At 34.0% G+C, this 62689-nt stretch overlaps 6 protein-coding genes and 1 long non-coding RNA gene across 18 annotated transcripts; 1 reads left to right on the forward strand and 6 right to left on the reverse strand.

Moving 5' to 3' along the window:
• Positions 1-7243: 7243 nt before the first annotated feature.
• LOC146919185 (uncharacterized) lies at positions 7244-12074 on the reverse strand. Its single transcript, XM_085712439.1, has 4 exons — positions 11701-12074; positions 11487-11598; positions 9042-11135; positions 7244-8335 (listed from the first exon to the last, which is right to left on the reverse strand). Exons 3-4 carry the CDS (start codon positions 11095-11097, stop codon positions 7710-7712), a joined length of 2682 nt encoding a protein of 893 aa, XP_085568565.1. The 5' UTR covers positions 11098-11135; positions 11487-11598; positions 11701-12074; the 3' UTR covers positions 7244-7709.
• Positions 12075-21927: 9853 nt separating this feature from the next.
• On the reverse strand, positions 21928-27314 carry LOC146919186 (uncharacterized). Its single transcript, XM_085710677.1, has 2 exons — positions 22507-27314; positions 21928-22416 (listed from the first exon to the last, which is right to left on the reverse strand). The coding sequence occupies exon 1, from the start codon at positions 27312-27314 to the stop codon at positions 22752-22754; it is 4563 nt and encodes a 1520-aa protein (XP_085566803.1). The 3' UTR covers positions 21928-22416; positions 22507-22751.
• Positions 22097-22585, reverse strand: LOC146919187 (uncharacterized). Its single transcript, XM_085710675.1, has 2 exons — positions 22507-22585; positions 22097-22416 (listed from the first exon to the last, which is right to left on the reverse strand). The coding sequence occupies exons 1-2, from the start codon at positions 22583-22585 to the stop codon at positions 22097-22099; spliced, it is 399 nt and encodes a 132-aa protein (XP_085566801.1).
• Positions 27315-28157: 843 nt separating the features above from the next.
• Positions 28158-29378, forward strand: LOC146919188 (uncharacterized). The gene is made up of 2 exons (XM_085712438.1): positions 28158-29182; positions 29270-29378. The coding sequence occupies exons 1-2, from the start codon at positions 28383-28385 to the stop codon at positions 29376-29378; spliced, it is 909 nt and encodes a 302-aa protein (XP_085568564.1). The 5' UTR covers positions 28158-28382.
• An 11433-nt stretch (positions 29379-40811) lies between these two features.
• Positions 40812-42813, reverse strand: LOC146919189 (ethylene-responsive transcription factor CRF1-like). The gene has a single exon (XM_085712440.1). It carries the CDS (start codon positions 42051-42053, stop codon positions 41097-41099), a length of 957 nt encoding a protein of 318 aa, XP_085568566.1. The 5' UTR covers positions 42054-42813; the 3' UTR covers positions 40812-41096.
• A 10136-nt stretch (positions 42814-52949) lies between these two features.
• Positions 52950-58928, reverse strand: LOC146919190 (uncharacterized). Of its 12 annotated transcripts, none has more exons than XR_015011379.1 (18): positions 58627-58923; positions 58444-58498; positions 58184-58239; positions 58049-58079; positions 57880-57967; positions 57652-57797; positions 57435-57519; positions 57171-57293; positions 56646-56726; positions 56359-56430; positions 55902-55963; positions 55771-55831; positions 55426-55493; positions 55260-55327; positions 54345-55048; positions 53949-54031; positions 53777-53858; positions 52950-53235 (listed from the first exon to the last, which is right to left on the reverse strand). It is a non-coding gene; the product is annotated as an uncharacterized LOC146919190 (long non-coding RNA). The 12 variants fall into 12 exon arrangements; XR_015011378.1 differs by having other exon boundaries at positions 55771-55846; XR_015011377.1 differs by having other exon boundaries at positions 56282-56430.
• On the reverse strand, positions 56325-58447 carry LOC146919191 (floral homeotic protein APETALA 2-like). Its single transcript, XM_085710678.1, has 6 exons — positions 58444-58447; positions 58049-58079; positions 57880-57967; positions 57652-57797; positions 56646-56726; positions 56325-56430 (listed from the first exon to the last, which is right to left on the reverse strand). The coding sequence occupies exons 1-6, from the start codon at positions 58445-58447 to the stop codon at positions 56325-56327; spliced, it is 456 nt and encodes a 151-aa protein (XP_085566804.1).
• Positions 58929-62689: the final 3761 nt, after the last annotated feature.

Consider the following 62689-nt stretch of genomic DNA (forward strand, 5'->3'; position numbering starts at 1 on the left):
TCAAACCAGTTGAACTATCCAACCTTTAGATTTAGCACTTGTTCACTTTAAATGTGTATTTTTAGACACTAGACCGTTTGACAACTAAAAACTGCTTCATTTAACTTTTTTCGATAACTAAAGTATCATCCCTTTGCAATTTTAGAATGTCAGAAGATTAATTCATCAAATTAACCGAGATCATGGTAGTCAAATCGGGATACTATTGTGTATCGTTCGACCATATTTTTGTATCGTGCATTGTAAGATACATAAACATAAAAAAGACTTAAAATATCATATATAAGCTCCAAAATATTTCAAATATCATACCTAAACTTCAAGATACTTCAAAACTCAAGTCATAAACAAAAGTAAATAACATAAAACATCCATAGTTCAATCCAAATCAAACATATAGAGTGCATAGTATAGAGAAACAACACATGTATGTGTTGGAAGCCGTAAAGGAAGAGAAGGTGAGTGATTTTTGGAAATAGCTCCAAATTAATTGGTAGGTTACAAACCAAAACTCTTGAAACAAAATGGTTCAAATGCAATAACTGATATGTAACATAAACCCAACTCAATAAAATCAGGTAAATTCGAGGTTTTATGGTGGATCATGCAAAACCTAACCAGACTCCCAAATTGATCCATACAAAGCGTTTTTTTCTTGGAATTTTTACCGGGTCGCGCAACCCGACCTGGTTTCTGCACCTGAAATGCAAATGTCACGGTATCATAGGATACTAGATTGAAACAAGATGCATGGGATACACCTGAGATACAATGTCATTTGGAATACATACTCTGATATGTATTGCTCATGGCTATTTTCGTATCGTATCGGGATACATATCATGGGTACGTGAGATACTAACTGCATTGACCAGGATTCATTTAAATAGTTGAGATATCTCCCAACATATACTTTTCGATACATAGTGGTGAGAGAATTAAACTTTTTCATTCATGAAAGCAACCCAATCAGTGATTCTAAATTGTCCTTTTTTTTTTTTTTTTTTTTCCGAGTATAGTTCATGTTCTAGCACCCTTAACCTGATGAGCCGACATAGGTTGCTTTGTTGGCACAGTGAACCAAATAGTACTTCATCTGTTTTTTTAAGTCTCGTTTTAATGTTTTAAGTTATACTTTGTCAATTATACCTTTCTTAATTAGTCAAATTCTTTTTTAGTAAAACTAACTATTTTTATTTGGAAAATTTGTGTTTGTTATTTTTTTTAAAACAAACTTTTTTTTAACAATTTTTGCTTTTTCGAATAAACTTTTGTTACATGTAGAAATTCTATAAATAATATTGTTAACAATTTAAATGCAAATTGAAAGAACAATTTTGATGAAAAAAATTTGTTTGTTATGGAAGAGATAAATTGTGCAAAAAAAGGAGTTTGTTAGAGAGAGAATATCCAATTGTTTGTTATATTTGAAATCAAACCAAATTTATTGAGAAGAGAAAATTTGTTACAAAAAATTAGGAACTTATTATTGGATTTTTTTTTGTCCAAAGAACTTATTATTGGATTAAAATCAGGGTATAATAGGAAAAAACTTCAAAAATCTCATTCCTTAAATTTCATGTTACTGAACTTCTCTATAACAACAATTATCACACATTTGTTAGGACGAACACTTAACAAACTCACTATATCATAAATAACAAATTCACAATGTTGAGTGGTCTCTAAGTATATTCTAGTTTTCAATTCTCATAAACATAAAACATGTTGAACAAATACAATCCATATGTCGTTTTTGGTACACTTAGTGTGCGTTTGGTTTTTTATGCGAAAAAGTTAATTTTCAATGAATCGATTCTATAAAATTGAATCGAGCTAAAAGTGAGTTTGAGGTAAAATGATTTATGTTTGTATATATTCATGTGAATGAGAGTTGAATGATATATTCATAGCTAAAAATCAATCCTACAAGTAAAAGTTATACATTATGGCTTTAAGTAAGAATAAATTCTAAAGACAAAATCAATTTGAGTTGAGAGTAACTAAACAAGTCACAATCAATTTGCTAATGATTTCTAAAATCAATTTTACTAGGTATAAAAGTGGAACCAAACATGTGCTTTACGACCAGTGCACATAATAATAACTTTTGTAAAGGTATACGTAAGGTCCTAAAATAGTATCCATTTACTTGTAATGGCTTTAAAGGGAAAAAGCATTGATAAAATTCTTCATATCGACGAGGCAACTCAACAAGTTCCATCTCCATATATAGCAGCAACAGGAGCACGAAAAAAAATCAATTTGGAAGGACGCCAATCGGAAGGACTAAACAACACTAACATGTACCTCAGAAGAAGAAGAAGAAGGGAGAAGTTCCGATCTACAGAAGGGGCATATCAGGCGCTGGCGAAACCAAGTATCAATGCAGACGGCATGGAATACATGGAGACATGGGAGATGACGGAGGAGGAGATCTGTTGACTCACTGAAATCCGCTAAGCAAACCGAGCATTCAGTGGAGTCGTGAGGCGTAACGGATGAAAAAGGGAATCCAGGGAGAGAGTCTATCACTGCTTGAATTTTTGCCGGTGATGGTGGTGGCGGTGATGCCCGAATCGGGGATAAATAGCAGCAGAGTGATATGATGTATGCAAAGAAGATGAACCAGGGAAATACGGCAAGGATGATGCTTTCAATGTCCCCGGTTTCCATGGGTGGAGGTGTTTTTGAAAAAAAGAAAGGAAGATAATGTTTTTTTTGTTGGTTGTTGTTGCTGTGTATATATATTTGATTGTGAAAAGAAGTTAGAGAATGTTTGTTTTGTTTTGTTTTCTCAATATATATATATATATATATATATATATATATATATATATATATATATATATATATATATATATATATATATATATATATATATATATATATATTCACATTCTCTCTCGGACGAGGAATGTGTTGTTTTGTTGAGCGCAAGAGGAAGAAGGAAGGATGGTGCTAGTGAGCGAGTGAGTTATAGGTACTACCAGCTCAGCAATTAGTTAGTTACAAGAATATCTTATTTCAATTTCTAATCTTCTATTAGAATGTATGGAAAATAGAATGTTCTACAAAATTAAACCCTTTAAACATTTTAGTTAAGCCTACATTACAAGTACCTCACAATATGGTTACTTGCATTCCAAGGTATCAAGTTTTGGCATGTTTCGTTAAGAAGCTAACGTTTTCAAATGATAGATATTCAACTATGTCGTGTTAGTGAATTGAATTGTACTAGCTGGATCTTTAGTTTATACATCATCAAAAGGTTTTCTATAGCTTCTGTTACATATAGTATCATGCTAATGATGCCAAACTAGCTGCTAAGAAGAACCTAATAAGTGTAAATTATGAACAATATTTTATTTGAAATTTTGATTAAAATAAGAAGTACAAATATTTGGAATTTTTTAATTGTAACAAACTTAACAAACCATTTTTATCTTTTTCAATGACAACAATCATTTAACAAATATAATATAAATATGAATTCTTATCTTTTTTTCTTTCAAAAAACAAATATGCTTATAGCATTTTATCTATACTATATACAAAGAAAATAACTGTTTTGGCTCTTTTGGGCTGATTTTTCTTTTTTCAAAATTATCCTAAACTTTCAATACAAATAACATATATAACAAATAAATAAGAGTAAATTCAAATATTAAAATAAAAGTGTAACAAATTGAAGGAAAATCGAATAGAAGAAAGGAGTAGAAGCAGCGGAATAATTTTGATTTTCTTTCCTTGGATCATTACGAAATTCAAACATGAATCAGTGATTCGATTGTTACCTCGAAGTTTGGAATCTGAACGTTGGAAACTGGAAACTGGAATCTCGATCACAGCCAAGCAAGCAACAAGCAGCAAAGCCTCTAGCAAGTCCACACGAACAGTGCTCCTCCAAAACTCGGTGCTAGCCAATGAATCGGAAGTTCAGAGAAGAAGGGTTGCTCCAAAACGTGTAACCAAAAACTTCAGCACTAGAGTTCTATTTATAGAACTTCTAGTGTGCTCTGCAAGTCAGAAGTCACTATTGGGCTTTAGTAAGCCCAACAACGAGTTTAGTAATTTTGCTAACTAATTAGCGTTAGTTACTAAACGCACCCCTTATATAAGTCATACTTATATATTTCTCTTTTGACTGTTCTTTGTGTGTGACCCTATAGGTTCTAGTCACGTTGGCAATAATATTAAATCTAATATTTAATATTATAAACAATGAGAGGTATCTATCAACACATCATTGCTACCCAAGTGACAAGAATGTCAAGTGATCTGACGAAACCTTTCCATGATAATACTCATGTGTACAATTACTCCTTTGTCTCGATATCTTTATTGATCCCAAGGCATAGATATTGTCACCCTTGTATAGATCAATATTTATATTTCTTGATTCCGAAATATACTGAATAACGAACAAGTCCAATATCTTATATTGACTTAGTTCGGCATGGCCATGCAGTTTTACAGTCATATTTCATCAAGAGGCCTAAAGATATATCTCCCGTTTATGAGGAGGGACAAATCCCATCTAGGACACTCATGTCCCTCAGCATGCTTCATCAAGCACCCATCAACCAACGTTATGGTTATCCTTTTACAGACAACGTTAGAATGACAACAAAGCACTTGAGTCCACATCTAGGGATCATAGTGGTTTCAGGTCTAAGAGCGATATACACTATTATCATTGTGAGAATATCTTATGACAATTGCATAACTTACTATGTAGTATTCTCACGGTGGGTCAATCCAGTATAAATATTACTCCTAATATTTATACCTATGTATAGACTTAATATCTCATATCTATGACCCATGAGATGCAGTCATCAGTCTACGTAAATAATAGTCTCGACACTTTATTATTATCCTTTATTCATATTAAAGCTTTGACTACGGATACATTTAAGAATAGCGTTCTTTATTATAATGTAATCTCATGATTAAGTCACACTTAATATATTATTACACGAACTATCTATTCTAAGGACTTTATTATCATTACACAAATATAATAAAGAGTGCCATATATTATTCAATAATAAAAGTCATGATACATAAAATAATGTTTAACGTAAATTATTGGCCTCTAGGGCTTACACCAACACAAATACGATATAAAAGTCATGATACATAAAATAATGTTTAACGTAAATTATTGGCCTCTAGGGCTTACACCAACACAAATACGATATGAGTATATGTCCAGTTTTTTCCCTTCATCCTTTAAAAGTGTAACAAACTAGATGAGTATATCTATACTTACTTTTTCATTATCCCAATTATATATACCCTTAAACAACTTTTTCTTTAATAAGGATTGTTGTTGGTGTCATTAAAAAAAAGAGTTTAGATTATATATATATTTTTTGATATTTTGTTGATTTCATTGAAATAGATAATCATGGTTAGTTTGATTTGTTATAATTTGAAAGCAAAAAACATTTATATTTTTACTTTTTGTCAAAATCAAAATTTCATAAAAAAATATCTTTCATAATTTTAATTGTTAGTGCAATAAAAAGAGCGGAAAGACGGACACATATGTGTCTGTCTTTTGACTAGTTAATAATAATATATCCATGTGTCTGTCTTTTCGTTAGTTAATAATGTTCTTATGGTAGTGCGGTATTCCTATTTTAATGTGATTTAATTTTTTTATTATTAATATTTTAAATAATATTATTTGAGGAAAAATAGTAAATAAAATAATTTAAATAAAGGGTAAAATAAGTAAGAAAAAAGCCAGTGTAAACTCATATATTTTCTTTATATATACTAGTGTTCAGACGGACACGTTGTCTGCTCTTTTTATTACATAATATGTAAAAATTACGAATAATAGTTTTTATTTTTTATTTTGATTAAATTATATGTAGATTTTGAACTTTCATATTGTAACAAACTAAACTTATCTTTTTTCAATGACACCAAACCAATGTGAACCAAACCGAACTGCATTGTACCAAATATTAGAACTTTTTAAAAATAAAAACTAAATTCTTCAAAAAAAAAAAAAAACTAATATGGATTGACAATAATAATATAACTAATATAATATAAATTCTTATATCTTTTTGATTTTTTTTTTAAGGTCTTATCTTTTTGAATGAAATCAACAATATAACCTTTTTATAGTTAAATCAATTACCTGAAAATGTATCTTAATGGATTCCCTCGGTATGGTTTCTAACAGCATGTGGATACTGTGAGAGAAATTTCAAGTCAGAACAAAGCACAACTTTTTTTTGACCTTTTCAAAATGGATTCTAGCATTAGAAAACATCTCCAATGTGGTTTCTAACTTTTTTTTGACCTTTTCATGTGCTTCTCAATGAAGGTAGACCGAAAGGGAGAAGAGATAGTAACTTGAGAGAATTGTTTCTTACGATCAATAAGGGGAGCATAATCAGTGTTTGTGAGGTGTAGCTGGGTGTAACGTGTGTTTATGCAAGATTTTCTTACAACCTTAATAGACTAATCTGTGATTTTGGATAATGAAGGATATATATATATATATATATATATATATATATATATATATATATATATATAATAAGACTATACGTGAAGAATTAGTTGCTGTACTGCAGTGATGAAAAATTGTAGTGAATTTTTTGGAAGTATTTTCTTGAACTCTCAATGTTGAATTCCTTTGTCTCTTTTCTTTTAGTATTTTGTTTTTACATTAAACAATCCTCACATAATGATTATTTCAAATAGTTGATAAATTATTTTCTATCTTTATGAAGAGTTGTAGAGTCATAAGAGATTTGAAGAACGAATACCAGGGTCTTGTAAAACATGAAGAGATTGAGAATATTTTATAGCGTGAGGAGGCAAGTATAAAGAATTCATTGTAAGTTGATCAACTTGGTGAAGAATTCTTCGGACAAATGAATTGAACATGGATGGTTGAGTGTGTGAACCAAGATGAATATCTTGTCATTTTTGTATTCCTTAATCTCTTTAGTAATTTAATATATATATATATATATATATATATATATATATATATCGGCGTAAATTAATTTTATACCGACATTCAATATGAATCAACTACATCTTCACGTCATACCATTAAAGTGGGGTGCAGTGGAGTGATTTGACGGAATACGCGGTTGGTATCGAATGACAACGTAAATTTATTTTGCTGCTTCAATGAAGAAATCCTAATAAATAATGTAACATAATTAAACATGGCAAAAAGCAACAAAGGAAAATAGGGAAGTAACCTCCAAATATGAAAAAATATCCACCCAAAACACAATTGCAAAAAAACAAGTCCTGAAAGCACAGGAAATATCCTTTAAAAATTAAAAATAATACAACCAGTGACAAAACTAGAACTTCTAAGTATCCTTCCCATAAAAGCTACATTTTTTGTTTCTCATTTACCTTAACAAAATACATGCCCCATATAAATTAAAATCCTGAGGAAATCTGTTTGATTCTAAATGGTCTAATAGCCTGTTTGGTTTGGCGGTATATGTGCTAAACTACGTCTCAAAGAGCAATAGCCGTGAAAAGACAGAAGCTAGAAAGCATGGCATCCACGTCAACGTGATTTTCTTCCGCAATTTCTCATATTGCGCCACACCAAACACTCACTAAGCCTCTAAGGACTAGTAATTCTGCTAAAGAACATAAAGCAACAACCAATCTTCCACCCCAATCGCTAAAAGACATAAAAGTCCTTAATCTGAGACATGACCATATGTTGTTCTTACATAAGGACTCAAAGGGCTCAATGCTAATGGTGACAAGCTTCCTCTTCTAGTCCTTTGATTGCTCACATATGGACTCAAAGGACTCAATGGAAATGGTGACAATCTACCTCGTATCTTCAAAGAACTATCCATATCTGAAACATGGCAGCATCTTCTGGTGTATGACCTTGAAGGACTCATTGGCGGTGTTGAAATGAACCCTTTTTGCATCCTCACAATGCTGTTGTTAGTACTATTGACACGTCTTATTCTTGTTGGACTCGAAGAAGAATTCATCGTTAGTTGTGATTTTTTTGTCTTTAACCTGTTAAATGGTGATTGGTCTCTTGTTTTCAGATTTAAACTAGGCTTAGAATCTGAGACATTGCTTCCATATACTTTTTTTCTAACTGAGCTTGAAGTTGACACTGATGCTGATTGATTCCCTTTGTTAATATTGGATTTCCTCTCAGATTCTGAGACTTTTGGAGGCCTTCTTTTAACTGGGGTTATAGAACTTGATGTCAATGATGACTGGTTCGCCTTATTTGTCCTTGAAACCCGACCAGATAATGTTGGTGGTAATGATTTTGTTGCTTGCAATTTAGGCGTTCCTGTTTCAATCAATTCAATACATAATCAGTTTATTATATGGCAAATTCTATGGTACACTCAAAGATTTGAGTGTATTGGTACACCAAATCATTGAATTAATTGTTAAATGTGTTATTTTTTGAAGAGAAAAATTGTTTTCTATCACCTATAATCATAATAATTAAATCTTATTTATCAAAAATGTCAACGAAATAAAATTTAATTTTTCTGAATTTTTAGTATTCATAATAGAGAATTTTTATTATTTTTTACAATAAAATGTAAAAAAAATTAGTATGATTTTTATAAACAATGAAATGATGTTTTTTTTCTTATGAAATGATATTTTCTAAAATATAAATATCAACAAATGGCTCTTTATTTCATAAAAATGATAGTTAATTTATAGATTTTTGAAGTAAGAGTACCAATACACCTTAATTTTGCGGGTGTACCGTAGAAGTTATATATATATATATATATATATGGGTTTTGTTACAAGCCACCCTTTGGTGGTGTCTTTTAACAAGTCACGCCTTAAGGTGCGATTTTCACTTTTTAGTTATAACTTTGCTAAAAGACACCTTCATAAAAGTAAGTTGGTGTCTTTTCGCAAATGCTCATAGAGTAACTTGATAAAAGACACCTTCATAAAAGGTGTCTTCTATCATAACCCTATATATATATAGCAGGTGAAAATTGAGATAACAATAAAATTAAACTGACCTTGGTCTTTCTTTGGCTTCATTTGTGATGGTTTCTTTATTGTAACATTCTTCTTTGACGGGGTATCATAAAAAATAGACTGTGTGTCATCAGAAATTGATTTTGGATAGGTTACCAGATCTTTAATTATGGATGCATCAACATCTTCACAAACTGTGCTTTGGTCATCACTTTCTTCGCTACGAACAGTAGCCACATCCTTTGTTGGCTCAGACTCACTACCCTTATTATCTATAGTAGGAATAGTATTATTACTCAGATTCTGATTATTAATCTTCCCTTTTTCAACAACTTTATAAGCAAACATTTCATAAGGTATTTGTGAAACACAAGACATATTATATGTCCTCTCCATAGGAAAACTCTTGAGAAAAATTCCTTCAATGTCACAACAATCTACAGGTGGGTTCTGAAGTTCAAGCTGATTTAGTTCAGGATTGATCAAAACATACTCGGTGTTCATTGAAAGAAACTTTTTGATGTAGCGCAAAATCCTACAAATAGATGAGAAACCAGGACGCTGAGACGGATCAGTTTGCCAACATTTTTTGATCAAACTCACAAGATATTTTGGCGAGCGATATGGAAACAAAGGCCTCTCTCCTGCTTTGATATTTTGGTTGGTTCTAATCCCTTGAAAATGATTATCCTCAAAAGGAATTTTCCCTGTCAACAACTCAAAACATATCATACCAAAGCTATATGCATCGGCTTTCTCTGAGTACTTACAAGAGGTAGAAGCATTTTTCATTTGTTCTAGCTCAGTTAAAACCTCAGGTGCATACCAAATTATAGGGTTAATCTCTTCGCCAATTGGATTATGTGTTGGTGAGGATCTAGAAGCATTATAAATTTCACCATTTTCAACAGATGACAATCCAAATCCAACAACTTTTGCTTGAAAATAACCTTCTTGTGAGTTTCTAGCTTTTAGTAGGATATTACAAGGATTAAGGTTTCCATGGTAAATGTTTTTGGAGTGGAGATATTCAATGCCTCTGGCCATTTGAAGCATGAGATCAACCACCACAGGTATAGAGAACAAAATCTGTCTCCTTGGACCACAATTCTCTCTCATGTATGTCCACAAATCCTTGTTCATCAACTCCGTCACAAGAGAAAACTCTTTCTTCTCTTCATCATAAAAACCACATAGATATTGCAATATGTTTGGGTGAGAAAGTGATAACAAATTGGAAATCTCATTTTCATAAGCTTCTCTCTCCCCAAGAAAATGCCTCAGAGCAAAACTTTGTCCTAACCATTGAATTTCCTTAAATTCCTTCCCCCTTCCCAATCTTCTCCTCACTTGGTAATCTTTGGATCCTAACAAAACACTAATTGGCCACAATACCTTATCATTACTGTTTTTGTGATTAGTTTTATCCGAATTACCATTCATCAATTTCTTCAACAACATATCTGCAAAATGTTGATCATTCTTTGAAGAAGTGAGCTTGGAAGAACCTTTTTTCTCCTTGAGTGCTTCTATGAGCCTCCACCTATCTTCTCTCCAAGCATTCTCCAATTGCTTGCAAATTTCTTTTGGAACCAAATATTGTTTGCCAAATCTCCACTGAAAAAGTTTTGGATCATTCCATTCCACATCATATTTTCTTGCAAGCATCAATTTCTTCTTCGAATTCTCATCCTGATCCAACCCTGACATCTCCCCAGCATTCTCGATCGCTTCAATAACCGCAGGGAAATAGCAAAGCAAGTTATGAATGTGAAACTCAACACATTCTCTGTTCTGAGAAAGTGTGAGTGCTTTCCCTGACCAATCTTTTGAATCCAAACAATGCTTAATGTATAATTCACCTTCTTTGAATACCCTGGAAAGCTCTCTAAGAGGACATTCAAGAGGCTTCCATTTTGTAGTTCTGTCTTCAAGCTTCAGATTCTGCCTTATCTCATCTGCGATTGTGTCGAATGCTAGAGTGAATATGTCGTGGAGCAAACAACATTGTCGTTGATTGATTTGAATTTCGTCGCTTAAAACCATAAGCGCTTTTAGACTTCCAAGAACCTCACCAATGTGCCGGAGCTGTTCCATTCCGGCACTTTCAATTTGTTGAAAATCAAAACAAAAACCTAAAATCACCAAGGAAACCAAAATCAACAACAAAAATCAATATATAAACATGAAAACACATAGTATATATGTATATTTTTAGTATTTACTAAAAAAATGTATATTTTTAATATGATCGATGAATTTGACTCCAAATTAGACGCGGTCAATGTTTTCAATAAAGGCATGCAACTTTTGTGTTTCCACAACATCAAAGCTTTTAATGTATCTATGATGACTGCAATGTAGTTACGATTAAGGTCGCATTTGACTGCAACTCTATACAATTTCAAAAATTACAATTGCAACTGCTATTTAAAACCTTGGACGTGATGATAATTAAAAAAAGTTATGAATCAATGAAATAGTACCTGGCGTGTGAAATCTCTCGATCGATATGTGATCAATTCCAAAAGTGTTTAATAACCTTGATGATTGTAGAAGATTTGGGAATCTCAGAGAAGATACCAAATTGAAGCCAATCTAACAAAGGAAAAAGCCATTGAATTGAAGCGTGAGATAAAAGAAAAGAAAATAATTGAAATCATAAAATAATATTAAAACCAAATACATAAAAATTCTTACCCTTTGTTAGATGGTAAATTAAAGAAGGAAGCAAAGAAGAAGAATGTAAGAGAATTAAGGGGGAGAGGAGAGGGATTAAGATTTAGAAACTTGTTTGGATTGCAACGTGGTATGATGAAGAATTTGACAAGTTAAGCTGTACAAGTCAAAACATATAAACAAACATTTAGGATAAAAAGGAAAACGGAAAATTTGTGACAGGTTTGTTGAGGAATTGGATTATGTTACTAGAATAATAATTTAATAATAATTAATGTTGATGTTGATGTAGCCAACAAACAAGGATAATGAGGCAGTTTTGATTTTGTTTCATAACGTTGTTGCATGGAGAAATGCAAATGGGAGTTGCATTTCTCCGTTGTTCCCGCAAGTTTGGTAGAAATCACGTTAATTCATATATATAATGCCATGCATAATAAAGTGTGGACGTTGGTGGTCGTTACTCATTGAAAAAGGAAAAAAAAAAACTTACGAAATTCTACGGTGCAGTCATCCAAATGACTTTTCCAATAAAGTCAAATCTTTTAAATCAGTTTGTTCAAAAACCGGCTTTAAAAGTCTAAGTAAATAATGGAATTTATTAAAGGACCAACAAGGAAATGTATTTTACAACCCTTTATATTATGTCCAAATTATCAAGATATTACACTAGTAAAAGCACAGATTAGATGGTGTGATAATAAAACGGCTGAATATTTTTTAGATAAATATTTATATGAAAGCCATGAAAATGAAGATCATTTTTTATATAATGAATATAAAGGATTAACTCAAGATTTAAGAGACAAACTTAAAGAATTAGCTAGATGAGTGAAGAAAACAATACACTCACAACCAGAGTCAAGGTCTTGCTTGACGAAACCAAGAAATTAAATGAGAGATTTGAAAGACAAATTTCTTTTCTTGAAACCTTACCTCAAAATCTTTAAACAAAATAGTTTATTCACAAAAGATTATGAGCAAGGATTGGAAAGACCCCATGAAACTTGGGTAAATATGGAAAGAGATTTTCCATGTTATAACAAAAATGAGAATCATAAATATCCTCATATATATCATTCTTTTAATCCTCAATTAAACAATATAACTGACATGATTAATTATCTGATAAAAAATTGTTGTAAACAAAATCTTTCTCTTCAAGAAGGAGGGAAGAATAAGGAAAAGATTGAAGAAATTGAAAAAACTCTATTTTTTAACTATAAGAAATGAGTATAGAAGAAAATATAGAGTATCAACTCGAAAAATTAGATCAACTTATGGCTACCTTAGACATAAGTGAAAAAGATTCCATTAAGGAAGAACCTGAACCTAAAGATTTAGAAGATTTTGTCTACGACTTTAGTTCTGATGATGAATCAAAAGACGATGGAAATTTCGTTAAAATAGAACAATTAGAAATGGGCGAAAGCTCAGGAACAAAAAGAGGACCCTCTTATAATTGGAATACAGAATTCCATAGAGAATTTTATCAAGCTAAATTCCAAAGAATTCCTATGAATTATATTCCCAAACATAGTATAAATGATGGAAGTGGAATTCTAAATATTGATTGTGTTGACAATCTTGTTCAAGCCATAAGAAACTGGTATAATAAAAATACTATCCAAATACAATTAGATAGTGATTTAAAGGGTTTAAGCCCAAAGCAGATTTTTAATTATCTTTTGTGTAGAACAGAAGGTAATGCATATAAATTTCTGGCTGAAAAACCTGAAGAAGAACAAACTGCAGAAAACAGTATGGGTATGATAAATAAAATCTTTGAATGGCTTTTAAATGAATTCAAAGGATGGCAAGATACGGTAGATTCAAATACCGCCTTTAACACTGAAAAATTATGGAGAATAATGAATCTATCCATATGTAATCCTTGTTACATAGAAAATTATATTTGTGAATTTTCACAATTATATTATGATCTAAACAAGGACACTAGAGAAAACCAAAAGGTTGTCGAATTATTTTACCAAAAATTACCTATGGCAATGTCCCAAATAATTCAAACTGAATTTAACAGTGCAGTATCCTCAGGAAAGGTTAAAGATACTTTAGGAGCTAGAATTTCTATCCTTAGAAATTGGATGCAAGAACAGTGCCTAAAGAAACAATCAAAACGAGATGCACAAATATGATTGTGCTGTGATAGAATCCAAGGAAAAATTGGAGCATATGGTTGTGACAAAAATAGGAGAAAAAGAAAATATCCTAGAAGAAAGAAATTTAAAAGATTTTCCTATGATAAAAAGAAACATAGGAAGAAAAGATTCTATAGAAGAAAAAGGGAATACCCTAGAAAAAATAAAATCTGTCCTAAAGGTAAAAAATCATGCACATGTTGGCTATGCCATGAAACAGGACATTATGCGAATGAATGTCCAAAGAAAGTTTCTAAAGAAAAGAAACAAGTTTTAAACATGATCTATAGAATAGGTTATGAACCAGTAGAATCAAATTCAGATTCTGATTGGGAGCAACAAAGTTTCTATGAACTTTGTACAGATTCCGAAGATGAGCAAAACCAAGATTTTGAGTAAAGGAAACCCTAGTGCTACCTTTATCAAAGTAAAACTTCGCAAGAAGGAAATTTTAGCCTATTTAGATACAGGCGCAACGTTATGTTTTGGAAAACGAAATATATCAAGAAATTGGGAAGAGCTACAAAAACCCAAAGAAATAATTGTTGCAGATAAGTCAAAACATCAAATATGGTTTGTTTTGAGAAACATCTCAATTACTATAGAAGGTCATGCGTTCTTCATACCAACAATCTATCTCCATGATTCAGGATTAGATCTAATCATTGGAAATAACTTTTTAAAGTTATATGCACCATTTGTTCAAAATGTAAAAACTATTTCTTTACTTTGGAAAAATTTAGCAAACCCCAAAGAAAAGACAAAAGTTATAACTACAAAAATTATAACTATAAATGAGATTATTCAATTAATTTCTGAAAATCTTATAAACCTAAAGAGTATTTGGGAGGAAGGAAAATTCTTTCTAAATCTTGAAGAAATAGAACAAAAACTTGATACTGTATGTTCAGAAGATCCTTTGGATAATCTAAAAAATACAAATCATGAACTTGTTACAATTAAATTACGAGATCCCAATAAGGAGATTAATGTAAGATATAAAATGCCTTATTCAGTACAAGATAAATTAGAATTTCAAAAAGATATAAAAGAACTTCAAGAAAAGAAGTTAATTACTCCATCTGCAAGTCCACATTCAGCACCCGCTTTTTATGTGACAAATCACAATGAAATAAAAAGAGGAAAAGCTAGAATGGTGATAAATTATAAGAAACTCAATGATGCTACAATCAGAAATTCTTATAAATTACCACGAAAGGATTATATTTTGCAAAAAATAAAAGGATGTGATTGGTTTTCATCTTTTGATGCAAAATCAGGATACTATCAAATCAGACTTTCAGAAGGAACTAAGCCTTTAACAGCTTTTTCATGTCCACAAGGTCATTACCAATGGAATGTCCTTCCATTTGGACTAAAACAAGCACCATCTATATACCAAAGATTTATGGATAATGCTCTTAGAGGATTAGAACATATATGTTTGGCATATATTGATGATATTTTAGTTTTTACAAAAGGAACTAAAGAACAACATCTTAAAGATGTAGAAATTGTTTTAAACAGAATTTCAGAAAAGGGAATTGTTATTTCAAAAAAGAAATCACAATTAGCCAAAAAAGAAATCGAGTATTTAGGCCTTATTTTTAAAGAAAATGGCACTCTCGATTTATCTCCACATGTTCAGGAAAAGATTCAAGCTTTCCCTGATGAATTAAAAGATCGAAAACAAATTCAAAGATTTTTAGGATGTTTGAATTATATTGCCAATGAAGGATTTTTCAAAAATTTGGCAACTGAAAGAAAGATTTTACAGAAAAAGATATCTAAAAAGGTTCCATGGTCATGGACTGAACAAGATACTCTAACTGTAAAAACTATTAAAAGAAAAATTAAAGTTTTACCCAGCTTATACAATCCAACAGAAAATGATTTTTTAATTGTTGAGATTGATGCTGATAAAACAACCTGGGCAGGTTGTATGAGAGCTCTACCTAATGGTAAAGCGATACTGAATCTTGATGATTCAGGAAACTATGTTGATGATGTAACCCATCAACAAGGAATGAAATATACTGGAGCAACCCAGTACGCTAAGTCTAGTAGCTCGAAAGAGAAATTGGACAAACTATCTGATTTATCAGAAAAATTAGTATCAAAAGATACTAAGATTGATTATTCTTATGAAAATATTAAAAATAAGATAAAAGATGAAGATCTTTTACTTTGTAAATATGTTTCAGGATCATTTACAGATACCGAAACGAGGTATCCAATTCATGAATTAGAAACATTAAGTTGTGTTAAAGTTTTAACAAAATGGCAAATGGAATTAATTCCAACCAGATTTTTATTAAGAACAGATTCCAAATATGTAACCGGATTTTGGAAATATGACCTTCGCGTCAATTATAAATATGGAAGACTTGTAAGATGGCAGATGAAATTCCAACCGTTTCACCCATATATTGAATATATAAAATCTGAAAAGAATTGTTTTGCAGATACATTGACAAGAGAATGGAAGCAGCTATAAAGACGCTACAGAATTCTCTCAGACAAAAACAGGAGCAAATTGCATCTGTAAAAAATCGTCTATAAACTCTTCTTTCTGAAGAGGGGGAGATGATATTAACAATTCAGAACCTTGAAAAACTTTGTAAAAAAGAAACATCAACGGTTTCAGAATCTAAAAATAGTGAAAACTGGGATCTGCTAGGTCAAGATTCTGGAAAATTCAACTACTATGTAAAATACTCAGCTCCAAAAGAGTCAAACATCCCAATTGAGTCAATAGAACCAAAAGGATGGAAATCTTCAACAATCCCAACAACTGTCCTTGCAGATTTACCAAAAACATCTTGGGCTGATAAAGTCGAAGAAGATGAAAGAAAAAATGGAAAAGAAAAAGAATCCATTGATCAACAAACAAGCCAAAAGATTGACAGTCAACTTGGAGGCAAAAAGAAAGCTTATGTGATTTTTGATGGACCTATGAAAGGTATCTACCAAAACTGGGAAACCACAAAGTTACATACAAATGGCAAAAATGTCAGATACAAAGGTTATGAGACCCTTGAAGAAGCAAAAACAGCTTACAACGCTGTTTACAAAGAAGTTACAACAGCAAGAAATATAGTCCAGCCATCAAAAATGGAGACTAAGAAGAAAATATCTGTAGATAGAATTATCTATGGAGAAAGTAAATTTGTTAAAGAAGTCACCATTGGAGACTACTACAAAAACTGGAGATGGTTAACCAACTACTCAGAAGAATTAAAAACAGAATGTTTTTATCCTAGCAACAACGGGATAGAAGTAAAAGTTGTAACAGTCCCAGGCGTAAGCAAAGAGTTAGTCAGGTCATTCTATGATTGTGGAATGATTAAAACAATGTATCTTCAAGAAGATGCAGGAAGAAAAATCCATGAACTAGAACTTCTTCCAAAAGATATAGGCGAAATCGCTTATAAATTCAACAATAGCTTCGCAAAAGGTAAAGAGTTCTTTTTATCTTTTACTTCAACTTATCCATGGTTTGAAGACGATGAAGTTATTAAAGCCAGACACCTAATCAAGATTGGCATTTCAAATCATTCATATCCAACAAATGATGGAAGAGATGTAGATCCAAGACCAGAATGTTTTCTGCATCAAATGGAAAAATTCTATGATACTCTCATTAGATTTGGATCAAAATTACCTAACTTCAGGGTAATTACTGCAAAAGAAAGTTTTCTAGTCTACAGTGACTCAAGAAAACAAGCAAGAGAAGAACACCTTCAGCAAATTCTAAAGTTCGAAGAAAACTTTAGTGAGCTTGAAGCAGACTTGGGCCGTCTACCCGACCCAATCCAACAGGAGTGCTGCCGACACTTTCAAAAATACAAAGGACACCAATGCAAATGGTGTGTGTACTTGCAAAAGTACGGTAAGGATTCTAGGGCTAAGAATCGTGCACTAGGGTTTTAGACTGATGATTAGATGCCTTGAGAAAGCTCTCAAGAGTGGTATTTATAGCCGGCTATGGGCTTGGGCTTTGGTTGCTTGGTTCCCAAGCAACAGGGGTATTTGTGTAACTTGGGTTTGTTGGGCGGTTTCTAGAGGCTTCTAGAAGCTTAATGAGGCGGCGCCCTTCAGGGGGCGCGCCAGGGCTCAGGAATCCTTCTGGAGGGCGCCCAGGCCTTTCCAGAGGGCTTAGAGCCTTCTTTGGAGGGCTCTCATGCCCTTAGGAATGTGATGACAGTCCACAGCCCCCCAAGCACGAGTCTTGGGACAAGGCGAAGTGATGACGTCGTGCGAAGAGTCTTTCTGTGATCATTTGATTCGTCTAGGAATATGATGGCGGTCCACAGCCCCCCAAGCACGAGTCTTGGGACAAGGCGAAGTGGTGATGGTTTCATGAAATCTCGCTATGCCGTCGTACTATTTCAAAGGATTTCTCCGGGGCGGTTCACGGATGCCACGTATACCCCGAGGGTAGATATATGTCCTGAACTTGGAGCGTCGTGCTGAGCCTGTCATGGAATGCTTTGACGGAACCTGAGGGTGTATGTTCTGCATGCCCGTATTCTGTACGCCCCCCAAGCACGAGTCTTGGGTCAAGGCGAGATGATTGACGATCCGGGTTTGCTTCGTGTATGTTTTGCTCGAAGGCGGTCGCCTTAGGCGATCTCGGTTGTTCCTTTGTATGGCGAGCTCCCCAAGGCGCTCTTGGGGGTTTACAGACCTTTGATGTGCCTGTAACCACGGATGTCTGCCACGTGTCTTGATCTTAACTGTGCTTCGACACATTCCCCGAGGCGGCTTTTGCTCTTCCTTAAAAACGGATTTCTAGGTTTCATTTCTCCATTTCTTACTTGTCCAAGCGTTCACTGCTGCTTTCTTCTTTGGTTCTCTTCTCGTTTGGCTTGTCGGTTTAGAGCATCTGCAGATCCGTCTTCCACTCCTTCGCAGGTACTTTATCGACTTCTCACTCCTTCTTTTTCCCTCTTCTTTTATTTTTATGTTTTAGAGCGAAAAACGTTCAGTTTAGGAGATGGTTCTGATTAGGGAGTGCGATGGTGAGGGAAAACCGGTCCAACCCGTTGATCCGATTGAAAAAGAGAACTTGAGGAAAGCGTGCCTGAGGCACGCTACTGGTGCTGATGGGATCATCAATTGGGATGCTTATTACGATGGGTTATTCGGGGAAGAATTATTTAGTGACCTTTCGAGCGAGTCAAGTGCTAATTCGGGACATGATAGTGATTGTGTGTTTCTGTCTGCCACTTCAGGGGCAGTTAAGGAGGACGAGTGCTGGGAAATTCGTCCGCTTCAGGGGACTTTGCGCGCAGTGGAGGGAAAGAGATTACCTTCTAGGTTACTGGGGATGTCTCCGTTTGCGGAAGAGGTATTGTTAGAAGAGTCCCTTTATGTGGATGTCTCTGCTATGGATTTATTCCGAAGCAAGTTCGATATTTCGGCTACTGGGCGGGAAGAGGACGTGGTGCTGCTGTCTTGTGATCCGGACGAGCGCGTGTGTGATCAAGAGATGGCGGGCGAGGGGGACGAATCTTATTTTGTCTATACCGCCGTTTTAGAGGAATTCGGCGTGAAAATCCCTTTCACGCCCTTTGAGATGGACGTTTTGAAGTTTCTGAACGTGGCGCCCACACAGATTTTTCCAAATAGCTGGGCGTTCATTCGGGGTTTTGAAATTCTATGTAAGTCGCTGGGTCTTGAGCCTTCTGTCGCCGTCTTTTTTCAATTTTATGGTACTAAAGATGTCAACAAAGGGACCTGGATAGCTATCTCCGCTCATTCTGGAAAGAGACTTTTTCCCACTTATGCTTGTAATTTTAAGAAGGAGTGGCGGGATACTTTTGTTAGAGTGCAGGGGTCGCCTGGATGCTCGACGTCCTCAGTTTTGGTGAACGGCGAGCCAAGGTTTCCTCTTCGGTGGTCCAGTGCCCCTGCGGCGGTCAAAGGGTACGACTTGGATGCGATGTCTCCCTATGAGCGTGAACTAACTCAGTTCTTGGAGAAGGTTCCTTTGACGAACATTCATGACCTTTTAAATAGGGAGGGCGACGCTGTCCGCATGGCAGCCTATTTGCGTGAGTGCTTTTTCAAAAGTCTCGCTTTTGTTTTGGTTTTGTCATTTTCACTTAATTTATGTATCTGAGTTTGTTCTACTTTGCGCAGGCGAAATGTTGCCCCTCACTGGTGCGGAGATGAGGAAGTATTTGGCTGATTTGGAGAGGAGCAAGAACCCCGACGGCTACGTGTCTAGCAGTCCAGGGGGCGTTTCCTTGAGGAGGTTGAAGAGGAAGGAGTCCGTCAAGGGAGATGCTGGTGTGATCGAGGTGGAGGACTTAGAGAATGCTGGTGGAGGGAATGCATCTGCTCAGGCGGCCTCTCCTTCATCTAAGAAGGCGAGGACGGGTCGGGGGTCCAAGCCCAGCAGCAGTCGCCCCCCTTCCGGAAAAGAGATTGGAGGGACTTCTCTGAATGACGAAGTGATGGACTCTTTCTGGCATTCCGGGTTTGACATCCGCCGGTATAATACTTTCCTTGTTTTCTTAGGCGTTGATTCCTTTGGGCCGTTAGGTCTTTGAATTTTAATGACCTTATTGTTTGATGATCCTGCAGGTATGTGAAGGAACAGGTACCCTTTACTAAGGTGGACGTTGAAGCCGGAGTGAAGGCTAAGTGTAGCGACCTGGTGGCGGACATCCAGACTGCAGCTTTGAGGACCATGCTGTTGAGCCACTGCTTGGAGACGAAGTATGATTTGGTGGAGAAGAAGCACAATGATGCTAGCGAAGACGTGGAGAAATGGAAACATAAGTCTTCTGGACTTGAATGCCGCCTTAAGGAGGCGTTGAAAGACAAAGCGGCTGCTGAATCCGCCCTGGAGGAAATGAAGCAGGCTAAGGAGGATGCAGAGGCGGAGAGGGATGCGGCGAAAGCGGCTTTAGAAAAGTCACAGTTGGCAGTAGATGAAGGGAGGCGGGCTCTAGCGATGTACTTTGAGGACGGTTTTATGCGTGCCAAGGATCAGGTGCTTCTGTTTAACCCAGAGGCCAAAGTTGATGAGCTTGATCCCTTCAAGATCATTGCAAACGGCGAGTTGGTGGACGATGAATAGTTCCTGTGCTTTTTTGTTCTTTATTTAAACTATGTTTCTTGGTCTGTAATCTTTACATTGGCGGTTTCTTAGAACGCCCTTTTAAACACTTTTGGTTGCCCGACGATTTGTGACTTTGAATGCTCTATATATGTTTGCGTCAGATGCGATACCTCTTTTTCGCTAAGGCTTGATATTCCGCAAATGTGTAAATATTTCTATGATTTTCAACGTTGCGTTTGGTTTCATTCTAATTGTTGAGTGTGTGTTCATGAGTTGTTTCTTCAGAAAAGCGAGAGCTTTCGGCGACTTTTGCGTCTCTTTTTAAATTTCGTCGCCCTAAAATGTCGTTATAAGCATTCTGGCGGGCCCGTCGAAGGGATATTTTGCTTCCCATCATGAGGGAAGACTTTATTTTGAAGGGGTTTTTTCGTGGAGGGACACGCCATAAACACTATTTCTGAGGTGGAGGGATATTAATGTCGTTATAAGTACTGCCTGGCGTTCATTCTTTCATCTTCTATTCTGAAGGGGTTTTTTGCTTCCCACTCTGAGGGAAGACTTTATTTTGCACTTCCAACTCTGATGGAAGGCGCCTCCTACTCTGAAGGAGGACTTTTGGCTTCCCGCTCTGGGGGAAGACTTTCACTTCCAACTCTGATGGAAGGCGCCTCCTACTCTGAAGGAGGACTTTTGGCTTCCCGCTCTGGGGGAAGACTTTCACTTCCAACTCTGATGGAAGGCGCCTCCTACTCTGAAGGAGGACTTTTGGCTTCCCGCTCTGGGGGAAGACTTTCACTTCCAACTCTGATGGAAGGCGCCTCCTACTCTGAAGGAGGACTTTTGGCTTCCCGCTCTGGGGGAAGACTTTCACTTCCAACTCTGATGGAAGGTTAGGCGAGTTATTACGTCGATGCCGCCAGAGCCCTTATCGTGGTTGGCGTTGTGGATCTTTGTACTTTCAGTGTGCGAATTCTGTTTGCATGATAATAGAAAAAACGTGGATAGAATCATAGATATGAAGAAGGAAAGGGCGCCTCGTTAAAAACCCCTGCCCTTGCAGGGGAAAAGAGTGCCACCCTGACCCTGTATTATTGATAAAGTCAAAAGATAAGAGTTGCAGTGGTGATCTTTACATCATCCTTATTTAATACATAATAGAATTAAAATGCAAAAGAAAAGGAATCTAGCTATAATAGTGACGCAGATTGGCCACATTCCAAGTGCGAGGTACGGCGTCTCCATTCAATTCTTCCAACTTATACGCCCCGTGAGCGTACTTTTCCCTGATTCTGTAAGGTCCTTCCCAGTTTGGGAATAGTTTGCCTATTCTGGTTGGGGCGACGACCTGCTTGAGGACTAGGTCGCCCTCTTTCATCTCCCTTGGCATCACTCTGGAGTTATATCGTCTAGCTGCTCTCTGCTTGGCTGCGAATTCCCTGATGTGTGCTTGCTCCCTGACCTCATCAATGACGTCCATGCTTACCGCCATACCTACTTCATTAGCTTTTTCAAAGAAAATAACGCGTAAATTTATAATAGCAATATTACCCTGCACCAAAAAATGTTAGTCGCCTGGCGAAATAAGATAGATACCTTCTTCTGAAAACGTATCTCGCCTCCATGTGGGGGTGTCGATTTCGACAGGTATCATGGCGTCGGTGCCGTAGACCATAGTGAACGGTGTTTCCTTGGTTGTAGAATGAGGGGTAGTGTGGTAGGACCACAGTACCTGTACTTATTTTGGTCGATGCATTGTTTATACACAGTATAGTAGTAGTTTGAAAGAGATTGAAAATTTTGGAAAGTTGTGGTGAGAGAAAATTGATTTTGAAAATTATTCATACCTCATGGAGTTGTTCTGCCCACAATCCTTTGGCGGCTTCTAATTTCTTTTTGATCCCGCTAAGAATAACTTTGTTGGCCGATTCAGCTTGTCCGTTGGCTTGCGGATGAATTACCGAGACGAATTTTGTCTGTATCCCTAGGTTCTTGCAGAAGTCCAACACCGTTGAGCTTGCGAACTGAGTTCCATTATCTGATACTATGCACTTAGGTAGGCCGAAACGACAGATGATCTTCTTCCAGTAGAACTTCTTTACTCTTTCCGCAGTTATCTTAGCGACTGCTTCTGCCTCGATCCATTTGGTGAAGTAATCCACTCCGACTATGAGAAATTTCAGCTGCCCTGGGGCGAGAGGAAAGGGTCCAACGATATCGACCGCCCATTTGTGAAACGGCCATGGTGAGTATACAGAGGTCAACTCCTGAGCTGGGACATGCTTCTTGTCAGAAAATCTTTGGCATTTGTCACATTTCTTTACGAAATTCGAGCTATCCTGAAGCATGGTGGGCCAATAGTATCCGGCGCGGAGGAGTTTGGCGGCTAGAGCCCGCCCGCCTATATGACTGCCGCAAACGCCCTCGTGTACTTCCAAAAGGACCAAATGCGTCTCGCCTTCTCCTAAGCATCGCAGCAAGGGAGTCGTGCGGCCTCTTTTGTAGAGTTTCCCAGAAACCAAAGTAAATTTGGACGCTCGTCTTCTGATTATCTGTTCTTCCTCGTCATCGGTTGGTGTGAATGACCCCGTCAAATATCTAAGCAATGGCTCCATCCATCCTCCTGTGTTCTCGTTGACCTGAAGCACTTCGTCCACCTTCGTGCTAGGTGTTGTGACTACTTCCTGGATAACTGTCCTGTTGTTGCCTGGTCGCTTAGTGCTGGCGAGTTTTGCCAACAAATCTGCCCTGGAATTCTGCTCCCGTGGCACATAAACGGCTTCGAAGAAGTGAAGTTTCTTGGCGAGACTCTGCACCTTGGTCAGGTATTTGGCTAGCTGCGTGTCCTTTGTCTGGTATTCACCTGTGATCTGGCTTGTTACGAGTTGGGAGTCACTCTTGGCTCTTAAATTTTCGGCGCCCATTTCTAGGGCGAGGGTCATGCCGGCTATTAAAGCTTCATACTCGGCCTGATTATTGCTTGCCTTAAATTCAAATCTGAGGGATTGCTCGATGAGGACGCCGTCCGGACCCTCCAAGATAACACCCGCGCCACTGCCTTTTAGGTTGGATGAACCATCTACAGATAAGAGCCATACGAAGGGGGGTTGCTCCTCTGCTGGGGAGGCGAGCTCTACTACAAAGTCTGCCAACACCTGGGATTTAATACTCCCTCTTGGTACGAACTGGACGTCATACTCTGAAAGCTCGATGGACCAAGCCACCATTCTTCCAGCCAAGTCAGGTTTTCCCAGCACTTGCCTAATTGGGTAGTCTGATTTGACGACGACTCTGTGACTTTGGAAGTAGGGGCGAAGCTTTCTGGCCGTTATGACGACAGCAAGGGCGAGACGTTCTATCTTCTGATATCGCAGCTCTGCTCCTCTGAACACCCTGCTGACGAAATAAATCGGCTTCTCTCCTGTTGCTGAATCTTCGACCAAAACTGTGCTCATGGCGTTGTCAGATATCGCCAGGTACAGGAAAAGAATGGCGTTCTGGGTTGGTCGCTGAAGGATGGGCGGACTGGATAAGAACTTCTTTATTTGCTGGAAAGCGTCCTCACATTCTGGAGTCCATTCGAATTTCTCCTTTTTCTTAATGGAGGCGAAGAAAGAGAAGGCCTTGTCGCCGGCGCAGGACAAGAAACGAGAGAGAGCGGCGAGCCTGCCTGTGAGTTGTTGCACTTCCTTGATGTTGGTGGGGCTTCTCATGTTGATGATCGCCTGGCATTTGTCAGGGTTTGCCTCGATGCCTCGTCTTGTTAAGAGGAAACCTAAGAATTTTCCCGCCTGCACCCCGAAAGAACATTTTGATGGGTTCAGACGAATCCTATATCTTCGAACCTGGCTCAATATCTCCTCCAGATCTTCAGAGTGACTGAATCCCTCCTTCGTCTTTGCGACTAGGTCGTCAATGTATACCTCCAGATTCCGTCCTATCTGTGCGGAGAACGCGGTGTCCATAGATCGCTGGAAGGTGGCGCCTGCGTTCTTCAGACCAAACGACATGACTTCGTAGTGATAATTCTTTGTGCTTGTCATAAAGGCCGTTTTTGGAGCGTCCAGAGGGTCCATCCGTATTTGATTGTAACCTGAATAGGCATCCATGAAACTTAGAGTTTTGTAACCTGAGGCGTTGTCGATCAGGTGGTCGATGTTAGGGAGAGGATAAGGATCTTTGGGGCACGCCATGTTCAAATCAGTGTAGTCCACGCACATTCGCCACTTCCCATTTGCTTTCTTGACAAGTACAGTGTTGGCTAACCACGTGGGGTATTTTATTTCGCTGATAAAGTGGGCTTCAACTAGCTTTTTCACTTCCTCATTAACTGCCTTTCTTCTTTCCTCGCCCATCTTCCTTTTCCGCTGTACTACCGGTTTCACACCAGCCTTGATAGATAGGTGGTGGCAGGCAATGTCGGGGTCCATCTCTGGCATTTCTGATGGATGCCAGGCGAAGAGATCTAGATTCTTCTTTAGTAGCTTGACCAGGGCGATCTCCTCTTCAGGGGGTAGTGACGTGCCAATCTTTGTTGTATGGTGGGCTTCCGGTCCGATGGAGACCTCTTTTAACTCTTCAGTGGGTTCCAGGCGTTCTTGCTGGAAGCCTTCTCTGGGGTCTAGATCGATCATGTTGACTTCGTGCCTTACTTCGTTGCTTGACTTCTTTCTGGTCTTTTGCAAACGCAAACTGTTATGATAGCACTCCCTGGCGAGTTTTTGATCGCCTCGAATAGTTCCAATTTTTCCAGAGTCAAGAGGGTATTTCATTACTAGATACTTTGTGGACAAGAATCCGCCCAACAGGTTGAAGGCAGGGCGACCAATGATGATGTTGTAAGAGCTAGGCGAGTTTACGACGAGGTACCTGACTCGAATGGTTTTGGCGTGCGATCCGCTTCCGAAAGTTGTCTTTAAGGTGATGTATCCTCTCACATGAACCTGCTCGCCCGTGAAGCCCGCCAGAGTTCCCCTGAAAGGTTGCAGCTGCTCTGGGTCTAGTCCCATTCGATCAAATGTGTCGTAGTAAAGAATATCCGCAGAGCTTCCAGGGTCTATCAACACCCGCTTCACGTCCCACTTGAAGATTTGTAAAGTGATGACCATGGGGTCGTCGTCGTGGGGTATCACATCTCGAAAATCTTTGGGCGCGAATGATACCTCTGGTTCGTGCTTCTGATCCGTTTCTTCATATTCCTGGCATAGCATTACCTGCCTCACATATTTCTTTCGCGACGAACTTGACTCCCCCCCTCCGGCGAAGCCACCTGAGATAGTGTTTATGGCGTGTCTTTTTTCGTCGTTCACTTCCTCCTTCTTATTATCCGTTTTTTGTTTATTCTCGCCCTTTCTGTCCCTCACATAACCTCTTAGCTTCCCACTTTGTATTAGTCGCTCGATTTCTTGGCGAAGATGAATGCATGAGTCTGTGTCGTGTCCTCGCACCTTATGATATTTGCACCATTTATCTTCATCTCTTCCCATGACGGGGCTTCGGGCTGGTAAGGGCTCTGGGATCAGTCTTGCTTCTAAGACCTCCTTCATGATCCGCTCTGGTCTAGTATTCAAGGGTGTGAAGTCCCTTTGAGAATATGGGTTGAACGGTCGCCTCTCCGGCCTTCTGTAGGGGGCGCGATCTCTGCCAGCTGCTGGTTGATAAGGTCGCCGTTCTGGATTGCTTGCGCGCTCCTTGGCGTCTTTGGCCTTCTTTTCTGCGTTGCTCTCCTCGCCCTTGATGTAGCATTCTGCCCTGGCTATAACTTCTTCCATGGAATCCGCAGGTTTCTGGGCTAGAGATTCGTTGAACTGCCCTGCCCTCAGTCCGTTTTGGAAAGCTCCTACGAACACTTCCTGGTTGGGGTTGATTACCTTGATGGTTGTATCGTTGAATCTGGCCAGGTAGTCTCTGAGGGATTCATTATGCCCTTGTCGTACATTGAAGAGGCTAGTTGCTGGGACCTTGCGATGTCGACTGACGGAGAACTGTTGTGTGAGTTTCCTGGTCATGTCCTGGTAGCTGAGGATGGAGAACCGTGGGAGATTCATGTACCAGCGTAAGGCGGCGTCAGTGAAAGTACCTGCTAGTAATTTGCACTTCAAAGAATCAGGAGCCCCGACAACCGCCATGCGAGTATTGAAGGCCGTGACGTGCTCCATGGGGTCGTTCTTTCCGTCGAAGGTGGATAGGTGGGGCGGCTTGAAGCCCTCTGGAACCGGTGCGTCCCAAATTTCAGCGGATAATGGTTGTGGTTCAGGGTCATCTAGCTCGCCCTGGTGTGAGTCTTCTCTTTCCTCCAGTTGCTTTTGTTGCATGGTCTCCATCGAGGCCTGAAGGGCATCGTTGTGGTCTTTCAGCTGAGCGAGTTGGGTTCGCATGGATTCTAATTCTTCGGCTGTTGCCATGATGAGAGGCTTTTCTCTAAATCGTACGTGAGGTGCGATTTAGGTTGGTCGAAAAGGGTTAGGGTTTCTAAATCGCAAAGGAGTCTTACGACTTAGAGGTCTCGTTTAAGGGTTTCTGAATCACGGTTTGCGATCCAGGAATGTGGTCAAGGTTAGTTTTACCTTTTCCCACAGACGGCGCCAACTGTACTTGCAAAAGTACGGTAAGGATTCTAGGGCTAAGAATCGTGCACTAGGGTTTTAGACTGATGATTAGATGCCTTGAGAAAGCTCTCAAGAGTGGTATTTATAGCCGGCTATGGGCTTGGGCTTTGGTTGCTTGGTTCCCAAGCAACAGGGGTATTTGTGTAACTTGGGTTTGTTGGGCGGTTTCTAGAGGCTTCTAGAAGCTTAATGAGGCGGCGCCCTTCAGGGGGCGCGCCAGGGCTCAGGAATCCTTCTGGAGGGCGCCCAGGCCTTTCCAGAGGGCTTAGAGCCTTCTTTGGAGGGCTCTCATGCCCTTAGGAATGTGATGACAGTCCAGTGTGCAAAAGACATAAATAACGTGGCAGACAAAGAATCGTTGTACGACAGTGACGTTTCACCAAACAACGAAGAAAATGTAGAAAATTAGTGGGCATGGGACCCATTTAGAGATAAGCCTTATCTCTAAGGCATTTATGTAATATAATTTTCTTTGTCGTTTTCTTTTTTCTGTCATGTCATTTCTTTTCCGTGTGCTGTAAAGGAAAGAGACGTTGTGCCAACTATGAAGGCCAACTTGTGAGTCTCTTATCCTATAAATAAGGGCCTCGAAGCTCATTTGTAACGACCATGAATTGAAGCAATATAAGTTATATCAGTTTGATATGAGCTTGCCTCTTAGTTTTAAGAACTAGTGGTCCTATAGTGGTAAAACACTATAGCTGAGAATTCTTGAGGTAATACTCTGGAGGAATTCGCCCTGAGTTGGGATAAACTCAACACAAGCAGAAAAAACTGCTGAAGAAATCAAATTGCTGAAGCAAAAATCAACCATATTTCTGAAGAAATAATCAGGTATGAATTTATTGCATATTATTATAAAACATGACTGAAATTTCATATTTTGAAGGAACATCTAGTTATTATGCTGATAGCATAATAGATAATAAAATAGAAGAAGCAGATTTGTCTTTAACTGCTGAAGAAAATTTTAAAAGAAAATTTAGTAAATTGAGAGAATTTCTTTCAAGAAAAAATATTCTGAAATTTGGAATAGTAACAGGAGAAGAAGCAATTCCTATTGAAACAACTAATGGGAAAATAGCTATATCCACTATAAACAAAGAACAAATCGTAAAGAGACTTGAAACGTTTTCCGAAAACGAAAGAAGAAAAATTGGTTATATTCATATATCAACCATTCAATTCCTAATCAAAAGTACCTTCATGAAAGGTATTAATTCACCTTTAGAAATAACCCTAGAAGACTCTAGGATTTTAGATAAAAACCATGCAATGATTGCAAAAGGAAAGTGTAATCTTAAAGATGGAAAAATAAAATTTGATATAAATTTACAAATAGGATTATCCCTAAAAGATATAGATCTAGATAGATCCATAGTTTTTCATTATAAAATGAAAAATCCAAAATTCATGAAAGAAGGTAATCATCCTTTTACAATTTATTATAGAATTAATTATGCTCTGAGTAATTCACACCATAGCATAGAATTCTTAGGAAAAGATACAATTCATATTGATGAGTTGTTTAAACCATTAGTTTCTTTGGAATCACCAATCTATAAAAATTTCGCAAGAAATAGCTTTTCTTTAATAAAAGCAGAAAAGAATATGTTTGAAGAAACAGAAGAACCATTGCTTAAAAGCCAAAGCCTTCGAATGGCATCACCTAATCTAAAAGATTTTAAATCATTAAGTTCTCAAAATATATTTGAAGATGATACCTCATCCTTAAATAATACTTCATTCGAACCACCTAGAAAGGATTTCGAAATAAACAGAGAGAAAGAACTCAAAGATCTACATGATTCTATAAAAACTTTATCGATACAGGTTAATAAAATTAATCAAAGACTATAAAAGTCAAAATGCCTGGATTAAATCTAAAAACAGGGTTACAACTCTATAAGAAAAAACTAGAAGAAATAGTTGCTGAAATAAAATTTCAAAATGAAAGAATTATGTTAAATCAAATTCTTTTTGCTGCACAAGATCTAATACTATACCATATAGATTCTATTTCTAAGTTATTAGAAGAAATAGAAGATTTGAATACTCTTACAAGTATTCAGCAAGAAAAAGCAAAAATGCTTTTAGAACCCTTTCAAGGTTTAACAAAAATCGAAGAAAAGTTAAAACAAATAAAAACCGAACAAATGTTAGAACAAGAAAACCTCCGCTGGAGAATCCACCAATAAATATGCCTGGTTTAACATTAAAAAAAGAACTAAGGTTATTTAAAACTAGGTTACAACACTTAGTAAGTGATATAGAATGGTATTATGATTTAATAACATTCAAACAAATAATGTATAAAGCTCAATCTTTAATGAGAACACATATAGATCTAATTGAAGATCTAGAAGATGAAATTGAAGAAAATTCCGTCAATAATTCTATCCAAAAAATAGAATTCCAAAGAAAAAGAGCAAAAATACTTCTACAACCTTTTCAAGGTTTAGATAATATCGAGAAACTTCTAAAAGAAGCTCGAGAAAAATCCGCTGAAAAACCCAAATCAAATCTGGTATCAGAGCCAGGAACACAATCCTAAAAAGATAAAAATGAAAACAAAAATAAAAAAGAAATTAAAAATATCTTTTTTCTTAAAACAAAAGCTTTTTAAAATCGTTTTTCCAAATAACCGATTTAAAAAGACATCCACGTGGCACTCTCCCATTAAGCCACATAAGCGACTTTTCCAAAAAAGTCACAAAAGTAACTTCACCATAGAAGCCCCCAAAAAACTTCTTTAGAATTTTGACGCTACTTTTTCATTCAACGCCAGCTTAGACAAACCGCCAACAGATATGCACTTTCTCCCTCTCAACAAGTCTAGCTTACAAGATAAACACTTAGCCAAGATAATTTGAATGAAATAGCGAACAATTCAGCTTAATCAGAGGCTTTAGATTTAAATTCAAATTTAAGAAAGTAACAATGTTAAATCTATTGTACTTCTACACAACTCGAATGATTAGTCTATGCAACTGCGTTAAAAAAAATACTCGGTTCGCACGAAAAAACATCAAGAGAAAAATATATGTACTGTTTCTAAACAAATTAAGGATGTTCGAAATACAATTTGGAGATTTCGAGACAATATATTATCTGAATCAAGAATAAAATCATACACTGTTTGGTTTGGATAATTTCTTTTTAAAATTCGATCGGTTTTCGATTGATCCAAATTACAATTGCAAAAAGTTACATTAATATTATATAGTTTCGGCAAAGTAACATATTTGATACAAAATGTAACATATAGTAAACTAAAAATAATATTGATACAAAATAAACATTTATTCTTTACTATTTCTAAACAAATGTACTTCTTTAAGTTAGGGTGCTCGAAGTACATTTTGGAGGTTTTGAGACAAAATATCATATGAATAAAAAATTAAATCACACATTGTTCAGTTTGTATAACTTCTTTTTAAAATTGCATCAATTTTTCAGTTGATCCAAATTATAATTGTAAATAGTTATATTAACACTAATATAATATAAAGTTTCAACAAAGATACATATTTGATGTTGATATGAGGTAGCCAGAAGAACGACTTCTGCGAGCTCTGTGCAATGTAATTTGTCTGGGGAGGAGAGGGTATCCTGCAATAGGCACACTGACGTTCAAGTCGGTATATGAGAAGAAAAAAAGTTTAAGATAGAATAATCCTACCTTTGAGCATGTTGAGAGTCCTCTTTTATAGTGAGAAAATGGAGATCCCCAAAGTAAAGACTGAAGAGCCGTTGAAATGCGGTTACAGAAGACGGGATTTGTAACTATCGACGTTGGTAGTTGTTCTCTATGAAGGGCAGGAAGCGTTATGAATTTTAGGAATTCTAAGCTCCTATTCGTCGGAGTTTCGAGTTCCTAACAGAGGGTGAAGATAGTACTAAGGACCAAATGTGTATTTTTGGGCCACCTTAAGTGCTACCCAAACAGATAAGTATTGGGGCCCAACATATGAGAATAACAAGCACTTCACATTTCATATTAGCACCCTTCAAGTTTGCAGAAGACTCTACACAATGCTTAAGTTAATTTTAGTTCTCTAAATATATGTTTTTTAGCTGGTGATTAGCAAACATTAATTTTGGGACGATTTCTTGATAAAATCTTTCTTGATATATAACATTGCTCTTACAAAATTATTCAAATTTCAGACATGAGTAGTTTTTTTTTTTTTTTTAAAGAATTACGTATGTATAACGTTTCACGTCGATAAAAAAAAAGTGTTCAAAATCCTACTAAACTCTATCTACTCCGATGGTGGAGGTGTATTTAAATTTAGCACCATTGTTTCTAGCATTATGTTTCATTTGTCTTTAAATTCTAGTTTTGATGTCAAGTTTATTTGGAGACAAAAGACCATTACTTTAATAAAGGTGGCTTATTCTTGAATTAGTCATCATATTTTTGATATTATTTCTCATTGTATTGAGACTCTTGATATGGGTTAATTTTCTCTGTAAAAAAAACACTATAAAGCGGTCAAAGATGATTAATATGTGGGACTGATTTCTGACTATGGTCACAATCTTGTGAATGAAACAATATTGATTTAGCTGGATAAGACGTGTCAAATGGGGACCAAACCAAATCACCATGTTGTACACTTGCACAAACAAAGGCAAGAAATCATTGGACAGATGCTACGTGTACGGCTTAGATTAATGTTCAGGGGACCTCAAAATAACAGAAAATCCTCCGTATTTTTGGCTTTTTCCGGTTTTGTGTACGGGTTAGGGTGTGTCATGTGTAACGAGTTGATCATTACCTTGTGACATGTTTCTTATTGAAAGAGCAAATTAATTAAGGCATCAATTTTAATAGATACAGTGTAGGGGACCAAATCTGGTTGAGAATGTGAATACTGTAAAAAAAAAAACCAACACTGCTTAAGCAGTAAGCACCAAGTGGGTTTGATTATATTTATACGTTAGAGTTTAAAAAATCTTAGTTGTATTGTAGATAAGACAATTATGCAGGCCAGGGTTTTTTCTCAGAATATATCAAACATCCCATCCTCGATCTACAAGAAAGTGACATTACATATCAAATGTGGCACCGATGTAGACATGCCACAATAGGATCATTAACTATCATAACTTTGCACATGATGACTTTAATCTGTGGTGTAAAACATATATTTTGCAATGAGAGATTGCATACATTTGTCTCAATGTGTCGAGATTGTAAAAAGCATGTTTGCTAAGTGTGGATCATGGTCCATGCATGGATGAGGTGTACAACTGCGTTCGTGGTATGGAATGCATATGGAGATTATTACTACATAAACTGAGATATTTGTGTGGTGCTGAGACCCAATCAGCAGAACATATCTTTGCCTAGAGTACTTTTTTTCTTAGAGAACCTAATGAAAGCTATCTTCCAACAGGTGTTTTCACTAAAATTTGAGTAATGCATGGAAGCAATTATCTCTTGTATTAGGAATCTTTCAAGAGTAATGCATGCAAGCTATTTTTTTTCTTAATTAGAAATCTTTAAAGAGTGTCATTAGAATATTCGTTAGCAAGACCTTTTATGATATATTATCCATCCACAAATTTTTTTCAATTGTTATCGATGCTGGAATTTGAAAATAGTTGCAATATTTTACAACTAGACCAATCTACGTGTAAAGATCTTAATTTTTATGTTTAGCACAATTGTAAGATATAAATATTGTTCTTGTCTCTTTATAGGAGGTAAATGTTAACATCTTTGTAATCGTTTTTCAAGTTTAAAGATCTTCTCTGCTTTGGACGGAAGAACTATCGCTTCTTCCTAAATATATTTTATGTATATGTGTGTGTGTCTATATATATATATAATATTGCTCTTGTCATTATTATTTTTTTTCATTTTTAAAAACTATATAAGTTTTTTTTGAAGGAAAAAACTATATAAGTTAACACCCACCTTCTGAAAACATGAAAACGCTCATGAACTCCCAGCCTAACATGGTCCACAAAATGAAATTTTCATATGCCATGCTACTAAGAATTTTTGCTTTTCCTTGAGCTAGTGCCATAAAAAGTAGTATCATGTTCAAGCATATCATCGTGCCACTTGCTCCCTTCTGCTGGTGTCAGAAATTTGGTTCTATATCCGAAGACCGAAACGATTTTCATGTTGCTTTCAATCTCAATTCCATGTGCCACTTGACTTCTTAGAGATCCCTGTCTTGTTTTTTCTTTTGCTTTTATTGGGAGCAGGCCTTAAATTTGGCCAAAACAAAATATAAAGACGCAAAAGGACCTCATTGGTTATTCAAGTTTTGGCTTTTGAGGGAACCAAAAGTTCTGGCGTTTTCTTTTGTTTTATTTTTCTGTCCACACCCATATTATAGCTTCTTAATCACTAGTTCATCACAAAATTAAAAAGGAGAATATCCTTTTCATTTTAGTTTTTTCAAACTAACTTGATGTGATCGAAACTTTTAGGACCCTAAAGAAGAAATACGTTTCATCTTTCAAATGAATCCCTAACTAAATTAGTTGATGAGGGATGGACAATGTCACGACTCACGACATTTCAGAAAAAAATTTGACATCAACATTGTATGTATATGTGATTTACGATGTCAAATATGTTGAATGTACTTATATATGATTTCCGATTTTAATCATGTTCTCTCTCCCTCTCTCATCAATTCTGAAACCACGCACATCTTAGCTACAATGTAATATGAGTATAATGTAATATGATGTATTGATGTATAACTCACATATATATAATTTTTGATTTTAATATTGTTTTGCCTCATAAATTATAACACCAACCCGAGTTATATTTTATATGATGTCTAATTATAGTGTGCCTAAATAACACGCCTCATTCAACTCAGCCATGACAAATTGGCAATGGATCACGTTGAGGGTGAATCTTTCCTCAAATCTCCACCCTCAAATCCCTGTAAAGTTCTCTATTCTTTCCCCAAAACTATAATCGTTAATATATCATTTAAAAATTGTTTAAGTGTTTAATACTTCATCTTAGAGTTGGGTATATGTATCGGGGCACCACAGATCGACCCATTTAACCCACGACTTGCATGGGATAGAGTCTAATTTTATTTTTTAACCATTTACATTTTAGTTCATCTGGATTGGACAACAGAATATGCAGTTTATAGTTGCAGAATTGTGGATTGGTTTGCGACTCGTATATCCACTTTATTTATAAAAAAAATCTACTTCACTCTTTGTCCACATTGTTTGATCTAATGAGGGAAAAACCCGAAGGTTGTACAAAAGCCCGATGAGGGTTTCACAATCCATTCGTCGTAGATACATGAAGGCTTGATAGTTTTACCCAAAAACCACAGTGATGAGGAGAACTTTACCTAATTCACCGATTACTAAACATACAAAAACTTGTTGGAGAAAATAACATCATTAAGCAAGTTCTAAATCTTTCACACAACTGAATACCAAATGAATGCAAACCTTGTCGATGCAAATGTCCATTATCAAACGACCAAAATGCCGACACAATCATTTTCCACATTATCCACCTAAATATAACTCTATCTTGTCCTTTTTATAAGAAACAAAAAACATGAATTATCAAGACCAAGGAAACATCTTGAAAATAATTACTTGGGTTAAATATGTTTTTTGGTCCCTATAAATACACCAAATTTTCGTTTTAATCCCTCTAAAATTTTCCTTCAACTTTTAGTCCCTATAAAATTTTCAATCACTATTTTTGGTCCCTATTTTTAAGTTTATTTTAGTATTTTTTTTAATGAAATTGTGCAAATATGTGTAAAATAATGTAAAAATATTTCCCAAAAAAAATTAGAATTTTTTAACGAAACATAAATTTAATATGAATTTTTAACCATAAAAAATATAAAAATTCATATTAAATTCATGTTTTGTTAAAAAATTCTAAATTTTTTTGGGAGAGATTCTTATAATATTTTGAATTTTTCTGAAATTTTTTATTCAAAAATATAAATTCTACATATGAGTTTACTTTAAAGGAGGGACCAAAAGTGAAGATAGAAAAAAATTTAGGGACTAAAAGTTGAAGGAAAATTTTAAAGGGACTAAAATGAAAAGTTGATATATTTATAGGGACCAAAAACATATTTAACCCTAATTATTTTCATTTAATGCTCATATTAATTTTTCTTAATTCCACCAACTCACTTGCTATTATTATTCTCTCATAATAAATAAGGACACAAATGAAATTTAACATCTACATATTTAAAATTGGTCGATGTTTTTTATAAAAAAGATAAGAAAATTTAACAATTTTATTTCTTTAAAAAAAAAAAGTTCGTATAACACATGAAGGGCGAACTCACAAATTATTAAAACAGTGAAATAGTCCCTAACACAAGTTAGGGCCTTATCAAAGAAATCCCTTCCTCGGAGTAGGTTCTAGTGTGCTGGGGACTTGTAGAGAAATAGTTTTCATGAGAAAATAGTGATCTTAGGAAGGTACAATACTCTTTCACCGTCTTTTAAGAAAAAAAGTGATTAAAAAAAATCAGTTATGTTGAATTTAAATGGTAACAAGTATTCTTTAAAAAAAAAGTGGTAGCAAATATCAAATTTTAAGCGTTTTATGGTGCTAGTCGATGGGTATGGTCATTAACACCCTTCATTAGGATCTTTAAAATAAAATAAAAAATAAAAACCCTTCATTAGGCTTCACTTAGAGAGTGGCACATGGTTGAGAGACATTATGATCAAGAATGACTCCACACTTAATATTTCAGCATACGTACCTAAGTATAAGTAGGCTACATGCAAAGAGGGATTTTCACTTATCTATTTGGAGTTGGTTTTAGGACTCAATTTACGTTACTTTGTTTTTTTATTTTCCATTTTACATGCTTTCCAATACATGCAAACAGAGAGGCACGGCTCTTGGTACTTCTAAGTAAACATCGTTTGGTACGTAGAGGGAAAAATACACATGCACTTGGTATTTGCTGGACAACTATTCAAAAACAGTGCCTTCTCAACAGAGGGGCATGTGAAAGAATCATTCATATAAATTGCTAGACAACTTTTGCAAGAAGAAAGTTGAAATTATTAGAAGCAATATAGGAACTGAACCATATACACCACAATTTTTTTTTTTTTGAATATACACCACAATAAATTTTGATTCCCTTTATTCAAAAAAAATAAATAAATTTTGACTCCCTAAAAATTCAAAGCAAGAATGACACGAGTCAAAAGTTTATTCCACCGCAATTTTAAACATTATATTTAAATTGATGGCATGATATTTGTATGTCTAAATAAAAAGGTGCACGCTTATACTAAGAAAAAGGTGCACACTTGGATACTGGTGTTTTCACACCGATCACGTTACATATGAATTTGACTATTGTTGATATCGTTGAAAGAGTAATGTTATATGAACATCCAAAATTCAACAACTTTTGCACAACTAGTATAAAAATACATCAATTATAACTATTGATGCGACTATAAGAGAGAGAAACAATTAATTAAAAAATGATATAGTATCTATACAGTATAAATATACGATGTAGGACAACTAAAAGGTTGTCAATATATCATTTCTCTTCTTGAAATTCTCGCATAACATTGTTAGTACTGCGTGTGGCTGTAAATTTTGTAACAAATTTAAATTTTGTCCTTAAAATAGATAAATTTAAAGTCTGAATTAATTTGACGAATTCTGCTCTTTACCCAAATGGTTTTGCTCACTCCCAAAGTAAAAGTCCAAAATGTCCCTACGCAACTTAACTTGCGCTAGTGTATTCTGAGCTTATGTTAAGTCACGTTACGTGACTTAACATGCGTTAGTGTATTCTGAGCTCATGTTAAGACACGCTACGTGACTTAACATGCGTTGGTGTATTATGAACGTGACTTAAGTCACGTTCATAATACACTAACGCATGTTAAGTCACGTAGCGTGACTTAACATGAGCTCAGAATACACTAGCGCAAGTTAAGTTGCGCAGCGCAACTTAACTTGCGCTAGTGTATTTCTGTTCAGAATACACTAGCGCATGTTAAGTCACGTAGCGTGACTTAACATAAGCTCAGAATACACTAGCGCAAGTTAAGTTGCGTAGGGGCATTTTTGACTTTTACTTTGGAAGTGAGCAAAACCATTTGGATAAAGAGCAGAATTCTAATTTGACTACATGGTATCGGACTATGGGTACCAATCAAATGATCGAAGTTCGGTTGCAGAAGTGTCTATAGCTAGTTTCTGACAATACTTTAAAAAGAACTGAACTATATATCTCCCGTATAGTATCTATGAAAAGAAGAAAAGATCATTTAAACCACATTGATTTTATTTTTAACGGTGAAAAGAGTCTTTCTACTCTTTTTATTGCGTTAACGTTTGAAAATTACGAACGGTGTTTTTTTATGAAATTTTAATTTTAATTAAAACTAAAAATATAAATGTTTTTTCTTTCAAGTTATAAGAAATCAAACTAATCGCGATTATCTATATCAATGACACCAACAATATAACAAAAAATATATAATCTAAATTTTTTTTTAATGACACCAATAACAATCTTTATTATAGAAAAAGTTGTTAATGGTATAATTGGGATAATGAAAAAGCAAATATATATTCATATCGAGTTTGTTACACTTTTTAACTGATAAAGAAAAAATCAGCCCAAAGTGTTGAAAGAGGTAATTTTCTTTATATATAGTATAGATATTAGATTTATAAATGAAATGGTAAACACCATACGAAACACATGATTGTGTGATTTTAGATTCGAACTCACATAAAAATGTCCAACATATCAGTATTAGCATTGTTAGGTGAGAATTTAATTTAGATAAAATTGATAGTTCTGAATTATTTGTTGTAAATCATTATAAGTTTCTTTGCTTGTTGTAACTATTTGTTTGGATAAATGATTTTTCTTACTTTTTTCTCGAGGATCCATTTAAAACTTTATATGAAATATTATAATCTTTCATAATAGGAATGAATGAAAATATCATGTAAGAGAGTTAAATTAAGTGAGAGAGAGGGAGGAGGCTACAAAGAATTGGAGAAAGAGTGAGGATGCAAAATAAAATTACGGGGATAAAATTAGGGCCGTTTGTTTTAGCTTTTTTAAAATAAATTTTTTTAGTGTAATATTTTTTTGTTACAATTTTTTTAACAAAGAAATTTTGAAGGAAAGTTTCAATTGAAAAATCTGTTTGAATACTTTATCTTAAAATGTTATTCTAAGTATTTCATCATTTTGTTATAAATTTTTTTTTTTTGGATACTAAAATTTTGAAAAAATCACTAAAAAAAAAAGCTATTTCAAATAGTTTTTCATAAAAATCATTTTTGAAAGATGTCACTTTGAAAAAATATATGATTTTTACTATGTAAAATCTCTAACAATGAATATTTAAGCTAGTGAATACTAAAATCTCATTTTTAACTTATGTTAAAAGAGTTAGAAATAATTTCTACTATTTTTGAATAAATTTCTAAAAAATCCATTTTTAAAAATACAAAGAAAAATCTATTTTTTTTTTTTAAAAATCTAAAACAAACATGATAAAGTAGATAGATTTATCTCGTGGAGGTAAATTACTAAAAAAAAACAATGTGGAGGTAAATACATAATTGAAATGTCCTCGACTTGTTCTTTTGATACTTGTGTACTTGCAAAATGAATTAATACTACTCAGTATATATGATCACGTACACTCTCAGCCATATTTATTTCTTAATCAATGGCTATGTATAATTTCAGAAGGAAACAAAAAAAGGAACTCAGTTTTTTTGTATGAAGTCCTCACTTCAATATAAAATTAGAATATATTGCTGTTAAAAACTATAATATATCATTCATATCTTAAACATCCTATGATATTCATCTTCCCCTATCAAAGAAGCATATGATACTCATCTTGCCCGATATACAAAGTAGAGGGTTCTTATATATACCAACAATATTAGAGATTTTCTTTGATAAACTTACATTTTTAGATTAGGGAAGTCATCATGCACACCTCCATTCAAAGAAAGAAACAGCTACCAACCTGAATGAAAAATTTATCGTGAAATTTACTATAACCCAGTAATTATATTGAATTTCTGACTAGAACCCAATTCGGTTCGGAGTGAGCAGAATGTTTAACCATTTATGTCAATCACAACTGATAACAATATTATATATTTGTTACACTAAACCATTTTTTATTTTGATTTAATGTCATCAATATCTAAAAATCATGCATATACCAATGCATGTAGCAAAAAAATTGAAGAATAAAATAACGAGCTAAGAAGGAGAATCAAACATGAAACATTTGTACAAATTAGCATAACCATGTTTAGTACTTTTAATCAAAATATTTCCAATAATCAAATTGATTACAAATTATGTGTATCTATATATTGTCTAAATTTGCAATACATCCAATTTCTTAGGATGACACAAACCTTTGTGCCCATAAAGATATATTCTTCACCAAGAGATAAATGTTTTGTTCATTTCTTTGTCCTTTTGCTACAGCAACGTTGCTTTACAGGGAGGTACTCCATCCGATCACTATTATAAGCAAAAGTTGACTTTTTAGGTTCACTAAATAAATGATGTATGTGGTCTACATATAGACTACATACATTATTTATTGAATGAATCTAAAAAATGAACTTTTGCTTATAATAATGACCGGAGGGAGTATAGTCTTTAGGCTATCTTTAAGAACATATAATATGAATTATAATCAAATTCAATCCCTAGCTGAAACAAACTTTGGTTGAGCTCTACTTAACTTTTGGTTAAATTCTGAATCAACCAGAGTCTTTATTGAAATGGAATAAAAAGTTTTGAAATATGTGAAAGATTTTATCTTATTCTCTAATCGTTCTACAACATGAGTGGGTTGCTACCATGTTAGTAACTTTTTTTCCAACTTCCCACCAATTTCATTTGGCGGATCCTGTTTGAAGGACCCCCCTCCACGATTTCACCGAAAACACAGTCCACCAAAATGGCCAATATATGCAGATACGTTTACTTACTTTGAAAGCATACTGTCCACTAAATTGAATGCCAGAATAAATTGCTTCCCATTTTGGTGAGAATATTGGCATATTTACATAGTTAGTAGTACTAAACTAGAATTCAAATGAGTCACCTTAAAAGGAAATCAAATTATAGTATATATATAGCAGATTTTATCAGTAGTGCAGGTATTTTAAATTGAATGCATGCATCTTATATGGTTGGGACTTGTTGGACATAAGAAAAAAAAATTAAAATATAACCAAAGAAAATTAATAATAGGCACTTAAACAAGATATTACAATTATAATTAAACATTAAACAAAATTGTTACAATCGTTCAAACATTCAAGGACCAAGCAACCATATTACTAGTACTATAGTGTGTACTATACCACTATTACATTAACAAATACCACAAACAATGAAAATTAAAAATAAATTAGTACTTAATACATTCTCGCCGGCCGGTACAAAATTTGCCTGTTAAGAAGGCAACACAACAACGAGAATCCTAATAATAATTATAGTTAATTAATCACTTAATTATTATATTACTAAACTCACAAAATTAAAGAGCAAGAACAGTATCTGAAGCAAATAAATCATCAATATCTTGAAAAAAGTCTTCATCCTTGTGTGTCTGTGTCTGCAAGCTTTCTAATCCAAAATCAAAATACTCAAAACCAATATTATCACCATAGAACATGCTCTCTGAAAATCCATTGAAGTTGTAAAATGCATCATTTGCTTGTGAAGAATCTTGAAAATCAAATTGTATATCACTTGGAATTGAAAACATTGATTCAGATTCAGCTACTTCTTCAGAAGATGAACAACATTGAAGAACTGAAGTAGGAGAAAATAAACTCTTATTATTATTGTTTTGAGATTGTGATTGAGATTCTTCACCGGAGATGCAACCGGAGTTCGCCGGTAACGGTAATGACGGAAGAGGAATTTCATTTTCCGGTTGTGGTGGTGGTGATAACGGACACGTGACAGTGTCAGTTGCAGGTGGTGTAATAAAATTAGTTAGCGCGTCAGGTCCACGCAACTTAATAGCCGCGTTGTCGTACACAATAGCAGCTTCTTCAGCCGTTTGAAATGTACCAAGCCACACGCGCACTCCACGCGCCGGGTCTCTTATCTCCGCCGCCCATTTTCCCCATGGTCTCTGCCTCACTCCACGGTATTTCTTCGCGGGAATACTCACCGGAGCTCTTGTTTTTCTTCCTCCGGTGGTTCTGTTTCTGTTTCTTTTCCTCGAAACGACGCCGTTGCTGTTGCTGTTACTGATAGTATTATTCTTGCTCACATGAGTACATGGCTCTATGATAATCTCATCAACAAACTTTATACCTCGGTTACGTTCTAAGAAGCGTGTGGTGTATGATTCTTCTTCGTCGCTGGAACAATCTGTAGCATCATTGTCTGTGACAGTTATTCTTACTATTTTTGGAAATGGTTGTTTTGGTGTGTTTTCTTTAGTAAGGTTAAGGCGGTGAGTGTTTTTCTTTGTTGTCATGATGAATATGAAGCTATGTTTTGTTTGTGACTGAGGTTTTTGAAGTGTTGTTGAAAGTGGAGAGGGAAAAAAAAGAAAAAGAAAGATAGAGATATTCGTTGAAGAGAATAAAAGAAAGAAAGTAAAGGGAGAAAGATAGACACGTATTAATAGTAGTAATGGAGTGAGAAAAGACAAAAACTAGAATTTGAGAGAAGAATTTCAAGGAAAGTGTGAGAAAATGAAAACAAAGAGAAGAGAGTGAGGGAGAGGAGGAGGCTGGCACACACAACACAAGTTGGGTTGGGTGAGAGAGTGAAGAGGAGCAGAGAGGGGACAGAAGGTACGAAACTTGTGAACTGTGTGGGGGCAGATAAGAATGCTTTGAAATATTAACGAAAGTTCATAGGTGAAGAGAATTTTGAAAATAAAACAGTAACAAACTTTGTTTTTAATGAATAATTGTGTCTTTTTCTATAAATGAAAAAAACCATGAATTTGTGCTGTGCTGTGCTGTGCTGGGGACTCTCTGGCTCACTGCCACTTCTCAGTCCTTTGCACCGTACTTGTTTTTCCTTTGAATGGCTATGAAATGGTAAAAAATAACGGCAATAGTACTTATGAGTTCAGTGAAATTCACTTGAGTGTAGTGATGTACTAACTGGGTAAAAATGAGAAGGGGTGAAAATGGAATCAAGCACTGAAAAGGAAAAAACTGGACAGCTAATATTTTGCAAGGTAGTGAGAATTAAGAAATACTAGTAGTATTACTCAAGTCGGTGTGGTGAAGAACAAGTACTGCTGTTATATTTTTATACTACATGGAACAGACCTGTTCTGTTCTGACCATTCAATGAATGCGGTTAATTAATTACTCTTATGAGAGGTTCGAGAACCGACTGTTTTCTAATCATAATAACTCGGTCAATTTTTTACATTTATTTTGTTGTTTGAATTAAAATTTTGAAGACTAGGAAGAAAGTTAGTAAACTGAATCATTGTAAAAGAATTTGGTTTACGTTTGATTTTAACAAGTGAACATAAGAAAGAAGCACATACATTTCTCATATTAGGTGTGATTTGGTGTTGAACACGTGTCGTGTCTAACACGACACAACACCGACACATATAATTACACTAAATTATATGATGTTATCAAATTATCAATGGTATTGGCGTGTCCGTGTCATTTCTTATATACGTATTTGTATCCGTGTTTCATCGGTGAAACCTCATTTTTGGTTATGGTGTCATTAGTTTTGAAATTAAGAAATTACCAAAAAAGTTTATTAAATTGTAAATTTTAAATCATTTTAGTGACTTATTAGTATTATTATTTGGGTGGATAATTTTATTTTATTTTTGTTTTAAAATAGTTTCTCTCAACTTATGATAATCTTATACGTCAAACATGGATCATTCGCAACATTGCAAGTTAAATCTCTTTCATTAGACTAAATCATCGATGGTTTTCGACATGCTTGTGTTTTATTTTAATGGGTAAATATATATGATTATTGATGTAACATTTAATAGTAATGTTTTGGGGGTGATATTTGTTCTGACCACAAGTCTACCATACCACATTTTTGAAATATTGTTTGCTTGGAGTTTAATTTTTTCACAATTTTGTTATTTGTGAGGTGTATGGTTGAGTTAAAGTTTGACCGTTGTTTATAAACTATCATTGATTTTCATTCTCAAACAATGATAGACTTTTGGATGTACCAAAAAAGTCTCCAAGGTCTATTAGCCATTGTGTGTGGCTTAGACCCTAAATTCTTACAAGCAAAGGTTCAGGGTTTAAGGCAAACCCTCACAAACTATATATCATATCACAACGCTTTTTTGAGGTGTTGTCTATTTTAATTAGATTATTTAAGCTGCTCACTAATTTATTCTTTGCTAACAAGTGATTTCACTAAATTGAAGAGATTGAATATTGACTAATAAATATATCTTAAAAATTGTAACATTTTTTTGTTTGAAAACTTTTTATAATAACGACCTAAGAAAAGTATCTCAAATCCTTCATTTCTTTTAATTTAAAATGTGTAAATTCAAATCATTAAGCTACTTGATCCATAAAAAATGAGGGAGTAATTAGTGATCGTGTTCTCTTAAATTCTTAATAAAGAATTTGTCACTATTTAATTAGTGATACTGGCATTCGGTCGGAGTCACCCGCATGTACTGTAATTAATTAAGGGAAATGTTAACTTGTGCCCTCAAGGCACAAGTTAATGAATCAAATATGGAAATGGTTTATTGGAAGATGTGCATTATATTTAATTTTTAACTTTTTAATGAGTTGAATGCATGCAATTTCAAAGAATGTTTCTTCTTTTGAGTTTCTTAACATGTGCCCCAAGGGCACAAGTTAACACTACCCATTAATTAATTAATTAATAATTAACAAATTAAAAAGGGACATGTGGGAAGGACGCACGCAGGCAGGCCAGTCCAAATCCAATCCAGTCACGTGTGGTGAGATACGTGGAATCAGATAGGACCTCCTTTGACTGAAAATAATAAAGTCACAAACATTACTTTAATTAAATTCGAATTCAATACCCATTTTAAAAACAACCATTAACGGTGGCTCAAATTTTATTATGTAACCGTGCATGTCCATGCTAAAGCACGTAACGGCTAATATGTACATAAAAGCATATATGATGGGTTCCGTATAATTTGGACCTGTGAAAATATTGGTTCATCTTGGACCAATTTAAAGTAGACCGTTGATATAATTATTTTATATTCCAGTGGATGAGATTAAAAGTTGACTACTTGTTTATCAAGTTCCCCTTCACTTGAAGCTCACATACACATGACTGTACTGGATTTTTTTTGCTTCGTCAGTTTTCAAAATAGTTGTTTCTTACTAGATTATATATGCTATATAAAATGTGTTTCGAGGATTTGGGGAATTTGTTAGAAAACCACACTGGTGACCTATTTTGCTGTATTGATTTTTCAAGTTTTGTAAATTTAGATTAGATTGTGATAATGGTAATTAAATCGTGTTTCACTATTGGCTTGGATAAAAACATTAAAAAATATTCCATGCTAACATTTGTTTTTATATATATTAGTTAAAAAATATGGTCAAAGTAAGTTATTTGCAAATAGTGCATATTGTAAAATTGCGATATGTATTTTCATACGGATGGAGTAATTTTTTAACTTCTTAAAAAAAATCTTAATTTAAAATACTTAGTATTTCTGAAACATTGTTAACTCGTACACTCACCGATCACTATTATAAGCAAACATTCATTTTGTTTAGTTTTATTTAATAGATAATGTATACGGTCAATTATATATATCACATACATTATATATTATATATTGAATGAACCTAAAAATAAACTTTTGTTTATAATAGTGACAAAATGTGTATAATATTGGGCCATAAATTTATAAGTAAGTCTTTTTTTTTTTTTTTGAAAGAATAAATTTATAAGTAAGTCTTGATTATATATTTTTTTTCATTAAAAAGAAGAAAAAAATCTTGACAATACTATATACTATGATTAGACATTCTAGTGTGTAGGTGCTTTAAAAAGTGAATCAAAACTTGTGTGAGAGGGGAACTATGGTGTGTTTATTGAGTTGGGTGTATGATATAAAATAACCGAAATAAACCTACACTAACAGGTAATTTCATTGGTCCATCCTGGACCAAAACTTGGAAAGGTCCAACCTAAACGCCACCTATATGATGTATCTAAACTAGGGGTGTTCGCGGTGCGGTTTGGTTCGGTTTTGAGCAAAAAAGTCATCCAAACCGCGAGATAAAAAAGCATGCGGTTTGATTTGGTTCGGTTGATTTTTAAAAAGTCATCCAAACCAAACCAAACCAAACCAATGCGGTTTGGATTGGTTCGGTTTGTGCGGTTCATCGCGAGATAAAAAAAATATTACATTAACTCTAATATTGCCAACTTGTTACAAAATAAACATAGGAAATTTTATTTTGATGTTTATATGATAAAATATTAGGTAAAACTTATATCAAAATAGATAAAATTAAGAAGAAAGATAAGCATGAAACAAATTATTGGGAAGTAAAGAAAACAAATTCATTACTGGAAATGAATTGAAAGAGATGAAAATGAATTATAATCGAACCTGATGGTGCAACGATGGAAAAATCGAATCAAAAGAGATTATTCTTGAGCTATGTAATTGGGCTAGTACATATTTAAGTAATATTCATTATTCTTGCGGTTTGGTTTGGTTTGGTTCGGTTGCTGAGATGCAAACCGCAAACCGAACCGAACCGCGCGGTTCAGTGCAAAAGTCATCCGAATTCATCCGAACCAAATGCGGTTTTTTGCGGTTTCGGTTTGGATTGGTTTAGTTTGCGGTTTTTCTATTGGGTTGGTTCGGTTTTGAACACCCCTAATCTAAACAAGTTTTTTTTTTTTTTTTTTTTGAAGAAGCTTGTTTTTCTTTATTGAGAACTATAATGTGATGATAGCAAAGAAATCGATGAAGTAATATAAATATTCTATCGTATTCTTTTTGGTTACATAAATAATCTATTGTATCATCAAACAAATTTATTAAATTTTATTCATTGATATAAAATATTCCTCAAAAAAGAAAAATATATCTAAGAGTGTGATTATTTCAAGGTTTAAAATCTCAATTGTGAGAAAATTACTCCTTGGAACATTATTATTAGGAATTTTATTTTTATCAATGTGTTTGATAAGTGATTTAATTTCTTACAATTATTTTTAAAGAAGTTAATCTAAAAGATTTTAAATAAAAATATGTGTTAAAATTATGTGTTAGTGAGAAGTTACGGTTGGTTATCTCTTATATTCTTATTGGAATGCAATATTCCTATCGTTTGCCATGAGAATAAAATATGGGAATAACAAGTATAAATTCTATTCGTAAGAATAAAAAATAGATAGTCACAATTTGTTAAAACTTGAAACAAACATGATAATATAAGATTATTCAGATGGGATTCCTGGAAATAATTAAGTTTGCATTTCATGAAACAAATTAAACTTGTAGATAAATGTTCTCATAAAGATAATGAAAATAAATTCATGTGTAACTATTCATCATCTTTCCTATTGTAAAGACTCTTGATAATAGTCCCCGTGAGCTTAGCTCAGTTGGCACGGACATGCATTGTTATATGCAGGGGCCGGGTTCGAACCCCGGACACCCCACTTATTCTCCTTAAAAAAATGTGAATTCTAGTCACTAGACTACTTGACAAAAAAAATGACTCGATAATACTATAAGGGAAATGTTAACTTATATCGTTGGGGAACAAGTTTAGAAACTAGACATAGAAGTTGTTTTTAAAAAAAAAATTGCGTTCAATACATTAAAAATTTAATATTTTATGTATTCCATACAAATGTTATCTTTTAATTACCTTTTTAACTTCTTAACTTGTGCTCATGACTCATACTATAAATATAACCAAACAATTTTTTTAAAATATTTAGGATTGAAACTCACATTCTTATAGTCAAGCATTTTTAATGTCTTTTATTGAATGTAAAAGAAATGCTGAAGAGTAAACCAAATTAATTTCAACAAAGACTTATCAAGATTTAATGGTGGATTTTGTGCATTATGGTCTTGAAGGATTCTTAATCTAGCCTAGAGATCAATTCTAAAAATATTTGAAAACATCATAATTCATCAAAAAATCACAGCATAAACTAAACTAAAAAAAAAAAAACCGGTGAAGATTAGTACAAGGGACAGATTGAATGCGAATTGTTGATAGGTTTCATTTCATGTTTCTTGGGTACTCCCCACTGACAATAGTTGTGTGAACACAAATGTGACAAAAATTAGAAACAAACACAACAAGTGAGTAAGCTGGACAATTTTTCCAAGAATAAGACATGACCGTATCTCTAAACCTGTTAATCAATGACAAATTGCTGTATCATACACGTTCCTTAGGTTTTCTATTATCGAAGTACGTAACATTTTTAATAGAGAAATGCTAGGGTCACTCATTCTAACACTCACCTCTAACACACACCAATAGAAATTAGCCACATCATCCAGCTTTTAGATTCTTTTTACTGGCAACCGGTTTCATCTTTATTGTGTGTAACCCATTTATTTTATTATTTTATTTATTTTTATTAAGATTTGGAGTTTAGCTATTCATCTTCTTCTCTATATCATCCTCTCACAAAGGTTACGGTCCCTTGAAGTTCTATGTTTCAACAAGCCAACCTGTAAAAAATCACAATAATCCATTGAAAACATGTTCGAGAACATTTTTTTTACTTTTGATAAAAAAAAATAGTTGTTGGATTGTTATTGAAAACATGAAATTGGATTGTTATTGAAAAAGGGATTAAACAACAGAAAATAGTTGATGCTCTGCTGCTTAGAACCCAACTTAAAAACGATTCAGAGATTGATTTGAAAAAACAATATGAAACCCATATATGAATAAACATTTGAATTAGGGAAAAGGTCCGTGGAAGAGAAACAAGCAGTGGCAATGAACGAATTAAGTCAAACAATATGAATTGAATAATATGAAATCGGTGGTGGGTGTTGAAGTAAAAGAACAATCCTCAAGATCTTTCACCAGAAAACTCAGAAAACTCTCTTCAATGGATTGACAGTGAAAACGAAGAAGATAGGGAAAGGGTAGAAACAATAAAATTACAAAAAAAAAAACAGTGCTTTCTCTTTCCACTTGAAGTACCGGTTACCAAGTAAAATTTTTAAAATATGGAGTGATGTGGCACCAATAGATGAGAGTGTGTTAGAGGAGAGTGTTAGAATGAGTGACCCTAGCATTTCTCTTTTTAATATTTAAATCCAAGTAGTAGTACTAGTATTACCGTTAGTATAGTGAGTATGTACACCAAGTCAATTAACATCGTCTTCTAGGTGCGTTTGTATACAAAAATATGGTGCCTTGAGCCACAAAATACAGAAGAAGCTTTGGTACTTGTCCTTTTGAAGATCAACCGCACTCATATGTTTCTTTAGAATGGAAGTCAATTAGCACTGTGGCCAAGACGTGCTTTGTTCCAAGTTATCATTGATTGCACTATCATATTGTCTTTAGATGCAGCCAAGGATTCAAGTTTTTTTAGTACAACAACCAAAGTATACTTCCACTGCTCCCTTCGGTCACATTTATTAGCAAAAAAACACTTTTTAGCTAGGTTCATTGAATACATAATGTATTTGGTCTATATATTGACCAAATACATTAAGTTTTGAATGAATCTAAAAAGTGTTTTTTTGCTTATAAATGTGACCGGAGGGAGTATCTCCCAATGAAATGAACAATATATTTGTAAAGAAATGTGTTTGAGTTGTGAAATGAGCCAAGACCCGATGTGTGAAAGATCCATAATATAGTTAGGTGAGCATTTCAGAGACTGCTCTGTACGTCACTTGAATTGCTCAACCCTTGAAATAAGTCGACCAGTGGTTAAGATAACATGCAAAAACAAAAAAGTTGATCGAAAGTTACATTCTGATAAGTTTTATACGATCAAGAGTTACGATTCGATAAGTTAGAGAATGTTTTAGCAAACTTGAGGGGATCGTAGCACAATTCTCAAGCATTAACGTGTTACATCAACACACCAAGTTTTGACCCAAAAAAAAAAAACTAGATAAATCCTTGTGATCGAATATCGCCATATGATACTAATGAGACGACGTCGCCTATAAAAGGTCACAAAGACAAAATAACCGTCATGGATTTTCGTGTTCATTACATGTTACCTATAAAACGTCTCATCAAATCTTCACTCTACTTCAACTCTAGGCTCTCATAAAATCTTCACTTACACGAGTGATGTAGTCCTTACGAGTACACTGCCCTTATGTGGAGTAACAACACCGACTTAGACAGAGAAGCAAAACAAAAACTTTATTGCGACCACGGAAATGAAAATATTTGATAATTTTCATGTAAAAATAATTGTTTTTTGATGTTTCAATGTGTTGAATACACAAATTGCAAGTTTTTTTTTTTTTTTTTTACTTTAAACTTCTTATTAAGTATCCTAAAGACACTCCCTTCAAAAAAATGTATCTTACCATTTTTTTTAAATTTTTTTTTACAACCACACGAATAGGAGGCCGGAGGCCCTGACAGGGGCCGATCTGGGATGAAATTACTAGTGTGGCAAATTATTTTAGCGAAGTAATTTACGTTAAAAATACTTATAATATATGTCGATGTTGTAACTAATAAAACATACCAAACATTATAGTCTGGTGGTTGCGGTGGGATTTTGTTTTTTTTTTCTTTTCTTGTTTTAGCCTTGTACACCAAAAAAAATATGTTGATGTTGCAACTAATAAAACATACCAAACATTATAGTCTATTGGTTGATGAATTATTAAATGAAAAAAATATATGGCAAAAACAATAGCCAAGACTTGAACCAAGGACCGTGAGATAGAATAACCTACACTTGACCACTACAACAATGCAACATATGTCATTACGTATCCAAATTAATGATATATAATATAAAATTTAGGCTTAAATATAAATAAATAAAAAAGTTTGGGCTGGTTTGGTGTGGCAGTAGCCACACTCAGCCATGAACAAATCCGCCCCTGGGCCCTGATAACTGCCATGTGGGCTATGGTTAAGCCTACTTAGATAGAGGAGCAATATTTTGAAAAATGCTCTTCTTCTTTCTAAAATTGTTCATTCCCTTAATTATGTCTTACTTCAATTAACTCATGTTCGGCATTTTTAACGTGTGTTAACTCACGCTAGGCATTATCAGCATGAGTTAACTCAAATAACCACGTGAATAAGAAAAACAAAAGGGAAGAGAGTAATTTCCCAATATTTTCGCCCCACATTTTAAAGAAACCACATGATTTTTAAAATTTCATTGAATGACTATGCTATAATTTTGTTTGAATACACACATGTCAAAAAAGATTGCTATTAAACTAAGTATTTTTCAAATGACTTCAGAACTAAGATTATAAGAAAAATTGAAACTAAATGAATATTTTTTTTTAAGTAACTTAGTGACTACACCCGTCAACGTTTTTGTAGTTATAAACTGTCATCGTGGGCTTAGCTCAGTTGGTATGAACAATGTATAATATATGCAAGGTCTGAGGTTCAAACTCCGGTCACCACCAAAAAAAAGTTATAAACTGAGCTATACACAATTGACATTTTGATTTTGTTAAAGAACTAGTTACAAACCCGTGCTTCGCACGGGGGTTAGCTACTTTTTTGACAAAATATTATATCGGACGGATAGATTGCGAAATGACAGATAATTATAAACCATAACACAATATTTAGAGTACTCCTGCATCACGGGTTAGAAAATGAAATGTTAAAAACGGCTTATCACGAGTAACAAATGAAAACGTCAAGGACTTTATTGTAGAGAGAGATAGAAAGCAAGTTGCAGCGAAGAAAACAATTGAGAAGGCTAAACATGCATTGGAAAAGTAGTGGTTTTCAACAACTCAATAACCGTAAAGTTAATTTAGTAGAATAATTGTGAACTGTGTACTTGATTTGATCCACCACCCCTGCACTATGCAGAGTCAATCTAACCTCATGGGTACCCATTATACGGGTACTCGTGGGTATTCAGGTATCCATGGGTACCCATGGAGTTTTGAATTTATTTATTTTTTGGTACAAATAAAAACTTTTTTTAATTACCAAAAACCTCAACTTTTAAACATCCATACATAATCCGTTCAAAATTTCATAATCCTTTTTTATGGAAAAAAAATCAAAAACTCCAAAAAAAAATTCATCAAACTCATAGACAATTGCAAATCCTCATCATCCAAGCCTAGAAAATAAAATTTCTTTGAAAAAAATCTCATAAAAAATGATAAGATATTGTAATTTTATAACATAAAGGACTAAATCGTGATAAAAAAAAAAAATAAAGGACGAAAGTGATACCTAAAATAAAGTTAAGGGACTAAATGTGTAATTTTGTCTATAAAATTCGATCGGGGCAGTGAGGAGATAATTGAATGTATTTGAAATCCATGCATCAATTATTCTTAAGAAAAGTAAAATAAAATTATTCATACAAAGGTTATACATGTGAAATTCACATCAATGCTAATAACAAAAACAGAATTGCTATAATGTGTACTCACATTGAACCTATAGTGACATGCCATTTAAAACAAAAGTCATTGGTGAGAATTGTAGAAGAACAAACTGCTAACCAAAAACTACATCAGTAAAAGTCTTGTCTATGAACTATAGCTGATAACCTTTTGAATTGTAAAAGAATGGATAATAATTATTGTAACAAAATCTCTAAATTCAATTCAAACTTTAAAATAAATGTTTGCTATGAATTCAAAAATATTAGAATCAACAAAACGATAAGATTTTAACGGTTAAAATCATTGATATTGTTTGTATTGCTTCCAAATTTTTAGAATGTAGGCAAAAAAGTAGAAGGAAAATGGACTCAAAGGAACACAAGGGTGAGAAGTAACAATATAAAATGTAGTGCACAATCTATCTTGCACCAAGAAAACTTATGCAGTCAAGAGCTGGTGCTCATTCTTAGTTTAGCACAGTTTAAACTTCCTGGTTGGCAAATACTAAAACTCCACCCTGTCACAAATTGGATGTGGGAAGAGGATCATTGAATATTTTTTAAAACCATTTATCAATTATTAATTTTTTAACAGAAAAACCCATTTATCAATTAATCTTAAAGACAAATAAAATATAAATTATCCAGACAAGAATCAGACATGTGGAATTCACATCACAGAAAAATAAAAAGAGAATTGCAATAATCTGTACTCACATTGATCCCACAAAAATATGACATTCAAAACAAAGTATAGTCAATGGAAAGGAGTCATTGGTGAGTATTGTGAAATAAGGTTAGTTAAACAATAGAGGACATCAATGGCAAAAGCCTTTTCTAAATACCTTTGAACATAACATTAGTTCAATATATTTCAGTTACAACTTACAATACAATGATTGTGCCAATCCTGTTGGCATTATTGCTGAAACAGTAAACAAACATTTATGCAAAAACTATATCAGAAACTCTGATACCAACATTAAAAACACAGGTGTATATTCTGATTGTTTTGACGTTGCTCAAAGATCATCCACCAATACACATGCGTGGTTTTTTCAAACACAGCCAACTGTTGCAGATATTAGGCCTACCATCATCTACAAAACAAGATGAAAAAATTAACGCGGATAAAAGGATACATGATCGAACTATGGACCAAAATAATAATATGCATTTCAGATGCTACATATCACCACTACTGATCTATATGCTCATGCTATATAAGGATTTTCAATTCTGATTATAAGAGTATCATGTGTGTGAAATATTTTGTCTGCTGTATGCAGTGCTGCTGCATAATTCTACTTATAAGGCCTTAGGCAAAGAGCTGTATTACTTTGCAATTAGATTTATGCATCCATTATAAGGATTCGCGCCACAGTTTCTGTTATGCATTTCCATGTCTTGAAATATATCAAAGTTCATAAGAAACTCCAGTTAGATTTTGTTAAACTAAGAATGGGATGTTCTTGATACCATATGAAGGCAATATATAAAAACTCATATTTGATATTATTTACATGAATAAGGTCTAGAACAGTACTACAGAAATTTGTGCACTATCACAAAGTGCTTGTTTCATGCCTTGAAACTAAGCAAAGGTGAAAAATTGAAAATAAGTCTTCCAAGATTACATACCATGCTCTCGAACGTCATGTGCAAAACCATCAGCTTTTTTTTCCAAACATGTTCATCTTAGTCAGAACTGAATTTAATTTACCTGAAAATATGAAAAGACCATGATCAATAATATTAAATATGAAAGAAGTATTTGATGAAATATAGATTTAGTAATGTAGATGTGTCTAACCCTTCTTTGATTTTGTGATAGACTTGCAGTATTTGCCGGTAGAATCAGGCAAGTATCTCTTTGCAGCCTTCTGACAGTTTAATCTGTTCAACATAAGAGCATGTTTAGTAAATAAATCAAATTTGAACCAATTGTATTTACTAACACGTGCAGCGCGTGAGTTTGCATCTAGTCAAAATATAAGAATAATTGAGACAGACGCTAGACATTATACTCACACATAGGCAGTTGTAATAGTTTAAGAAAATAAGTATATGAATAAACCACGTGTGAGAATCATGTCGACGTCAGACACTAAACACGCATTCAATCTGAAGTATCAATGCTACATATATAGGTCAAATTTGAAAAATTAGGAAAAAGTGATACTTTTGAGTTAGTTCCGAAGATGCTTACCTCAAGAGTAGTAGCGACAGACGAAAATCTAGCAGGCTCTTTCCAGGCTCATTCTCTAGCATCTGATGTATAATAGCCAAAGAACCAACATCATCAACTGAATACCATTGTTGTTATAACTGCATCCAACAGTCAACCTGATTCTTCTTCTGAATTCTACTATTAAGAATTTGAACCAAGCACTTACCTTTAATCCTCCCATGTAAAGTTATGTAGTTAGCCTCCATGGTTAACAAAGCTCTAATATCTCTTATAGCACTATCATAATCATCTAATGCAATATACAACCAAGCCTTCAACTCTAAACAATCAGGTGAAAGCTTAAATCCTAAAAACTTATCTAACTACATAATTCATTCCTTTATTTGCTTCTCCTCAAATTTTTCCAATGCTCTATATTTATACGAAAATGAAAGGGAAAGATCAAGTTGAGTTGCAAAATCCAAATCAAAACCTTTTTCTCTTCCCATATTGCACAATGCTCTCTCTTGATACATCCAACCAACTGGTTTATACTCGAATATGAGTGAACTAATTAACTTACTTTTTTCTCTCTTTATTAATAGTCGTTATTGAGATTGCTTCTACAGACAAAAATGGGGTCCTCTGATAATTCTTATCCCCTGAATAATCCTCGTAGTTAGCTGCACAACCTAGCCATTCCATAAACAATAGTAACTCGTAATCTTCGCTCCCTCTCATAGCTGAAAGCAGGAACGAAAAAAGGAAAATAGATGAACTATGAGTTAGCAAAGTGATTTATAACCAAATTAACCAATTTGGAAATTAATATATGATAGCTTATGAAAGTTACTGGTCCAAATTATGAAACAATGATCCATCAGTAAGTAGGCTTCTGCAAAATTAATCAAGTCATTGAGATATTTAAGAAGACTGAGTTGTTTCAGAACTTACCTCTTAAGGGAAGAATCAATGCCAATAGTAGAGCCTGATTTTGCACTTTGCTGCCATGCCAATATGAACTGCAAGTGCAATAAAGAATTACAAAGATTATGATAATAAGATATTCCATTTCCGATCATTGGACAAATGACAAGTTCGAAAACGAACGATTATATACCTTTGTAGGGCATTTTGCAACAACAAATGTTTCTGCAAGCTGTGCGGCATCTGTGTTTGATGTCACACCTGATAAAATACAAAAGTCAACATTTAGAAACGACTTTTAAAGATCTGATTGTTGCCATAAATGAAGATCCAGGAAGAATTATAATAAAATGGAAAATTAATTTGAGACAGATTAGAAATTATATAAAATTCAACTATTTAACATATAAATGGAGATTAACATTGTCTATGCTTGTCACCTATTACAATAAAAAAGATTATTCTAACTGTATAGATTGTGAGAAAATTATATGCCTCTAATTTAGATAAACTACAATGAATTTGAAATAGAACTCACCATGTGAATCAATTGAACCACTTTCTGTTGTCCTTCCATTTCTCTCTCTCATAGTAAACACCTTCCAGATAAAGGACTGAAATCACATTCAAAGAATAATCAAACCCAGAATAAGCAACTGTTAAATTAACCTTTGTTGACTGCTTGCCATCATATCAGAAGTTGCTTGTCCATCCTCAAATTCATTGTCCATCTAAAAAAACAAAATAATCAAACCCAGAATCAGAATCAGAAAATCACAAAATAATCAAACCCAAAATAATCCAACAACATTAATTAGCATCAACATTTCATATCAGAGAAGCTAACTCATTCGTGGAGCAAATTACAGGACTGATAACATTTTTTAAAAGCACACAAACAAAATTTCTATAACAATCAAGAAATAAGCTTCTATACACAACCAATATAAACATTGATCTTTTCATCATTGGCTTAATAGGGTAAGAGTGAAAAGAAATGAGGAATTTAGCACTGATAGAAATAGTGAAGGAGACTTGAATAATCATACAAAATCCTCATCACTTCACAGTTTGCTAGCTGACATATTGCTTCTAAAGAAGGCTACCACAAAATGCCAGATCAAACCTCTCCTCAGGAGGATCACCAATGAAGTCAAATACAACGTCTGCATTTAAGAAATCTCCATCTGCCGTATACCTGCATAATGCATTTGAGATTAAGAAGTCAAATGAAAAGTCACTACATGTTTAGAAGTCCCACACTACGAAGGCAGCTCGGTTGGTGAGCTAAGGGACATTGAAGGAGTTTAAAGTCAGAGATCTCGGATTTGATCCGGGAAACTAACATAACTTACTATTGTCTGCCTATAAAAAAACATAAAGTTGCTTTCCATTCAGTAAATAGAAATATACCCGCTCTTTGTTACTATACACTTCATCCCAGCTACTTTAGCGGCTGCTAGACCTATAGCGCTGTCCTCGACCACGACACATCTGTAAATAAGAAATAACAACATTTCATATTCAAAAGTTGCACACTCCATGCAGTTCAAAAACAAAATTAAGAAATCATATGATTCTAACTTGCTCTCATCCAAATAAAGTATCAGATAGGTTTATTTGTTTTTGAACTTGCACTCCATACACTTCAAATAGGGTTGATAATAAGTTGCTCTAAAATTTTGGTTCAAATAAATGCCATAAAATTCTACTGTTGGTGAATAGGTTTCAGAATGTATATAACTTTCATATCCTAGAATACTCAGCACAACTAATTAACTAATCTTGCAAACAAAATAGAATGAATTCTATTCTATAATGTCTAAATGACGATAACTTCACAAGCAGACAAGCACCACCTTACAAACTAACAGAGATTTGCCATAATCTATATCCTTCAATTCATTAAAACTATCAAGGTTTAAAATAGTTAAATACCATATCTAGAATGACGTCCCTTCCTCTTGGCCTCCTTCATGCGCCTAGCACAGGATAGGGAGTGAATCTTAGTTGGCTTCCTGATAATGAAGCCATCCTTAAACAACTTCCTGATGTTTTGGCCTGCAAAGAGAGAGCCACCAAACCATTTAAATAAATTGAACAAAGTTATTGTATCAGGAAAAAGTTAATGTATCAGAGCTGGAACAGGGTAACCATCATCCTCCAGGAAAGAAAATGAATAGAAAGGAGGCAAAAACAAACCATCATCCTGTAGATTGCATCATGTAATGCAGCAATTCTCTGTTATATCACGGACCATGGCGCGGCCACAATTTAAAATGTTACACTACATTAGCCAGATACATGATGTTTCAATATCAAGCAAAATTATACAAAGCCAATATAAACTAAACCGTGCACAATTTTGTTGGTAAGTTACTCCTAAATAACTTCAGTTAAATTAAAAATAGGTTCTCACTTTTTACCAAGGAATTGACCCATTCGAGCTTCCCAACTGCCACATTTGTGCAGTGTTACTCCTCTGTACTTCGAACTCCCTCTTGAGAAAACATTGATTTGTAGACGAAGTGTTTGCAAAGACTCATCTTTCGATAAATTCTTCGTCTAAGTAACAAAATATCGAAAAATTACATGATATAATCCATCTAGTTTCACATTCATCAAGTATACTTGAAAATTCTCTAACCTGTTTAAGATCATCATCATAATCATTCAAATTGAAATTTATGTAAGCACCAACTCCCCTGAATTTAATCGCAGCTCGATCATAGGCTCTGATATTCAAAATTTGGAATCAACTCAACCATAAAAAAATTAATTACACAAAAAAATTGAAAATATGTTCAAAGATTTACCTAGCAGCAACATGAGCTGTGTTAAATCCACCTACAAAAATCAAATACAAAACTAAAACAATGCCTAAAATAGTAAATCATATAATATACTAATTAGTTCCAAAATCAAAGAAAAAAATAGTCAAGTATTTATACCGTCCACCCCTGAGATGATCCTAATGATCTGTAGGACTTTTGTGTGTCATCTGATGCTGAGAAATCAAACAAAGCACAAACAAATCAGCAATAGAGAAAATCAAAAGGAAGAGAAGCAATCACACAGACTGATCAAATATAACTACAAACTCATAAAAATCTATGCAAATACAATCATAATTTCCTAAAATGAAGTGAAAAATAAAAACTTGGAAAGATAGGAACAAAAAAAACCAGTAACATCCCAAATTGAAACTTACCCATATCTGATCCATACCAAATGGTATTTTCAAATTCAAGGTCATCATCTCAGAACTGCAATCAACCAAAGACATACCAAAAAATCTAAATCGATTAAAAAGAAAAAATGCCTCAATCAATTAGAAGAACAAAATCGCACCAAAAAATGGGACATGCAAGCAGATCAAAGTTAAAAATCCAACCTTTGATTGTTGATAGAGACAAACGGAAGAAGAAGCAAAACGAAGAAGACGTCGCACACTGAGAAAGAAGAAAACGGTGGAGATTGGTGTGTTCAACGGCGAGGTCGACGGAGGAGACGGCAAGGTGGCGGTGTGAGGAAGAAGAGAACCCGTTTTTTTGTTTACCGTGTGAGGAGAAGAGAACCGGACTGAAGAAGAAGGAAGAGAAAAAGAAATTGTACCACAACATATATATATATATATGAGGGAGATGGCCATTTACCAATTTACCAAAATACCTCTCCAAGGGCAAAACTGTCAAACGTATGGACAAGCATTTTCCTATCTAGTTTAGTAGATGGGTCTAAGTTCAACATAAAGAAAACTACATGAAAAATCTTTTAAATTAGTGACAAATTAAATTGACATGATTTTTAAGGACAAACCACCATTTTGATCTTTGGTAGGGCAACTCGTTGTTACTTTGATATCTGAATATAACAAAATTGTAAATACATCTCTGGTATCTATTTCTTTTTCTTTTTTTGGTAATATGGTATCTATTTCTTTTATCCTTCGGGAAAAAAATATCTATTTCTTTTAGTAATTTTATTAGACAAAATTTACCAACAAATATCATATTCGAAGACTAAATTAATTACCTAAAAACATATTTGAAGATTAAAATGACTAATAAATAAGATACTTGTGGATTCGTTTGAAGTTGATATAATCAAAAACCGATGTGATAAGAGTTACACTTTCAAAGATCAAAATGGTTGTTTATTTGATTTTTGCGAATTTCATCTTATAAACTTAACCGAAAACATAAATTGACTAGCAAAGATCACATTCGAGCATTAAAATGACAATCTAAAAACAAATTTAAAGACTAATATGACTAATAAATGAGACAACATGGATGTGTCACTCCTCCATCCTAAAAAAACTGAGTCATTTTAAAAAAAAATGTTCTAAAATAAATGACTCATTTCACTTTTCAATGCAATATTAATGAATTTTTTAAATTATAACTCTAATTAATACTACTTTCATCACTCTCAGTACAATATATTCTACTTTACATTTATAATAATGAAAAATGCATCAATATTTGACAAAACACTTAAAATCATTCTTCTATCTCTTTCACTTATACATTTTTTCTTAATAAATGTAAGATGACCAGAAGACTTATTATGGGACGGATGAAGTAATAGTTGCTATAGAGTCATGGACCAATGTTACAAAAAATTACTATATTTTCAAAGACTAAAATGGTTGTTGGTCCAATTTTTGCGAGTTCTCTCCTATAAACTACTCCCCGAAAACATAATCTCGTGAATCTTTCACAAATTAAGATGCGTACGGCGTATGTACATATAAAATGTTGGGATTTTCACATAGAAAGAAGATATTATAAGGGAACCCATGAACCATAGTAAGATCCAGCAATGCATTCATGATATCGAGATGTTTGTATATTGGAAGGGAAAAGACAACCTACTAAATGCTTCAAAAGAAGGGTTAATACCCCTTTTAGTCCCTGCAATATGAGCGAATTCCGGTTTTAGTCCCTGTAAAAAAAAAAGTTTAGATTCTGTCCCTGTCATTTCAGATTCTTCCACTTTTGGTCCCTCCTTGAACCAGTCAGCAGAATCTGCTGACGTGGCAGGGGTGACTGTGTAATTTTTTTTATTTTTTATTTTTTTATAGGGGTACACGTGGCATTTTCGATTTTTTTTAAAAAAAAATTAAAAAAAAATTAAAAAATTCTGGAAAAATGAAAAAAAATTAAAAAAATCCGAAAATTAATAAAAAAAATCTGGAAAAATGAAAAAGTGAAAAAAAATATTAAAAAAATCTGGAAAAATGAAAAATAATAAAAAAATCGGAAAATTAATAAAAAAATTCTGGAAAATTGAAAAAAAATATTAAAAAATTCTGGAAAATTGAAAAATTAATAAAAATGAAAAAAAATCTAGAAAAAAAATTTAAAAATCTTAAAAATTTTAAAACGAATAAAAAATCTTAAAAAATAATGAAAAAATTCTGAAAAATTTTCGAAAATTATGTATCGAAATTCTGAAATTTCTGAAAAATATGTATCGAAATTCTAAATAATATGGATAGAAATTCTGAAAATTTTTCGAAAATTACTTATCGAAATTCTGAAAAATTCTCGAAAAATATGTATCGGAATTCTGAAATTTCTGAAAAATATGGATAGAAATTCTGAAAATTCTGAAAAATTTTCGAAAATTATGTATCGAAATTCTGAAAAATTCTCGAAAAATATGTATCGAAAATTTGAAATTTCTGAAAAATATGTATCGAAATTCTGGAAATTCTGAAAAATTTTGAAAAATCTGTATCAAAATTTTATGAGATTTTTTAAATTTTTCCATAATTTTTTTTATTTTTCCATATTTTTTCAGATTTTTTAAGATTTTTTCTAAATTTTTTTGAGATTTTTTAAGATTTTTTTTCGTTTTAAATTTTTTAAGATTTTTTATATTTTTTCATTATTTTTTAAGATTTTTTCAGAATTTTTTAAAAATTTTCTAGATTTTTTTTATTTTTTAAGATTTTTTATTCGTTTTAAAATTTTTAAGATTTTTAAAATTTTTTCTAATTTTTTTTTCATTTTTATTAATTTTTCAATTTTCCAGAATTTTTAAATATTTTTTTTCAATTTTCCAGAATTTTTTTATTAATTTTCCGATTTTTTTATTATTTTTCATTTTTCCAGATTTTTTTATTATTTTTTTTCAATTTTTCATTTTTCCAGATTTTTTTTATTAATTTTCGGATTTTTTTAATTTTTTTTTCATTTTTCCATAATTTTTTAATTTTTTTTTTAATTTTTTTTAAAAAAAATCGAAAATGCCACGTGTACCCCTATAAAAAAATAAAAAATAAAAAAAATTACACAGTCACCCCTGCCACGTCAGCAGATTCTGCTGACTGGTTCAAGGAGGGACCAAAAGTGGAAGAATCTGAAATGACAGGGACAGAATCTAAACTTTTTTTTTTACAGGGACTAAAACCGGAATTCGCTCATATTGCAGGGACTAAAAGGGGTATTAACCCTCAAAAGAATAAGAAAGCATTTTCTCCTTCAATCGTGTACTAATAAACATATAAAATATAGAATATTGATATAAAATTCATTTAAATATTCAACCTTAAGTGATTAGTGTCAGATCAATCCAATTAAATTAAGTCTGGAGGTTTATCAAAGCCCTTAACACTTTTGCTAATGGAGCGGCATAGGTTGTCCATTAGCGAGGTTAATAAATTCAGGAGGACCATTGCTGCACCTTCTGCTATGGACTATGGTACTAGCAGCAGCCCCAGCTGGAGCTGAAACCGCATCAAATGGCACCACATAATAAGCACTTCTTTTAGAGGCATGATAAGCACTTTTGGCTCTGCACGAAACTAGTAATTAATATAGTTGGAAATTTGAAAAATGTGGTATAAAACATTATTAAAGAATTTATCAAGGGTGTTTTATATTTAGAGATAGAACTCAAAATTATATTTCATTCTACATGGTGAGCCTCTTCAACACATTATTGGATATGTACTAACATCTAGTGGATACATACATGGATATGGTTATTAGATATAATTTGGAGATTCTTTAGAATTAGTATGATATTAGTTAGCTATAGTTTGTTTTTTTAGGGAAGTTAGTTATAATTAGTTGTGAGTAGGTTATATTAGTTACTTTAGAATTAGGGTCATGTTAATGTGTGTCTTAATGATATATGTTAAGAAATTTGTTCTGGATCGAGCAAATGCTTCTAGACCTATTTCATAGGCACAATCCAAAAAAGGCCTAGATTAAGCATTTGAGCCCCCTACTCTCAACACAACCCCTCCCGCGAGGGGGGTGTTCAGAGCAAATTAAGCCTCGTTCAAACTGAACAATAACGTCTCCCCTGACTCCTGCAAATCTCGTTCGACGGTTACAATTCCCATGAATCTGTAACTGTCGAGCCCCATGTGTGCCTTACAACGGCTTATGCGCTTTCGCGCTATATAAAGGGAACTCTCAACATGGTTTGATTCTTTC

The sequence above is a fragment of the Medicago sativa genome, chromosome 5, assembly GCF_051527215.1.
Source record: "Medicago sativa cultivar Bolivia chromosome 5, Bolivia_mono, whole genome shotgun sequence".
Lineage (NCBI taxonomy): Eukaryota > Viridiplantae > Streptophyta > Magnoliopsida > Fabales > Fabaceae > Medicago > Medicago sativa.

Excerpts from the sequence above, each read along its gene's own strand:
- LOC146919185 (XM_085712439.1), bottom strand. The coding sequence starts at position 11,097 with ATGGAACAGCTCCGGCACATTGGTGAGGTTCTTGGAAGTCTAAAAGCG. Across the intron at positions 8,336-9,041 it reads GAAGCCAAAGAAAGACCAAG|GAACGCCTAAATTGCAAGCA; the intron begins GTCAGTTTAATT and ends TGATTGAAACAG.
- LOC146919187 (XM_085710675.1), bottom strand. The coding sequence starts at position 22,585 with ATGGTCTACGGCACCGACGCCATGATACCTGTCGAAATCGACACCCCC. Across the intron at positions 22,417-22,506 it reads AGATACGTTTTCAGAAGAAG|CTAATGAAGTAGGTATGGCG; the intron begins GTATCTATCTTA and ends TCTTTGAAAAAG.
- LOC146919186 (XM_085710677.1), bottom strand. The coding sequence starts at position 27,314 with ATGGCAACAGCCGAAGAATTAGAATCCATGCGAACCCAACTCGCTCAG.
- LOC146919188 (XM_085712438.1), top strand. The coding sequence starts at position 28,383 with ATGACTGAAATTTCATATTTTGAAGGAACATCTAGTTATTATGCTGAT. Across the intron at positions 29,183-29,269 it reads AGCCAAAGCCTTCGAATGGC|ACCACCTAGAAAGGATTTCG; the intron begins ATCACCTAATCT and ends TACTTCATTCGA.
- LOC146919189 (XM_085712440.1), bottom strand. The coding sequence starts at position 42,053 with ATGACAACAAAGAAAAACACTCACCGCCTTAACCTTACTAAAGAAAAC.
- LOC146919191 (XM_085710678.1), bottom strand. Across the intron at positions 57,968-58,048 it reads ACAGCTCATGTTGCTGCTAG|AGCCTATGATCGAGCTGCGA; the intron begins GTAAATCTTTGA and ends TTTGAATATCAG. Across the intron at positions 56,727-57,651 it reads GGTCAATTCCTTGGTAAAAA|ATGTGTCGTGGTCGAGGACA; the intron begins GTGAGAACCTAT and ends TCTTATTTACAG.